This window comes from Ascaphus truei, chromosome 3 (genome assembly GCF_040206685.1).
Source record: "Ascaphus truei isolate aAscTru1 chromosome 3, aAscTru1.hap1, whole genome shotgun sequence".
Classification (NCBI taxonomy): domain Eukaryota; kingdom Metazoa; phylum Chordata; class Amphibia; order Anura; family Ascaphidae; genus Ascaphus; species Ascaphus truei.
Window position 1 is genome coordinate 3,112,318 of NC_134485.1, and position 72,089 is coordinate 3,184,406.

Here is a 72,089-nt window from a genome sequence, read left to right on the forward strand (position 1 = left end):
AGATCGCAAGTTGCCAACCTAAAATTTCTGCCAAATGAAAGAAGTTCGTTCTTATTCGTTAGAATTCGTTCGGGAGTCACCAGGGCTAACACATTCCTGAAGCAGGGGTAAATCCGTAGTTACGATGTTGTTAACCCCTTTCGTTCTGGAATCGCTACCGCTGTACTTGAACGGAATCGTGAGCAAAGATTGGATAAGTCATGAATCACACGGGGGATAGCTCGGCAGGCTGTCTTATAGAGTTTACTGTCCTATCCCTAACATGGAAGCCCAATCCCCTCCGTGGGACCATTTAACCCACCAATCCCCGTTCTGCCAGGAGTTTGTAAAAAGGGGCAAAAGTTGCTTCCTGGTCTGCTACGAGCATGTGCAACAGAAATGTCATCTTCCCCCACCTGGCCACTTGATACTTAGCATATGCCACCCTGCTTCCTTAATGAATGCCACTCAGTCTATCTCACTCCTGCCTGTGAACAAAAAGTTTAACACCTCTATTTCTTTGAAGCTCAGAGGTTTTCTGCTACGCATTTCAAAGCCCAGGATTACACTCCCCAAGAGTCATCTCCTGTCTAATATTAATTTCCTTACTCTTAACATATATGCGTGCTAACACATTCATTGCTGGGCACAGGAAAAGCTTCCTGACGGTACCTTTTAAAACATAACTAAAATACAGTTTATCTATATGTAACACCTGTTCCCTGTGAACTCAGATGCTACTAATGCTGTATATTACCTGTGTGGCCCTCAGGAGCCTAAGCCTCCGCTCGGGAAGCCTGGGGTACATATATATATATATCTCATGGTGCAACGCCTCCACCTGGGAGGGATCCCGACAGGGCGGGAGGGGCCCCTCACAGGACTCAAACCAATGACACACACTTGGTGTGAATAAACAAGAATAACTTTTACTGAACACACGTATACACGTAACTTTATACTCTATAAGTTCCCAATGTCCTTCACTCCCGCTTAGGAGCGTATACCCCGTGCCCACCACCGTGTACCCCCACACCGTGTCCGCAGTATAACCCCCCTTGTCCCGTGGTCAGTGCTGCCACTATGTGTGAGTACTCTGTAGGTGGTGCACGTGTGTAACAGTACCTGCCCAGCCTTGATAAAGGACCTACCCGTCCGAAACGCGTAGGAGGCTGTTTGTTACCCCCCCTGGGGTGATGTTTTTTTTATCAGATATGTTCTGAAATAAATGGATTTTATCTTTTCACCACCTGACTCCCTGGAAGTGCGCTGTTTGCTTTCTTTTTCTACTTATATCTAGATTATATCCATGGCTGGCACGCCACAGTGGACCCCTAGTGACGGCAGAAGCGGGTAAGGATTTTTTATGTTTGACCATCATAGTTGAGTACTCTAACTTGGATTGTGTAAGCTACCATGAGGCAATAATTTGACATCTGGTTATGAGTGACTCACAGGCCATTTCATTTATCAACCCACTCTGCTATATTGGGGTCCCTGAAGATTTATACTCTATGGATGAGTTGTTATATGGTTGGAGCACCCCTTGATCTTCTACTCCTGGCTACATATACATATAAGTATATATATACTTTCTGTATGTGTGGGGGACCCCAAACAATATGTATGGGCTTAGTACATCCTTAGCTAGCTGCACTCCGAAAATTAGAGTGCTAGCTTGCTCCTTGTCTCTGAAATACAATTGGCCCAATTCGCATACATTGCTATTACTGCAGCTATGGACTGCGCTGCAAAATGGGGACAACAAAGAGGATGAAGGGACAATATGCCATTTGTGGTGTACATGGAATTAACCCCCTTCTGTCCCAACACGAATTAGGGTTAATCACTGCAAAACAGGGACACTACAGTGTTGTAGGGGAAAATATGACATTTGTGGTATACATAGAATTAACCCCTTCTGTCCCAACACGATTTAGGGTTAATCAGCCGGGCATACTGTCTTTAGTATTGGCCTGATTAACCCCCGATTGTCACAACCCCACAACTGGAACAATCTACCGGAGACTCTCACAGCCGCCACCAGTCTAACCTGTCTCACATTTGAATCTGGTCTGTAACTGTTACATACGCCTATAACTTATTTTATCTTTAACTGCAATGTCTTCATATTTACAGTAATGTATAACCCTGTTCACCTAATGTAACCATGTATTTGTAACCATGTATTTGGTTACAATTTGGTACCATAACTGTGCCCAGGACATACTTGAAAACGAGAGGTAACTCTCAATGTGTCACTTCTTGGCAAAACATTTTATAAATAAATAAAAATAATCCTCAGTCACAGCACGTATAAGCGGAGGACAATAACGATCCGGTTAATTAATCACATTCACTGCAGTCTCACTGTGGAAGGCCCCCCTGCCCCCCCCCCCACCCCGCTTCTCTATTAAATGACTTTCAACTTCCAGATAAGACGAGATATTAAAAGGGAAACGAAAGTGAAAGTTTGAGGCGGCCGCCCGTGTCCTTCTCCCTTGCTGAAACTGCTGAAACTAACATGGATAATGGGGGAGGCGGGGGGGGGGGGGGGTGGAAAGGGGGAAAGAGAGGGGGTGATGGGTTTAAAAGCACAATCGTGTACCTTTATTAATTGATGCTGGCACTTTTATACCCCACATTCCCACTGCAGACACCTGGAGGCTTTTTGCTTTTTAAAAAATAAATCTGTAACCATGTTTTCCCGAAAGCCGCAGCTGGGAGAGGAACTGCCCCACACTGTATCCCCTCATACCTGGGAGAGGAACTGCCCCACGCTGTGTCCCCTCATAGCTAGGAGAGGAACTGCCCCACGCTGTGTCCCCTCATACCTGGGAGAGGAACTGCCCCACGCTGTGTCCCCTCATTACGTGGGAGAGGAACTGCCCCACGCTGTGTCCCCTCATACCTGGGAGAGGAACTGCCCCACGCTGTGTCCCCTCCTAGCTGGGAGAGGAACTGCCCCACGCTGTATCCCCTCATAGCTGGGACAGGAACTGCCCCACACTGTGACCCCTCATAGCTGGGAGAGGAACTGCCCCACGTTGTGTCCCCTCATAGCTGGGAGAGGAACTGCCCCAAGCTGTATCCCCTCATAGCTGGGAGAGGAACTGCCCCACGCTGTGTCCCCTCATACCTGGGAGAGGAACTGCCCCACGCTGTATCCACTCATAGCTGGGAGAGGAACTGCCCCACACTGTGTCCCCTCATAGCTGGGAGAGGAACTGCCCCACGCTGTATCCCCTCATACCTGGGAGAGGAACTGCCCCACGCTGTGTCCCCTCATAGCTGGGAGAGGAACTGCCCCACGCTGTGTCCCCTCATACCTGGGAGAGGAATTGCCCCACGCTGTATCCCCTCATACCTGGGAGAGGAACTGCCCCACGCTGTATCCCCTCATACCTGGGAGAGGAACTGCCCCACGCTGTGTCCCCTCATACCTGGGAGAGGAACTGCCCCACGCTGTGTCCCCTCATACCTGGGAGAGGAACTGCCCCACGCTGTGTCCCCTCATACCTGGGAGAGGAACTGCCCCACGCTGTGTCCCCTCATACCTGGGAGAGGAACTGCCCCACGCTGTGTCCCCTCATAGCTGGGAGAGGAACTGCCCCACGCTGTGTCCCCTCATACCTGGGAGAGGAACTGCCCCACGCAGTTTCCCAGCTATCTTGTTTCAATCGAACGCTGCTCGACATGCTTGGTACCCTGAAAGGCTCACAGAAGACGGAATGGAGTAAGCACGTAGAGACTTTAGTGCATGCTTGTTATAACTGTACTCGCCGTGAATCCACTGGGTATACGCCTTACTTCCTGATGTTTGGACGAGAAGCTCGGCTACCAGTGGATGTGCGTCTGCGGATATCTACCGATGCGGTATCCAACAGGACGCATTTCCAGTATGTACAAAGGTTACAAGACAGCTTGCAGCAGGCATATAAGTTGGCAGAGAAAGCGGCGGCCCAATTAAATGCGAGTAACAAGAGACGCTACGATCATAAAGTGCGGCATAAGGAAATCCGTCCAGGAGATGCTGTCCTCCTTCGCAATCTAGGCGTCCCCGGAAAGCATAAATTGTCCGACCGTTGGAGAGATGGTGTGTATGAGGTGGAGTCGCAGATGCCTGGCCTCCCGGTATACCGCATCAAAGACTCAGAAGGACGGGTAAAGTTATGGCATAGAAATCATCTACTCCCTATTCCTCAAGTGGGAGACGAAGATTTGGAAATAACAGCTGCTTCCCTAGATGGGGAGCTAAACGCAACAGAGGTTGGTTCAGAGACTGTAAATAATGCCAACTCTGAGGGCTCTATGGGGGGAACCTCTCAAAAGGGGCCTTCCGACCGCAGGGGCATCTCCCGAAGGAGCTACAGGTAGAGGGCCCTATGGTCAAACACCAGATAAGGTGACTCCAGTGAGTCAGCCTTTAGATCCACAGAGCCCATGCTTTGTGCCTCAAAGAGACTGTGTCGAAACATTGAGCCCCTCAAGGGAAGAGACTGAGTTGCCAAGTGAGATTTGTTACTCTCCAGAGGGAGAGCGTCTGCGTAGAAGCCAAAGAGCTGGTCAACCTCCCATGAGAATGACTTACGATCAATTCGGGGCACCCCATTATGAGGCTCAGCAGTGGGCTTGCAGCAGAGTGAGATCTGTGATTGGAATGTTCAATGAAATGTATAACCTCATGTAGAGTATACAGGGATAAGTTGTAAATTTCATATATGCATTTTTATTGTGTAATATGTGTATTGGTTACGTTCCCAAGCGGGGACGTTGGATTCCACCAGGGGGAGAATGTAGGGGTGTTCTGGTTTCCCCTCTGTACATCCGCTGCAGGGCGCAATCACGGGGGGTGCTGTGTAGGGAGCGTCCGGATGTTCTGCGGTGGCCCGATAGCACAGGGCGCCGCCATGTTGTAATTGGCATTGCGCAATACTCATGCGCGACTGGAAGCACAGAGAGAGTTTGCGCATGCGCAGTATAAGCGTGCGAACAGCTGGCCAATAACCAGGAGGCTCTGAAGTAAAACTACAATTCCCATGAGCCTCAGCAGAGCCACATTTCACCAGGGAACAAATAGGAGTGAAGGGATTGCTGGCAGGCAGGAAAGGGAAGCGTGGGGGAGAGACCACACTAGCAGAGGGGGCCGGAGAAGCAAGGCGAGAGGTTGTGTATGTGCAGGGGGTCAGTTACCCGCCTGCGTAGGCCAGGTTTCCCCTCAGGCTCCAGTGCAGACCCGGAGTCACCACCAGCTTGTGGTGCTGCAGGGAACAGCCCTAGAGAGAGACATCCTATTCCCTTACTGTATTAGCAGACAGGGAGACAGTGTTCTTCCCAAAGCTGCTGTGTGTGATCAGTGGTTTGGGCTCAAGCTGCTGGACATTTCCAAACTCGTGAGAGACTACGCTGGATCGGCGGATCCTTTTCGAAGTCTGTTACCGGCTGCTGATGTGGCCGGAAGGTATTTTATAAGTGCACCAACACCGGTACCATCAGGCGCTGATCCCGCCTTGGGGGAGGGTTCTTTGGGGACACTGGGTTGAGTGACCAAGGGACTGAGTCTATACATTGGACACGGTGTGGGGTACACGTGGTGGTGGGAAGTGACATTACTCAATATGGAGAGTGGCCAGGCCACTGGTGTATAATTACTGAGTATCAGCTATTCATGTACTGTAATTATATGTGTTTTATTCCTAATAGGTGTAAGCTAAGGTTTTGCAATTACTTACTAGTAAAAGGTTACAACGTTGTGGCTTGTTATCCTTATTCTTACATAGGGGAACCTTACTTATTGGGGATCCTGGGTAAGTGGAGGTGCTGCCAAAAACATATAGTTACCCCAGGCTCCCAGTTAGCGGAGGCCCAGATCTTGCTGAGCCAGCAGGTACACGCAGCACTAGTAGTGTCAGGATCGCGTAGACCTCCTGCCTAGCCATAGCTTCCTTGTCCACTGGGTTCCTCTGTCTGTCTGTCTCCTTGTTGCTCCTGTCTCTGTCCTTTATAGCTTGCTTCCTGTCTGTTGCTTTTGCCTTTGCTTGAAGTCAGACTCCTAATGCACATGATTCTGATTCCTGATCTGTACCTGTACCTGTATTATAGAGGTCTGTTCACAGTAAAAGCCCTTGCTGGTAATCTGGCTTGTCCTTGTTTGTTCCTGTTCTCAGTCCCTGCCCCCAGACCTGTCCTTGCTCCCCTGTCCTGTTCCAGTCTCCTCGTTGCCGACCTCTGCTTGTTACCTGACTTCGCTACCTGCCGCCTGCCTCGGACCCCTGCTTGTTACCTGACTTCGCTACCTGCCGCCTGCCTCAGACCCCAGCTTGTGACCCCTACTACGCTCGTGCTGTTCCGGCCACCGGGATCCTACCCACCACAGGAGTCTCCCGTGACAAGTAGTCTCTCTATATCAGCAGGAAAGAGGGCTACACTTATTACCTCCCAGTACATACTGTTCCCCATACTCTGTGTCTGTATTACTGGGCATATTGTTTGGGAGGGGTTATCCTACTGTGTGAGGATCCTTCCCAGGTGGAGGCGCTGTTTAGTAGATATATACACACACCCAAGACTCCCAGTGGCGGAGGATCAGGCCTCCTGTTTGCCGCGCAGGTATAGCAGCACACATAGTCGCCCTGACACAGGGGCAATGGGGGCCACATGCATATTAAAAAGAAAAACAACCGTAATTACAGCTCAGCTGCGTGCAGCCCCTGTGCCGTTTCCACCAGTTTTAGAGTCGGGAGACTGTATTGAAGAGACCCTTTGTTGAGAAGCAGAGACGAGCGAGGAAAGTTGATTCTCCCCCCAACAAAACTCCCAATGTTCAGATCATTCCAGAAGAAAATAATGCAATAACAATCTCGTGACATTCCCATCCTGGCAGACCCACTCCCCGATTTATAACTCACCTCCAGAACCCCCACCTGTCTCCTTCACACCTTCCCTGCTCACCCCACCACCATGCCCACCACCTTATATATATGTAGCCCTTTTTGTGAACCGGCCGACCCACCCAATCTCACATTGGCCCCTCGTGGTCTAACCGGTCCCTTTCCCTGCAACACACCTGCTCTAAAGGACTACTGGTACTGCATAACCTGTGTGGCTCCAGGAGATCTGAGCCTCCGCTAGCTGGGAGCCTGGGGAAACCCTTACCATTACCTGGTGCAGCGCCTCCACTTACCCAGGATCCCCCGTTAGGAAAGATAGCCCTGAGTAAGAAATACCATAACACACGTAGATATAAAACAATAGCTAACACTTTACTTAATAACACATAACACAGTACATAACATCATAACATAACCGGATGCTCTATCCGCATCACCTCAGCCCAATGTCTGGTATTCCCCACCCAGTGTCCTGTGATCACCCCACACCCAATGTCCCGCAATCCTGCGAAAGGTCGTGGGTGACTGCGCAGTCACTATATTAAGCTAGGGCCCAGTTGGTGCACTTATAATACTTGAAGATACCTTCCGAGCACTCCGATGCTCGGGACCGCAACTTTCTTCTCAAAGGGTCAGACGTCCGTCTGATCCTTTCCAGGTACTCTGCCGGTGGACCCCAATGAGGGTCCCACCGCTTCACGGGAACTGCAACCGGATCACGGCAACACCAACCGCGTGGGAACAGCAACCGCCGCTATCCCTATCACTAACTACTACTAGAGTGACAGCAACCCTAACCTAGGGCCTGTCCCTGAGGAACCGCAACCTGGGATGGCTTGGGGAAAACTCCTAGGGCCTGTGGACAATAACCTGCCCCCCTTCCCCCAGCTACCCAGTCCTAACTGTAACTGACAACTAGCTATTAACTAGCTAGTCCCAAAGCACCTGCAGCTGACACACCGCTCACACTGTCAGCCTGCAGAGATCCACACTTCACACACACTGCACGCACTGCGCCCAGCACATACAGCGACACTACTCACAGGCAGCTGCAATCACACACAGCCCCTGGATCCCGCAGCAAACACACTGCTAGCACACTGTGCCTCTTTGACAGTGCCCACAGCTCTCTCCGCTGCGACACTGCCAAACCAGCACCTTCCACACTCAAGGGTCACCTCCCTAGCTAAGGCGTCCCTCTTCAGTTACCCCCTGCCCTTTACCCGGGAATTGGGGCCTGCCTGGGAATCTAGGGAGGACCCTTACCTGATGCAGGAGCCACGCGCTCCCTGCACCCTTCCTACTCCTTCCTTCTCCTCTGCCTGACTGACTGTTGCAAAGCCCGGGAAATGTATCTCTTTTCCCGGGCTGAGCTTCCCTCAGCCCTATTGGCCACTAGGGAGCACCTGACCTCTGCCTCCCTAAGCCTCCTGGGAATTGTAGTTCCCAGGGGCTGCCTAATGCATTGGGGCCGCGTGCGCGCTTCCCTCGCGCATGCGCGAACCCCTAATGGCCGCCTCAACCTTCCTATCCTCTTCCCTACTCTCGCGCGACCTCTCCCTTGCCCTGGAGTCCTATCGCGCGCTGGCCACCTCCTGCGCATGCGCGAACCTACGCGCAATGGCGGCGCACTCTCTCCTAGCCGCCGAGCCGGTGGCAACGCGATCGCGGCCCTAGCGACGGCCCGATCGCGTCCCCGGCAACCACAGCTCCGATCTGCTCCCTGCTCTGGCCCCCACCCTCGCGAAGTGCCGGCGGGTCCGTCAAAGCCTCCGGCGGCACCCGCTACCGCACGGCACTCGTGGAGGGGGGCCAGAAAGAGAAAATTTACATCAGGGCTACATTCTCCCCTTTGCAGAATCCCAATGATCTCGCTTGGGTAGCAACCATGCAGTGGATTACACAATGAAAAATGCATAGTAAACCGTACATCATACATAAGCATTTTCCCGTTCGTACCCAACATCCCCGCATGGATACCCGAGGCCAGCTGAGTTTCAGATTGGAGTGCCCCTAACAGACTGGGTGGGGGTATCCCACCTTGACTCCTGTGAGTCTTTTGGAACTCAAGACCTTTCCCTTCTGTCAAAACACCGCCTTCCCCTCGCGAAAAAAATAGTAAGGGGTCCTGGGTATCGACCCTTGCCGGATCCTCCGGTCTCATCTCACGGGAGACAGGGAGGTTCAGTCTCTTGCCTCGATCCACCACATGGCGAACATAGCGCTCCATCGCGCACCTGGGAGAGGCCACAACTACCAGAGCGATCTCAACAGAGTCTTTGTCCGCTCCAACCATCCCTTTAACGGTGACTTCGTCCGCGGACGGCACCACTTCTTCGGGTAGACTCGGGTCTTGAGAAGGCCAAGCTTGGAGACTCCTCATGCAGGGGTATGTGTCGCTCCGGTCCGCTACACCGGATACCTTCATGAGGTCGGATTCATTCCACGATCCGCAGAGATCTTCTGGGGAAGACACTTCCACCAGGACGCGATGACGGGGTGAGCCCATCGCCCGGGTGACCCTACCTTTGGAGTCACCAGGCTCCACGATCACCGGGGAGCTCACACCCGACACCCCTGGGGCAGTCAACTTACCCCTATCGTTGTCGGCAGGTACTGATCCCAAGCCTGGGACCGCTGGTACCTCGTTGATAGGCCGGACTGGCCGTTGCAGGGCACACGGGCCCACATCAGGGTCTGTATCAGTGGAGGTGGTTGCCTCGGTGACCTCACTGGAGTGGTCCGCCGGGAGGCGCATCACCACGCTCGGTTGGTCGCTAGAATCACCACACATGGGCGGGGGTATAACCACCTTACCCTGGCCTTCCGGGATCTGTGGTTCTTGCTCGGGAACCGGGTCTGGAACCGACATCTGGAGCTCCGCCTTCAGCGGCTCTGGCTCAGCGTCTAGAAAGTCCATTTGGGCACACGGCCCCTCCACCACCTCCATCGCTGAAGTGGAAAAATTAGTAGCGGCTTCACCCACCTTGGTAGCACCATCAGGCGCCTCTTTCTCCGCAGGTTCCGCCCTCAGAGGTTCCTGCTCTTCCTTCTCAGGGAAAGGACAATCCAGTTCTGCTACAGTGTCCTCCCCCACTGGCAGCTCGGTAGGCTGCGGCAGTTTGGGTTGCAGGAACTGCGCCGCACAGTCAGGGCACTCGGGCCCTCGGGTCAGTTCACCCACAGGACACTCACATTCATGCAGACGGCCGTGCAGGCATTCTTCCCCGTCTACCACGGTCATCGTGAGGGCAACGGCTAACTCAGGGGACCCGTCCGCCCAGCCACCAGTCGCCTTCCAGTCTCTTAATGCACACGGGCACACCACCATTGACAAGTCTAAATGGGGGGCCCGTACGATTCTATACAGCCAAGGGTGCTTTTCTCGGCATCCCTTGCTTTCCTTAGGGGGAACAGAATTGGCTGATTTCTGCTCACGACACTCCCTCCCCCTGGTGGACTCTAGAGGAAAAGCAGCACAGTCTTTTGGGGAATGTTGCAAACTCTGTTCTGAGTCACTCACAGTGTGGGGGCGGGGCTCTGGCTTTCCCGCCAGTCCTGGGAGAAGGGTTGCAACATTTTCCTGTGCATGCTGGCAGTCAGCCGCACACGTGCCATTTTGATTTGGCGGGAGCCGCCATTTTAGGTGGGGCTCACGGTCACTGTCTATAGGGCTCTCGATGCAGGTAGAAACTGCCAAGTCAGGGTAGATAAAGGGGCACCCATCAGTCGGACCCCCGGGCAAATTTAAGAACTTAGGGCCATCTTCCTCGCTTAGGGTCTGGCCTACATATATCAGGACAGTACTCCATTGCACGGTGTCATCATACCTTCGCCCTCTGACCCACGTACCCGACAGTCCAGGGAGCTTCCGAACCTGCGCCTGGACTTCTAACAAGGGCACGCCAGCCGGGACTGCCCCCACGGCAACCACGCGGTTAGGAGTCACGTTCACTTTCAAGGCCCAAGCGTAAACCTCCTGCTTTGAGAGCACCCACATGGTGGAACAAAAATAGGACAATTTAGAACAAAAAACATACAGGGCACCCCAGGTCTGATCTCTCAGCAGCGCCTCCAAATGTAGCCCTTTTTGTGAACTGGCCGACCCACCCAATCTCACATTGGCCCCTCGTGGTCTAACCGGTCCCTTTCCCTGCAACACACCTGCTCTAAAGGACTACTGGTACTGCATAACCTGTGTGGCTCCAGGAGATCTGAGCCTCCGCTAGCTGGGAGCCTGGGGAAACCCTTACCATTACCTGGTGCAGCGCCTCCACTTACCCAGGATCCCCCGTTAGGAAAGATAGCCCTGAGTAAGAAATACCATAACACACGTAGATATAAAACAATAGCTAACACTTTACTTAATAACACATAACACAGTACATAACATCATAACATAACCGGATGCTCTATCCGCATCACCTCAGCCCAATGTCTGGTATTCCCCACCCAGTGTCCTGTGATCACCCCACACCCAATGTCCCGCAATCCTGCGAAAGGTCGTGGGTGACTGCGCAGTCACTATATTAAGCTAGGGCCCAGTTGGTGCACTTATAATACTTGAAGATACCTTCCGAGCACTCCGATGCTCGGGACCGCAACTTTCTTCTCAAAGGGTCAGACGTCCGTCTGATCCTTTCCAGGTACTCTGCCGGTGGACCCCAATGAGGGTCCCACCGCTTCACGGGAACTGCAACCGGATCACGGCAACACCAACCGCGTGGGAACAGCAACCGCCGCTATCCCTATCACTAACTACTACTAGAGTGACAGCAACCCTAACCTAGGGCCTGTCCCTGAGGAACCGCAACCTGGGATGGCTTGGGGAAAACTCCTAGGGCCTGTGGACAATAACCTGCCCCCCTTCCCCCAGCTACCCAGTCCTAACTGTAACTGACAACTAGCTATTAACTAGCTAGTCCCAAAGCACCTGCAGCTGACACACCGCTCACACTGTCAGCCTGCAGAGATCCACACTTCACACACACTGCACGCACTGCGCCCAGCACATACAGCGACACTACTCACAGGCAGCTGCAATCACACACAGCCCCTGGATCCCGCAGCAACAACACTGCTAGCACACCGTGCCTCTTTGACAGTGCCCACAGCTCTCTCCGCTGCGACACTGCCAAACCAGCACCTTCCACACTCAAGGGTCACCTCCCTAGCTAAGGCGTCCCTCTTCAGTTACCCCCTGCCCTTTACCCGGGAATTGGGGCCTGCCTGGGAATCTAGGGAGGACCCTTACCTGATGCAGGAGCCACGCGCTCCCTGCACCCTTCCTACTCCTTCCTTCTCCTCTGCCTGACTGACTGTTGCAAAGCCCGGGAAATGTATCTCTTTTCCCGGGCTGAGCTTCCCTCAGCCCTATTGGCCACTAGGGAGCACCTGACCTCTGCCTCCCTAAGCCTCCTGGGAATTGTAGTTCCCAGGGGCTGCCTAATGCATTGGGGCCGCGTGCGCGCTTCCCTCGCGCATGCGCGAACCCCTAATGGCCGCCTCAACCTTCCTATCCTCTTCCCTACTCTCGCGCGACCTCTCCCTTGCCCTGGAGTCCTATCGCGCGCTGGCCGCCTCCTGCGCATGCGCGAACCTACGCGCAATGGCGGCGCACTCTCTCCTAGCCGCCGAGCCGGTGGCAACGCGATCGCGGCCCTAGCGACGGCCCGATCGCGTCCCCGGCAACCACAGCTCCGATCTGCTCCCTGCTCTGGCCCCCACCCTCGCGAAGTGCCGGCGGGTCCGTCAAAGCCTCCGGCGGCACCCGCTACCGCACGGCACTCGTGGAGGGGGGCCAGAAAGAGAAAATTTACATCAGGGCTACATATATATATACTGTATGTATTGCAGTGTGTGTATATAAAGGTTTCCTCGCTCCCGGCGTGTGCTAACAGAACCGCCCTAGTCTGAGATGGGAGTTTTCATATGGTAATCATTTGAAAAGTGAAAGTGAACTAGTTATAAAGACTCTTCCTCACACACTCTGGTCCATTCTGTTTTATTTCCATCTGCGGAGGTAAGTGACACATTTCTGATCACAAGATGGGAAATCAGTTAGTGATTACGTGACCTTAGAAAAGGGGGACGGGCGGCAGTTAGGGGGGTTATAGACAAAAGTTTCCCAACTGCGAAACTGGGACAAAACTAGTGCAAAAACTGCAGCTGATTTATCAAAGAAAAGGAAGCCCATTAAAAATAGGTCTGGTGCAGCTTGGGGACGTTCAGTAAATGACCCCAAAGTGTGTTATGCAGGATATAGTACTGTATATAAGGATGTGTGGGTCTGTGTATCTAGGTAAATGTACAGTACAGAATTATTATGCATGTGCAAATCTGTGAATAGTACTGCTACGCATGTACAGACCGCTCCCTGCGCTGCTATGCATGTACAGAACGGTCCCTGCGCAGCTATGCATGTACAGACCGCTCCCTGCGCTGCTATGCATGTACAGAACGCTCCCTGCGCTGCTATGCATGTACAGAACGCTCCCTGCACTGCTATGCATGTACAGAACGCTCCCTGCGCTGCTATGCATGTACAGAACGGTCCCTGCGCTGCTATGCATGTACAGAACGGTCCCTGCGCTGCTATGCATGTACAGAACGGTCCCTGCGCTGCTATGCATGTACAGAACGGTCCCTGCACTGCTATGCATGTACAGAACGGTCCCTGCGCTGCTATGCATGTACAGAACGGTCCCTGCACTGCTATGCACGTACAGAACGGTCCATGCGCTGCTATGCACGTACAGAACGGTCCCTGCGCTGCTATGCAAGTACAGAACGGTCCCTGCGCTGCTATGCATGTACAGAACGGTCCCTGCACTGCTATGCATGTACAGAACGGTCCCTGCGCTGCTATGCATGTACAGAACGGTCCCTGCACTGCTATGCACGTACAGAACGGTCCCTGCGCTGCTATGCATGTACAGAACGGTCCCTGTGCTGCTATGCATGTACAGAACGGTCCCTGCGCTGCTGTGCATGTACAGAACGGTCCCTGCGCTGCTATGCACGTACAGAACGGTCCCTGCGCTGCTATGCACGTACAGAACGGTCCCTGCGCTGCTATGCACGTACAGAACGGTCCCTGCGCTGCTATGCATGTACAGAACGGTCCCTGCGCTGCTATGCACGTACAGAACGGTCCCTGCGCTGCTATGCATGTACAGAACGGTCCCTGCGCTGCTGTGCATGTACAGAACGCTCATTTGCGCTGCTATGCACGTACAGAACGGTCCCTGCGCTGCTATGCATGTACAGATCGGTCCATGCGCTGCTGTGCACGTACAGAACGGTCCCTGCGCTGCTATGCATGTACAGAACGCTCATTTGCGCTGCTATGCACGTACAGAACGGTCCCTGCGCTGCTATGCATGTACAGAACGGTCCCTGCGCTGCTATGCATGTACAGAACGGTCCCTGCGCTGCTGTGCATGCACAGAACGGTCCCTGCGCTGCTGTGCACGTACAGAACGCTCCCTGCGCTGCTGTGCATGCACAGAACGGTCCCTGCGCTGCTACGCATGTACAGAACGGTCCCTGCGCTGCTATGCATGTACAGAACGGTCCCTGCGCTGCTATGCACGTACAGAACGGTCCCTGCGCTGCTATGCATGTACAGAACGGTCCCTGCGCTGCTATGCACGTACAGAACGGTCCCTGCGCTGCTATGCATGTACAGAACGGTCCCTGCGCTGCTATGCATGTACAGAACGGTCCCTGCGTACAGAACGCTCCCTGCGCTGCTATGCATGTACAGAACGGTCCCTGCGCTGCTATGCATGTACAGAACGGTCCCTGCGCTGCTATGCATGTACAGAACGGTCCCTGCGCTGCTATGCATGTACAGAACGGTCCCTGCACTGCTATGCATGTACAGAACGGTCCCTGCGCTGCTATGCATGTACAGAACGGTCCCTGCGCTGCTATGCACGTACAGAACGGTCCCTGCGCTGCTATGCACGTACAGAACGGTCCCTGCGCTGCTATGCATGTACAGAACGGTCCCTGCGCTGCTATGCATGTACAGAACGGTCCCTGCGCTGCTATGCATGTACAGAACGGTCCCTGCGCTGCTATGCATGTACAGAATGGTCCCTGCGCTGCTGTGCATGTACAGAACGGTCCCTGCGCTGCTATGCATGTACAGAACGGTCCCTGCGCTGCTATGCATGTACAGAACGGTCCCTGCGCTGCTATGCATGTACAGAACGGTCCCTGCACTGCTATGCACGTACAGAACGGTCCCTGTGCTGCTATGCATGTACAGAACGGTCCCTGCGCTGCTATGCATGTACAGATCGGTCCCTGCGCTGCTGTGCATGTACAGAACGGTCCCTGCGCTGCTACGCATGTACAGAACGGTCCCTGCGCTGCTATGCACGTACAGAACGGTCCCTGCGCTGCTATGCATGTACAGAACGGTCCCTGCACTGCTATGCATGTACAGAACGGTCCCTGCGCTGCTATGCATGTACAGAACGCTCCCTGCGCTGCTATGCATGTACAGAACGGTCCCCGCTGCTATGCATGCACAGAACGGTCCCTGCGCTGCTATGCATGTACAGAACGGTCCCTGCACTGCTATGCGTGTACAGAACGCTCCCTGCGCTGCTATGCATGTACAGAACGCTCATTTGCGCTGCTATGCACGTACAGAACGGTCCCTGCGCTGCTATGCATGTACAGAACGGTCCCTGCGCTGCTATGCACGTACAGAACGGTCCCTGCGCTGCTATGCATGTACAGAACGGTCCCTGCGCTGCTATGCATGTACAGAACGGTCCCTGCGCTGCTGTGCACGTACAGAACGCTCCCTGCGCTGCTGTGCATGCACAGAACCGTCCCTGCGCTGCTGTGCACGTACAGAACGCTCCCTGCGCTGCTGTGCATGCACAGAACGGTCCCTGCGCTGCTACGCATGTACAGAACGGTCCCTGCGCTGCTATGCATGTACAGAACGGTCCCTGCGCTGCTATGCACGTACAGAACGGTCCCTGCGCTGCTATGCATGTACAGAACGGTCCCTGCGCTGCTATGCACGTACAGAACGGTCCCTGCGCTGCTATGCATGTACAGAACGGTCCCTGCACTGCTATGCATGTACAGAACGGTCCCTGCGCTGCTATGCATGTACAGAACGGTCCCTGCACTGCTATGCACGTACAGAACGGTCCCTGCGCTGCTATGCATGTACAGAACGGTCCCTGCACTGCTATGCACGTACAGAACGGTCCCTGCGCTGCTATGCACGTACAGAACGGTCCATGCGCTGCTATGCACGTACAGAACGGTCCCTGCACTGCTATGCATGTACAGAACGGTCCCTGCGCTGCTGTGCACGTACAGAACGCTCCCTGCGCTGCTGTGCATGCACAGAACGGTCCCTGCGCTGCTACGCATGTACAGAACGGTCCCTGCACTGCTATGCATGTACAGAACGGTCCCTGCGCTGCTATGCATGTACAGAACGGTCCATGCGCTGCTATGCACGTACAGAACGGTCCCTGCACTGCTATGCATGTACAGAACGCTCCCTGCGCTGCTATGCTATGCATGTACAGAACGGTCCCTGCACTGCTATGCATATACAGAACGCTCCCTGCGCTGCTATGCATGTACAGAACGGTCCCTGCGCTGCTATGCATGTACAGAACGGTCCCTGCGCTGCTATGCATGTACAGAACGGTCCCTGCGCTGCTATGCATGTACAGAACGGTCCCTGCGCTGCTATGCATGTACAGAACGGTCCCTGCACTGCTATGCATGTACAGAACGGTCCCTGCGCTGCTATGCATGTACAGAACGGTCCCTGCGCTGCTGTGCATGTACAGAACGGTCCCTGCGCTGCTATGCATGTACAGAACGGTCCCTGCGCTGCTATGCACGTACAGAACGGTCCCTGCGCTGCTATGCATGTACAGAACGGTCCCTGCACTGCTATGCATGTACAGAACGGTCCCTGCGCTGCTATGCATGTACAGAACGGTCCCTGCGCTGCTATGCATGTACAGAACGGTCCCTGCGCTGCTGTGCATGTACAGAACGGTCCCTGCACTGCTATGCATGTACAGAACGGTCCCTGCGCTGATATGCATGTACAGAACGGTCCCTGCGCTGCTGTGCATGTACAGAACGGTCCCTGCGCTGCTATGCATGTACAGAACGGTCCCTGCGCTGCTATGCACGTACAGAACGGTCCCTGCGCTGCTATGCATGTACAGAACGGTCCCTGCACTGCTATGCATGTACAGAACGGTCCCTGCGCTGCTATGCATGTACAGAACGGTCCCTGCGCTGCTATGCATGTACAGAACGGTCCCTGCGCTGCTGTGCATGTACAGAACGGTCCCTGCGCTGCTATGCACGTACAGAACGCTCCATGCACTGCTATGCACGTACAGAACGGTCCCTGCGCTGCTATGCACGTACAGAACGCTCCATGCACTGCTATGCATGTACAGAACGGTCCCTGCGCTGCTATGCATGTACAGAACGGCCCCTGCGCTGCTATGCACGTACAGAACGGCCCCTGCGCTGCTATGCACGTACAGAACGGTCCCTGCGCTGCTATGCACGTACAGAACGGTCCATGCGCTGCTATGCACGTACAGAACGGTCCCTGCGCTGCTATGCATGTACAGAACGGCCCCTGCGCTGCTGTGCATGTACAGAACGGTCCCTGCGCTGCTATGCACGTACAGAACGCTCCATGCACTGCTATGCACGTACAGAACGGTCCCTGTGCTGCTATGTACGTACAGAACGGTCCCTGTGCTGCTATGCATGTACAGAACGGTCCCTGCACTGCTATGCATCTACAGAACGGCCCCCGCTGCGCTCGCAGTAATTTTACATGTAACGGTTTCGTTACATGTTTCGCGGCGCTTTACAGCGCGGAAATTTTTTTTGCAGAATTAGTCTTAGATGCCGCAGGGATCAGCAAAAACACGGAGAGATCCCGACCCTGAAATAGGACGAGGGAGATGTAACCCCTTGGGTGCCCCAGGACATAGCTGCTACATTCTGGTGTCTGGCGCTGCTCCCAGGACTTAATAGCTTCATCATAATCTCCTTGCGCACTTCCGTGGGGGCGATTGCATACAGTGACGCAGCGAGTCCCGCAGGGGCCGTGGTACTCTCTCCCGGTGGTCCCTCCGGTACTCAGAGGGTTAAATGAGCTTATTTGCATATTTAATACATGTAAATAATATTGAATGAGCTTATTTCCCAGGTAACGGAGGTGTGTGTTACAGGTAACGGAGGTGTGTGTTACAGGTAACCGAAGTGGGAAGTGTGTGTTACAGGTAACGGAGGTGTGTGTTACAGGTAACCGAAGTGGGAAGTGTGTGTTACAGGTAACGGAGGTGTGTGCTACAGATAACGGAGGTGTGTGTTACAGGTAACCGAAGTGGGAAGTGTGTGTTACAGGTAATGGAGGTGTGTGTTACAGGTAACGGAGGTGTGTGTTACAGGTAACGGAGGTGTGTTACAGGTAACGGAGGTGTGTTACAGGTAACGGAGGTGTGTGTTACAGGTAACGGAGGTGTGTGTTACAGGTAACGGAGGTGTGTGTTACAGATAACGGAGGTGTGTGTTACAGGTAACGGAGGTGTGTGTTACAGGTAACGGAGGTGTGTGTTACAGGTAACGGAGGTGTGTGTTACAGGTAACGGAGGTGTGTGTTACAGGTAACGGAGGTGTGTGTTACAGGTAACGGAGGTGTGTGTTACAGGCCTCTCTCCCCCTGTGGGGTAGAGGAGAGGTTTGGGAGGTATAGGGATGCACCCTGAGATTTCAGCGGGGGGGTTTGCATGTGTTTGGGAAGCAGTATTCCTGCGGTGACACGAGACACGTGACACACATCCCCTGGTGAGTATTAAGCAGAGTTGTTGACTTTAAAAAAAGAAATGGCATCTAAAGCCTTGAAGTGCCAGAAAGGCAGCAGCTCTCCTCTTCCGTTCCTGCTCTGGCCAGGTCCCCAGGCGTGTGGAGAACAGTCTCCCCGAGTAAAACCAGATTAAAGCTCGAGCAGGTCGTGGCGGTACCTGGGAGAGCCAGACCCAATGACAGGGCAGCCACACCATGGGGCATTGTAAGGGTTAATGGGATTATACAGCGGCAAGACCGGTCATTATACAGCTGTCTGAGCCCTGTTATTGTACAATAAATGCTAAAGTTTCCTGTGTGTAAGACATTAAGTGCTGATTGCAATCAGTGGGACACCATAGAAGTGAGACTTATGCATCAAAAAGACTCATTTATCACAGCTGCAAAACTGGAGCAAAAACACTGCACCAGATTTATCCAGAAAACCCCTCCGGTGTCAGGGAGACGGGTTCCTGCTAATACATCGGGGGCAGTTTTGCAGCCAGGAGACTTTGATAACAGACTCCCAAAGTCTCCCCGGTGCAGACGCCGGGCAATCCTGGAGCAAAAACTCCAACCAGAAGTCCCAAAGTCTCCCAGGTGCAAACGCCGGGCAAACCTGGAGCAAAAACTCCAACCAGAAGTCCCAAAGTCTCCCAGGTGCAGACGCCGGGCAAACCTGGGGCAAAACTCCAACCAGAAGTCCCAAAGTCTCCCAGGTGCAGATACCGGGCAAACCTGGGGCAAAAACTCCGACCAGAAGTCCCAAAGTCTCCCCGGTGCAGACGCCGGGCAAACCTGGGGCAAAAACTCCAACCAGAAGTCCCAAAGTCTCCCAGGTGCAGACGCCGGGCAAACCAGGAGCAAAAACTCCAACCAGAAGTCCCAAAGTCTCCCAGGTGCAAACGCCGGGCAAACCAGGAGCAAAACTCCAACCAGAAGTCCCAAAGTCTCCCAGGTGCAAACGCCGGGCAAACCAGGAGCAAAAACTCCAACCAGAAGTCCCAAAGTCTCCCAGGTGCAGACGCCGGGCAAACCAGGAGCAAAAACTCCAACCAGAAGTCCCAAAGTCTCCCAGGTGCAGACGCCGGGCAAACCAGGAGCAAAAACTCCAACCAGAAGTCCCAAAGTCTCCCAGGTGCAAACGCCGGGCAAACCAGGAGCAAAACTCCAACCAGAAGTCCCAAAGTCTCCCAGGTGCAAACGCCGGGCAAACCAGGAGCAAAAACTCCAACCAGAAGTCCCAAAGTCTCCCAGGTGCAGACACCGGGCAAACCAGGGGCAAAAACTCCAACCAGAAGTCCCAAAGTCTCCCAGGTGCAGGCGTCGGGCAAACCAGGAGCAAAACTCCAACCAGAAGTCCCAAAGTCTCCCAGGTGCAGACGCCGGGCAAACCAGGAGCAAAAACTCCAACCAGATGTCCCAAAGTGTCCCAGGTGCAGACGCCGGGCAAACCAGGGGCAAAAACGCCAACCAGATGTCCCAAAGTCTCCCAGGTGCAATCGCCGGGCAAACCAGGAGCAAAACTCCAACCAGAAGTCCCAAAGTCTCCCAGGTGCAGACGCCGGGCAAACCAGGAACAAAACTCCAACCAGAAGTCCCAAAGTCTCCCAGGTGCAGACGACAGGGGAAACCTGGAGCAAAAACTCCAACCAGAAGTCCCAAAGTCTCCCAGGTGCAAACGCCGGGCAAACCTGGAGCAAAAACTCCAACCAGAAGTCCCAAAGTCTCCCAGGTGCAGACGCCGGGCAAACCAGGGGCAAAAACTCCAACCAGAAGTCCCAAAGTCTCCCAGGTGCAGACGCCGGGCAAACCTGGGGCAAAAACTCCAACCAGAAGTCCCAAAGTCTCCCAGGTGCAGACGCCGGGCAAACCTGGAGCAAAAACTCCAACCAGAAGTCCCAAAGTCTCCCCGGTGCAGACGCCGGGCAAACCTGGGGCAAAAACTCCAACCAGAAGTCCCAAAGTCTCCCTGGGGCTGACGCCGGGCAAACCTGGAGCAAAAACTCCAACCAGAAGTCCCAAAGTCTCCCAGGTGCACACGCCGGGCAAACCTGGAGCAAAAACTCCAACCAGAAGTCCCAAAGTCTCCCAGGTGCAAACGCCGGGCAAACCTGGAGCAAAAACTCCAACCAGAAGTCCCAAAGTCTCCCCGGTGCAGACGTCGGGCAAACCAGGAGCAAAACTCCAACCAGAAGTCCCAAAGTCTCCCAGGTGCAGGCGTCGGGCAAACCAGGAGCAAAACTCCAACCAGAAGTCCCAAAGTCTCCCAGGTGCAGACGCCGGGCAAACCAGGAGCAAAAACTCCAACCAGATGTCCCAAAGTGTCCCAGGTGCAGACGCCGGGCAAACCTGGGGCAAAAACTCCAACCAGAAGTCCCAAAGTCTCCCAGGTGCAGACGCCGGGCAAACCAGGAGCAAAAACTCCAACCAGAAGTCCCGAGGAAAGGAAGTTCCATGGAAGTTTGTAGCAGGGAGACTTTGCTGAATGACGCCTCTGGCTCCGGGTGACTGAGTGTCACAAACGGCCTTTCTGCCGCGGGGATCTCAGACTAAATGGCGCTTTTGTACTAACCTGAAATTTTAAGCGTCAAAAAGAATAATTAAATTTTTTGGTGCCTAGAATTCGGGCTAAGATAAGGGTACAAATGTCCTAGCGTAAACCCTATAAAGACTAAGCATTGTTAGCGCAGTATTACGTTTCTATGTATCAATCCAGAATGTATTTGACGCAGCACAGATTCTACTATTATATTGGCTACTAAAATATATTATTTTCACAGTATGGCTACGATCAATAATATTGCACTAGTCATTAATATTTACTAATAGTAGTCAAAAATAAAATGTACACTTCATTCTGCTTTAATTGAGGAATTTAGGTGATGAGCGTCTCAAACCATGTGTATGAACAAAGTATGCGTCCTGTGTATGAATTCATCACACACACAGCGCACGGTTTATGACGGTTGTGTTGCGTTTTAGCACTGACATTATGACTTATACATTTAAAAAAGATATAATCTTAGTCCCTGGTCCCTAAGTCTACGAATCTGCCAGGGCAGCACTTCTGTGTTATACAGTAGTACGCAGCTCTGCTCCCTGGGGGGTAACCCCTTCTCTGCCACAGGGGCAGTGCAGTATGGTGTTGCCCACCTGACCAAAAAGGGTTAACACAGAATTTCTCAACTCCAGTCCTCAAGACCCCCGAACAGGCCAGGTTTTAGCTCAATCAGTGGCTCAGCCTTTGCCTTCACCCCCTGTGCTGAAGCAGGGATATCCCTAATACCTGGCCTTTTGGGGGTTCTTGAGAGCCCCTCTGTTGGCAGCATTTAGTGTCGGGTGCTATAAATGGCAGAAGCCGCTATGAAGGAATGTGCGGATAGAACGTTTCAGGCATTGCTCAGTGCATGTCCCTGAGACAGTCACGTGACTGGATGCTGCTTTGTCCTGTACGGTCCGTGTCTGAGTCACTTATTGGCAGTGACATAGAAATTACAGGAAACCTGACAATCCAAAACTACAGTGATAAGCAGTAAAATAAGGCGTCGCTGCTAGTAACCACATAAAGCAGTGACTTCATGAAGTACCGCAGCATCAAATGGGACTAAGTATCTGGCCAGAAAATAACTAAATTGCTAGATTGTAACAACGTTTTTATTTTGTATACTGCATCTCCTTTTATAATGCAGTGACCCAGAAAACTATACAGTACTTGTATTGATTGGAGTTTTGGGGTTATGAAGTACAGGTTTTTATTGAATGTATGTACAGTAATATATAGTATGGAGACATTTGGAAGGCAGAATGATATATTTATACATTTATTTACCAGTAACTAATACAGTGAGAGGTACCTCTCGTTTTCTAGTATGTCCTGGGCACAGAGTTATGATGACAATACAAGGTTATACGTTATATGAACAGAGGTCACACATTTAATATACAGATATTTCATGGACAGTTAGAGATAATATATGTAATGGGTGTATGTAACAGTTACAGACAATGAGAGACAGTTGAAGTCTTGAAAGAACTTAGACTGGTGGCGGATGTGAGAGTCACCGGTAGATTGTTGTTACGCCGGTGCTGCCCGCAGACCAGACTCGTCCCTTATACTGAGGTGGGGACGTATATGTGCACGCACCCGCAGCAGAAGGTGCGTGTCCGGAGTGTGGTGTTTTGGCGTTGCCAGGCCAGGTGTGAAAAGGTGTAGCAATACTTGCCGGTACCGGTACAGAAGAGACAAAGTTGTTGCCGTTTAGCCAAGGTCGGGGAGAGAGAGAGATCCAGCATTCAAGTCTTGAAAAAGCTGTGTGTATATAAGGTTGTGTCATCAACATACACGTGCATTGAAGTTAGGTTACAAGGTGTCGGTAGTTCATTTTTGAATACCTAAAAAGAGTAGGGGCCCCAGAACAGAGCCTTGTGGAATCCCACAGGTGACAACCGAGGAGTTGGAGTTTCAGCCTGAGATGGACACATATTGGGATCGACCCGATAGGTAGGACTGAAACCAGTTTAAGGCATGTTCCCCTATTCCAGAGCACTGGAGTTTGTTTAACAAGATAACATGATCAACTGTATCAAAAGCCTTTGCAAAATCTAGGATCATTGCACCAGTGAGTTGTCCCAGTTCCATTCCACACTGGATCTCATTGCAAACTTTTAAGAGGGTGGTTACCGTAGAGGGGTTTGGGTGTAAGCCGGAGAAGAGTTGGCTAAGGAAATTTGCCTTGTTATAGTAATCACTTATTTGGGAGTTTACACTTTTTTCGATGACTTTGGATAATATAGAGCTGCACATAGAAATATCACTTGTGAGATATTTGTATTAGCTGTACGGTGGAGGGTTTCTGTCACTTTCTCACCCACCATAACTTATATAATGTGTGATGTTGGGAGAAGAGATATTGGCCGGTAGTTGGAGACCATGTTTTTGTCCCCACTTTTGAAGACTGGGACAGCTCTGGCAGTTTTACAGGTCTGTGGGATATGGCCTGCAGACAGAATAGACTTCAGTAGGGAAGCAAGCGGTATGGCAATGACTGGGACACTGAGTCATAATATCTTTGATTGCTGTAGGTCCACATTGGCTGTTTAGTTTTAATGTTAGGAGCGCCTGTGTAATCTCCTCTTCAGATACTGGGACATATAATCAATAATCAGAACTTTTGGGAGGGGTTGGAGTGGGGCTATAGGGGTTCTCACAGATTGAGCTTCTTGATTATTGTTAGGGTTGTGCCTGGATAGTAGGGAAGTAGCACACCCCACACAGTATTCATTACATGCGTTTGCTATATCAGTGTCATTTGTCAGACTAGTATCCTTTATGTTATTAGATGGTTGTTGATGGCTAGTGGCTGAAATATATTGTTGATGACCTTCCAGAAGTTTTCTGGATTTGATGTATTTTGATAAAGATTGTCGGTAACAATGATGGCTTTCAGTTTATGCAAAAGGCACCGTGCCCTTACGTCATCCAGTTTGGGCAGCCGGCTCCGGATATGTATACTGCTGACAGATTGCCCTTTTTGGAATTAATTTGAAAGGGACATTCTCAGGAGCATGGGACAAGGTGAAAAGGGAGGGCCTGGGTGGAGTTCAATATCTCCGGCTAAAGAGAGTAACAGTATACAGTAAATACAAATTTGAGTAATTGTTTACATTGGCTGCAAAGCTGTGACGTTTGCAATACTCGAGGTGTTAGGATGAGTGGTGCTGGGTGCGCTGGTTTTCAGAGTTCTCCACCAACATTCAGCAGATAATGCAAGGCTTTAAGTAGTCCAGGGTGTACGATTACATCGGGTGCGGGCCAGGAGGGAGACGTTTCTAGTTGATAGAGAGAGTAACATTTACATGTCCACCGTAAAGAACGGAATTGAGGTAAGCAGCGGATTCCTTTTCGGAAAGGTCGATAACAAAGACGAGGCTGCGTACCTTACTTTAGTAGAACTGAAAGTGATGAAATTCAGGGTTTCGAGGCAGCCAGAAGACTTCTTGTCAAATGATGAATGACTAATATAAGGATAATTCCCCTTCCACTCTCCTGCATAACTCTTTTATTCCACTTAAAATATGCACGTTATAATATGAACATTTTAAAATGCTATGCTGTTCCCCTGCTATGCTTTCACCATCGTGTGCTTGAACTTATACTGTTAAACAAACATATCACCTGGTATTAATCAGCGCTAGATTGCTCAATAAAACGTAACAAATGGCTAACAAGCAAATGAAGCTGTTAACAGACTAACATCAAACATGTGAGATAAGCAACATTTCGGGAAAGGGATCAGGTAAGTATCCTGGCAGAGTTAATGTTCATTTGTACTACATGAAATTTAAACGGATTAGCCACATCAAACAGACCAAATTAAGTGGAGAGAGAGGGGATTAGTTCCATATCAGAGTTTCTCAATATCTATGCTGCATGGAGTCTGAGTAAGTAGGGCTATAAGGTAGGTGTGCGTGTGCGTGTGCGTGTGTATTCCCTGAAACCTCCCTCCAAATAAATTAGGGAACAATACCTATGCTCAAAAAAGGATCACACCTGAGAGATATGCTAATGGCTATGCAAAGTATATCTAAATGAACCCCATCCCATAATTCCTAAAAGGTTTTCTATACCAACTATATAGAGCTGATTAGCCTAAAGCACCTAATGACTGGAATAATGTACTGGTGTCAGACCCAACAGGTCTAGAACCCACAACAAATGCTTTTCTAAGCCACAGCTCTAGCAGTGTGAGCTAAGCCAGCTGATGGACCTGATGATGGCATCAGAGAGGGATCTGCCTGCTGACACATTGTTGCAGGCAAAGGTCATACAGTATACAAAAAATAACAATGTTACATGTCCTTATGTTTTTTTTATGTAGATGTACAGTATGTAAATATTAATTAATGGGAATTTTCTTGCAGTTTTATTAAAGAATTTGCCAATCAAGATGAAACATCTAGTGGAGAGCTGTTCCTTCATCTTCCTTCTAATCATGCATGTGAAAACACAGGTACAATTCATCCTGGGGGTTGTCTTCACCACACAGGTTGCTTTAGGTATTGTTTTTAGCATCTCTTTCTCCAGGTGCTATCACAATTTTTACAAACAGGAGCAGATCCACAGTGACATCAGGGCAAATAGTGTGATGTTACCTGAAATAGGTAAGAGACGTTATTATACTGAGTTTAACTGGTATCCGTAATTATATGCAAAAATAACACCGTTACTTATCTCATTAGAATAGGCGGAACGCCATGTTAGCACTGGCTCGCATTATGCCTGTCTTACCCTCCAGACACTAAAATATGGGGTGGGAGAGACATATTTTAGGTAGAGTCCCAAGCACTATATATATATATCCTCTCAAACAACACATGGAGGAAGATCTGTGCTTAAAAAGGAGCACCCCTTATAGACCTGGGAGATATGCAAATGATATTTAAATAACTCACACCCCACAAAGCCTAAAAGATTTGCATAAGTTCTATACTCACAGGCCTCAGACCCCTTTTAATAATATGGGTACTAGGGTCAGGCCCAGCAGGATCAGAACCCACAACCTCTGCTATTTCAGGGCAGCAGCTCTAGCACTGAACTGCCTCAGATGCTGGTGATAGCTACACTGTCACTTCTGTCTGCAAGTCTGTCACTCTCTCTGTCTGTCACTCTCTCTGTCTGTTGGTCTGTCTGTCACTCTCTCTGTCTGTCACTCTCTCTGTCTGTCACTCACTCTCTCTGTCTGTCACTCTCTCTGTCTGTCACTCTCTCTGTCTGTCACTCTCTCTGTCTGTCACTCTCTCTGTCTGTTGGTCTGTCTGTCACTCTCTCTGTCTGTCACTCTCTCTGTCTGTCACTCTCTCTGTCTGTCACTCTCTCTGTCTGTCACTCTCTCTGTCTGTTGGTCTGTCTGTCACTCTCTTTGTCTGTCACTCTCTCTGTCTGTCACTCTCTCTGTCTGTCGGTCTCTCTGTCTGTCGGTCTCTCTGTCTGTCGGTCTCTCTGTCTGTCGGTCTCTCTGTCTGTCGGTCTCTCTGTCTGTCGGTCTCTCTGTCTGTCGGTCTCTCTGTCTGTCACTCTCTCTGTCTGTCGGTCTCTCTGTTTGTCACTCTCTCTGTCTGTCACTCTCACTGTCTGTCACTCTCTCTGTCTGTCACTCTCTCTGTCTGTCACTCTCTCTGTCTGTCACTCTCTTTGTCTGTCACTCTCTTTGTCTGTCACTCTCTTTGTCTGTCACTCTCTCTGTCTGTCACTCTCTCTGTCTGTCACTCTCTCTGTCTGTCACTCTCTCTGTCTGTGACTCTCTCTGTCTGTCACTCTCTCTGTCTGTCACTCTCTCTGTCTGTCACTCTCTCTGTCTGTCACTCTCTCTGTCTGTCACTCTCTCTGTCTGTCACTCTCTCTGTCTGTCACTCTCTCTGTCTGTCACTCTCTCTGTCTGTCACTCTCTCTGTCTGTCACTCAATCGGAATTACACTAAAGCAGGTCCCATGCAGCAGGGTCTCCGACAGCAATCCCCTCTCGCCTAAGTGTCCAGACCTCCACGTGGTGTGAGCTCCAGCTGGAGTCTCACATAAAGTCCCTGAACATGGCAGTCTCTCAAGTAAGGGATGATCCCAACAGTATGGCAGGCCTTGCAATACTCCACTAGAGTGACAGGGGCTATCTGGGGCCTAAGGGGCAAGGTCAAGTCCAGGAATTTGACTGCTCCCTGGACATTACCTTCCTCCTTCCCAGCTCCGTCAAGGCTGACCGTGTCCTTCCTTCCCCTCGGAGGATATCCAAAGCTCCACAAAATCGCTGCTCGCTCCCAAATGGCTGGGACGGCCCATGTGACCCACCCAGAGGCTTCTGGGAGTTGTAGTTCCCTTAGACACTTGCGGAGCCAATTCAAGATGGCCACCGCAATTTCAGTCCAATTCATTTGTAAGGTGGTGCCACTCTCCCCAGGCCCCACGGAGCAACGGAGTAGTTCCCCGCTCCGGAGGCAGTGTCGGGGGGCTCCGCTACATCTGGTAATAAACTCACAGATTCTCCACTAGTGGTTTATGCGTGGTTCTCCGCTGTTGTGGGGAGTGCAGCTGGTAACATGTGTCTGTCAGTATCTCCTGTTGGTAGTTGTATTAAATACAGAAGCGTAATACAGTGAAGTAATGATAACAATCTTTATATGTGTAACGCGTAGCTCACCACAAATGAAGCGCGACCGCGGTCCTGAGGTAGGGAATTGGATAACGCCAACCCACAGCCACGCGGGCGCATCTAGGATGTAGAGTAGTCGTTCAAGCCAGGTCAGGGTTATAGATTGGAGAATGGTTAAGGTACTTGCCAAGTTTAGGAGAGGAGAGTTTCGGATCGTCAGTGTGCGTAGTCAGGATCAGGATTGGAGATTATCGGATCTTTGGAGTACTAAGCCAAGGTCAGGACTGGAGATTGGAGGATTGTTGTACAAGCCGGATCAGGAGTAGAGAGAAGTGGAGTCCAAGGAGCTAGCAGGGTTCAGGCAACAAGAGGTTAAACAGCATACAAGGCAAGGCAAGGTAGGATTCAGCAACAAGGATGTGGCAAGGCACGGCGTCACAATGACTATGCTCAGCAATGACTGATTGCAGACTGAGGGTATATATAGGAGGACATACAGGACACCTACAAGTTCATATTGAACCCCCAAAATAACCACAATATATATAAGCATATAAGTGTCACAGAGGAGTGCTACTGAGCATGGCAATATATATTTAAACCCAGAGACAGAACATAAAACACAGACAGAGCTCAGTGCACATTCAGTGAAACTTATACACGGTACAGTGCCTAAATATATATGTATAGATATCTATTAAATAAAATGGTCTTTTAGTTTAACATTTTGGCCAAATTGTTGTAAGCCCCTGAGCCACTACTCGGCAGACCACATCTCAAGGGTCCCTAACACTAATATAAATTCTTAATAACCTGTGCATTAGCAGGAAGAATGATTTATAACAAATCTGTCAAAATTAGTTGCATAGATCTAAGTCTGATTGAAGCTTTTATTAACCTGTGCATTACCAGGAAAAGCACTCTGTATTAGATTTGTCACAATCATACTGCAAGCAAGCAAGTTCCCCTGAGAGTGGGAGATGCTATGGAGTGAGCTATTGATCATTTAAATGTGGGAGGGTGTGAGCTTCAATAAGGCAGGAGGTTGCCACCCTCCAATCAGCTAAGACTAGCTGAACAAGAATTGTAAAACATACAGGACACCTACAAGCTCATATTGAACCCCCAAAATAACCACAACATATATATAAGCATATAAGTGTCACAGAGGAGCGCCACTGAGCATGGCAATATATATTTAAAATTAGAGACAGAACATAAAACACAGACAGAGCTCAGTGCACATCCAGTGAAACTTATACACGGTACAGTGCCTAAATATATATGTATAGATATCTATTAAATAAAATGGTCTTTTAGTTTAACATTTTGGCCAAATTGTTGTAAGCCCCTGAGCCACTACACGGCAGACCACATCTCAAGGGTCCCTAACACTAATATACATTCTTAATAACCTGTGCCTTAGCAGGAAGAATGATTTATAATAAATCTGTCAAAATTAGTTGCATAGATCTAAGTCTGATTGAAGCTTTTATTTACCTGTACATTACCAGGAAAAGCACTCTGTATTAGATTTGTCACAATCATACTGCAAGCAAGCAAGTTCCCCTGAGAGTGGGAGATGCTATGGAGTGAGCTTTTAACCATTTAAATGTGGGAGAGGGTGAGCTTCAATTAGGTATGAGGTTGCCACCCTCCAATCAGCTAAGACTAGCTGAACAAGAATTGTAAAACATACAGGACACCTACAAGCTCATATTGAACCCCCAAAATAACCACAACATATATATATAAGCATATAAGTGTCACAGAGGAGTGCTACAGAGCATGGCAATATATATTTAAAACCAGAGACAGAACATAAAACACAGACAGAGCTCAGTGCACATCCAGTGAAACTTATACATGGTACGGTGCCTAAATATATATGTATAAATATCTATTAAATAAAATGGTCTTTTAGTTTAACATTTTGGCCAAATTGTTGTAAGCCCCTGAGCCACTACACGGCAGACCACATGCCAGGGACATGCCAGGGACATGCGCATGTTTGCTACCTTAGTCCCTTGCTATTCAGATGCCACCCTCTTGGTCAGGCTTCTCCAGGTCTGGTGGGACAAATGTCATCCCAGACAACTGCCATTTTTCCCAGGACGTCGGTTTTTGAGCCTTTCCTTGTTACCCTAATGGCATTCACACCTCAGGCTTCCATCTCCGATGTCCAGCAGACTCACGGGCACCAACTTGGTAGCCCTGGTAGCCTGTCGGAACATTGGTTCTGAAAGTCCCAGCTCATTTACCGTTCACAACAGTATATACCATATTACACCCAATGTTAATCAAATATACTTTTACTTTATCCTAAGTCTCTGGCTATGGGGAATAGAATAGAAAGCTGCACTTTATTTTCTACTAGCCTTTATTTCCCACACACTATCTCATAGACTTGGACTGGACTCTGAGTCTCCTCACAACCTCATATTTATGGTTGGAGGACCCATGAACCCCAATACAGGTTCTGGGCTACCTAGGCAGTAACTGGGTATCCCCCTTAACCCAGGGACCCCTCATAGTTACAGGGATTCTGTACATCCCTATGCCACATTTACCTTTCTGGGCTATGCTGAAGCAGGGGACCCTAGCGGTGAGTCACGCAAGCATTTTCAAGGGGAGATATTGCCGGGACAATGTGCCTACATGTATCCAGGAATCAGACTTGATTCCTGGGTACATCTTTAGGGGAATTGACAACTCCGGACCCCAACTACCTAGACACATTCTGACAACAATTTCTCCGCAAAACCCCCCTTGAAACTCAAGCCCTAGTAATCCCTGCTCGCTGGTATTCCCGGAAAGGCAAAAATTCATTATTAACGCAAATGACAAGTTATGCATTAAATAGTACTGGGCTCAAGAGCTGACACTACTGAACCCCAATATATGGATCAAGGGTAACCATTCATGGGCTTGACCTTTATTGAGAGCCTGGTTACCCCCCTTACTGCCACAAACATTTCTAATTGTTCCCCTGCCACCAGGGTGCACTCTTGATGTTATAAATGTCTCTCAGCACACAAGTGCCACTGGCCTGGTGGCATTAAGACCACCTGATCCTTTCTGTAGCGATCGCACAATGACGGTTCACTGACTAAGTTAATGGAAGAGGAAGTTCAGCTCTTCCATTAAGATCATTGATATATATTATTATATACAAATATATTTTCTATATTAAGTAGGACAGCAATCAATATATAATCAATATAGACATTGAGCACTCAATAGGTTGAGATGTTTTAAGTTGCTTTTCTCATGAAAGATCTTATGGGCAGTTTGAAATGAATGGTATACAATGTTATTATTATCAGTGGTGACTTGAAACTGAGTGACAGGATGTATGTATAATATTGACGAGAGTTGCTTTCCCAGTTTCAAACTCTCTTTCCCACACATTGTATTCTGATGATACTATGCTTTAACTCGTATTCTTAACAGGTATGACCTGTTCCCAGGATGCCTGTCTCCCTCTCATTCTGCTTTACATCCTCTAATATATGTCTTTCTTTCTAACTCAGATATATATATATTTTTCTTAGTTTCTTATCTGCATGAGAAACCAGCAAAGAGTTAGCTAAGACAAGTGATTTATATCTCTTTGTTCTGAGGCTATAAGAATAACTGTGCACATAGCATAAGTCACTACCTTCTTCAGATGTATTTTACATTGAATAGAAGCATCTAATAATCTAATATGTATCCTTGCTACATAAAACGCTGAAGCTGATTGAAGAATAATCAAAACTGCTGATTTGAACAGGAAACCTGATTCATGAGTATTACTTCACGAAGATGTTTCTAACAATCATATTCACTGCTTCTGGACACAAGCAAAAAACTGATGATGTCACAAGGGTCACCAGTGTGCTAGCAAATATCACTACAGCACCCTAAGGGGTAAACACACTCACTAGCTTCCTGTCTGCTTTGTTGCATAGAAATCACATTTCACCCCAACTTCTTTGGGAAATTGATACAAACCTTAATTCTCACTAAACCCTGATTTCATGTAGAGTTTTGAGAAACCTCATAGACATAAGAATCATAATTTCTAATAACATTTTTTTTTTTAATCTCTCCTCCCCTCTGTGAGTGATCTGTTTAATCTCTCCTCCCGCTCTGTGAGTGATCTGTTTAATCTCTCCTCCCCTCTGTGAGTGTCATGTTTAATCTCTCCTCCCCTCTGTGAGTGATCTGTTTAATCTCTTCCTCCCCTCTGTGAGTGTCATGTTTAATCTCTCCTCCCCTCTGTGAGTGTCATGTTTAATCTCTCCTCCCCTCTGTGAGTGTCTTGTTTAAACTCTCCTCCCCTCTGTGAGTGATCTGTTTAATCTCTCCCCCCCTCCGTGAGTGTCATGTTTAATCTATCCTCCCCTCTGTGAGTGATCTGTTGAATCTCTTCTCCCCCTATGTGAGTGATCTGTTTAATCTCTTCTCCAACGCTCTGTAAGTGTCTTGTTTAATCTCTTTTCCAAAACTCTGTGAGTGTCTTGTTTAATCTCTCCTCCCCTATGTGAGTGATCTGTTTAATCTCTCCTCCCCTCTGTGAGTGATCTGTTTAATCTCTTCCTCCCCTCTGTGAGTGTCTTGTTTAATCTCTCCTCTCCTCTGTGAGTGATCTGTTTAATCTCTCCCCCCCTCTGTGAGTGATCTGTTTAATCTCTCCTCCCCTCTGTGAGTGTCTTGTTTAATCTCCCCTCCCCTCTGTGAGTGATCTGTTTAATCTCTCCTCCCCTCTGTGAGTGTCATGTTTAATCTCTCCTCCCCTCTGTGAGTGTCTTGTTTAATCTCTCCTCCCCTCTGTGAGTGATCTGTTTAATCTCTCCCCCCTCTGTGAGTGTCATGTTTAATCTCTCCTCCCCTCTGTGAGTGTCATGTTTAATCTCTCCTCCCGCTCTGTGAGTGTCTTGTTTAATCTCTCCTACCCTCTGTGAGTGATCTGTTTAATCTCTTCTCCCCCTATGTGAGTGATCTGTTTAATCTCTTCTCCAACGCTCTGTGAGTGTCTTGTTTAATCTCTCCTCCCCTATGTGAGTGATCTGTTTAATCTCTCCTCCCCTCTGTGAGTGATCTGTTTAATCTCTCCTCCCCTCTGTGAGTGATCTGTTTAATCTCTTCCTCCCCTCTGTGAGTGTCTTGTTTAATCTCTCCTCCCCTCTGTGAGTGTCTGGTTTAATCTCTTCCCCTCTGTGAGTGATCTGTTTAATCTCTCCCCCCTCTGTGAGTGATCTGTTTAATCTCTCCTCCCCTCTGTGAGTGTCTTGTTTAATCTCTCCTCCCCTCTGTGAGTGATCTGTTTAATCTCTCCTCCCCTCTGTGAGTGATCTGTTTAATCGCTTCCCCCCCTCTGTGAGTGTCATGTTTAATCTCTCCTCCCCTATGTGAGTGATCTGTTTAATCTCTTCCCCCCTCTGTGAGGGATCTGTTTAATCTCTTCCCCCCCTCTGTGAGTGATCTGTTTAATCTCTTCCTCCCCTCTGTGAGTGTCTTGTTTAATCTCTTCTCCCCCTCTGTGAGTGATCTGTTTAATCTCTGCTCCCCTCTGTGAGTGATCTGTTTAATTTCTCCTCCCCTCTGTGAGTTTCTTGTTTAATCCCTCCTCCCCTATGTGAGTGATCTGTTTAATCTCTCCTCCCCTCTGTGAGTGTCTTGTTTAATCTCTTCCCCGCTCTGTGAGTGATCTGTTTAATCTCTCCAATGCTCTGTGAGTGATCTGTTTAATCTCTCCTCCCGCTCTGTGAGTGTCTTGTTTAATCTCTCCTCCCCTCTGTGAGTGATCTGTTTAATCTCTCCTCCCCTCTGTGAGTGTCATGTTTAATCTCTCCTCCGCTCTGTGAGTGATCTGTTTAATCTCTCCCCCCCTATTTGAGTGATCTGTTTAATCTCTCCTCCGCTCTGTGAGTGATCTGTTTAAGCTCTTCTCCCCCTATGTGAGTGATCTGTTAAATCTCTTCTCCGCTCTTTGAGTGATACATTAATCTCTCCTCCCCTCTGTCAGTGATCTGGGATCCCAGGCTTAGATTTAATAGATTTGAAATATTTATATCGCTCTGCGTTAATGGTAAAAAACTAGTTATACTGTCGTATTTACGAAAAAGGTTTAACGCTTAAATATCAAAGTGATAATTCATTTTATCGCTCCAATTAGTGTGGGCTAAATGAAACTGTACGATAGATAATTATCATATTAATGAATATGCATTGCCTAATTATAAGAGCACAAGTGTTACATTTCACAATAAGTTTGCAAATTAAGATTTAACTGCTAATTATCTACTCACTTGCTATTCACTAAACTCAGATACCTGGCGATATCAAGCTCGCGCCCCCAAATAGGTGCAATTTTTATCCCCTACCCCAGGCTGGTCTTACCTATGTACACATGTGATGACCACATAGGTAAGATAAGACTAGCCAACGTAGAATGGATGTAGAAAAATACATAACATAACAATGTTCAACATAATATATTAATATTAGCTAAAATATTACCCCTTATAGAACCAAGTTGCCAGCTAGGAACATTTTTATATTTAATCCCACTAGGATACTTTGTTTTTATAAGAAAAAAAATTATATCAAACATATATGTAACGGGTATTCCCCCCCCCCAATCGCAGATCTGATGTGGGTGCAAGAAACATACGGTGTTACCATAGGTGTGGTGCATTACCTGTTGGCTCGCAGGAGGGCTGAGCTTCCGCCACGGGGAACCTGGGGCAATTATACTAGGGGTAACCACTTACTCAATTCAGCACCTCCACCTGCGATGGCTCCCACCAGAGGGGGAGTGGTTACTCGCAGGACAATCAATAATACCATACACAAGGATTTATATATTAACTAATACCATTTACTTAAAAACATGAGATAACACATCATCACATAACATATCAGAACAGGTGTCCCTCTCTCGAGGAGACACTTACTGCGACATCCAGCAGGACGCTTCCCCAACACCAGGTGATCCCACCCAGTGTCCAAAGAACCCCACCCAATGTCCCGCACTCTTGCAGACAGTGTCAATGGGTGACTGCGCAGTCACTATTAAACTAAGGGCCCGTTGGTGCACTTGTGTAGTAGATAGTACCTGCCGAGCACTCCCGTGCTCGGATCTCCAACGGGCTTCACAAAGGATCTGTCGTGTGAAGGTTCCGTCTGATCCCACACCGGACTTCTTTGTACGCGGACCGCCAGGGCAGTCTCACTCTGGAATAGTCTCTGCGGACCCCAACGTGGGTCCGAACCGCTTCACAGGAACCGCAGCGTCCGCTGAGTCCCTAACTAACACTTGGCTCTAACGTGACAGGAACCCTAACCTAGGGCCTGTCCCTGTGGTACCGCAACCTAAAGTGGCTTTGGGGAAAACTCCTAGGGGCCTAACAGGGGTTAATAACCCGCCCCACTCCCCTAACTCTTCCCAGCCTGACTATGCTTAATAACACTTAACGAGTCCCAGTGCCTACTGTAGCTCACTGGATGCAAGCTGTAGCTCACTGGATGCTGCAGCCAACGTGCTGCGCATCAAGGTGCCTGCCTGTCAGACCTCACAGCACTTACAGCCGTGACTCTGGCAAGGCAGCACTCTACACTAAGGGCAGTGTCCCTATCTTGGGCCTCCCTAAGCACTTACCCACTAAACTAGTGGGGAGTTGGGGCCTACCTGGGGTGTGGGTACCTATGTGGGGCAGGAGCTGCACTCGCTCCCCACACTCTTTCTTCCCTCACAGCTCCCTGACTCCAACTCTCGTATGCCTTACTTTCCCAGCTCCCACTAATGCAAGTGACAGGGTCCCTAACCTGAGGGCTGTCCCTGGCAACACTCACTTTACTGGGGAGCGGAGCTATCTCGGGCCCTGGGGGTGCTGGCCTAGTACAGGGAGTCCCTGACTCCCGTACCCTACCTCCTTCCCTGGGCTTCTCCGGTCTCTGACTCCCACGTAGCTGCAAGCCCGCCAAATGTATCCACTTGCTCCCTCTGCAGATCCTTGTCCCTTATTGGCCACACTGATGCACTTGGTGTGCTTGGCCCTAAGCCTCATGGGAGTTGTAGTCCCGAGGCACCTGCAATAACATTGGGGCCGCGTGCGCGCCTTCCCTCTGCCTGCACTAACCCCTAATGGCCGCCACAACATCTCCTTCTCTATCCCTACTCTTGCGCGACTCTCCTGGCCTGTTTCTACACTAGCGTGATGCCTACCTGACTCGCGGGGCTCCCTTGCGCATGCGCGATCACTGCGCATGCGCGATCACTGCGCATGCGCGAGTGGCTGGGTAATGGCGGCGCCCTCTTCGCTGGCCTTCGGGACCTTAGAGACGTGACCGCGGCCTTAGCGACGGCCCGATCGCGTCCCCGGCAACCGGCCCGCTCGCGGAGAAGAGGCGCAGCTCCCTCCTCGGCCCCCACCCTCCGGAATGGCCGTCGGGTCTGCCGCTGGCCTCCGGCAGTACCCGACATCGGTCCTGGCCACGGAGGCTCCCTGGGAGGTCGCAGGGGGCAAAGGGTGACCTGGCTACATATATAAAAGAGAATCTTGTTTTTTCCTGCTTCTGTTGCTTTGATAAATGTGCTACTGTTTATTGCAGGAGATGTTGGTGCATCTTAGAGGTTTGTTTTTAGACACTTCCATTTTCTGGTTTGCCTGCGCAGCACATCTCAAAATGTTTTCTAACCCTCTTCTGCAGTTCTGAAGCTCAGCTGGGTGCACCTTCACATTCCTCTATATATAAACATAACAGTCATTAGGTTATCCTTAATATTATTGCTGGGACCCTCCCTGCTGCAGTCAGCGTTTTGTGAAACCGCAGTATTTCTGCATTTCTAATTCTCACATATACTGTACATCTCTGATGCATTTACCATGACCCCTTACAGACGCTGTTTAGAAGGAGTTGGGGGAGGAGACCGTCAGTAATTATATCTATGCCAATTTGTCCCTAAAACCATCTCTATTTGCCGAATAAATCTGCAAAGTCTGAGTTCTCCACCTAGGAGACCTGCCCCAAACGCAGGGGCGGAACTTGGCAACGGTGGGCCCCAGTGCAAGTTTAAAGAAAGGCCTACCTCTCCCCACGGGGCCCTGCCTCTGGTGGTTACGGAGGGAGCCCTCCCAGGCGGTGATTGTTGAAGTTGGGCCAGTCTTCCGCTGGGGCATAACTTACACATTAGAACCACCTGGGTGAGCTTCTTCCATCGCCACCACTCCCAAGGAAGTGCCACAGGAAGGGTGTGTGCAGGGGGGGGGGTGTCATTAGAAATGCTGGCTGCATGTTCTGGCTGCTAAAATAAGGGTCGAAACTGCATTCCAGTGTGTGGGGGATGAGCCCCTAAACGTAATGAGACCTAGTGTGGCCGAAGCGGGTGCACATAAGGTAGTGCTGCGACTACCCACATGTAAAACAAATAGATTGTTCGTCTTGCTTCTTGATGTACGTCACTGAGCAAATTGGCACGGAGCAAAACACGTGCTCACTGTTTCAGAACAAATTGCTTCCCCTGGATACATTTCCCTGTGGGTTTTGTTGTACGTCTCAGCTCCCAGTGTGATCTCATTAGTGTGATCGTGCCCTCCGCCTCCCTGGGAACCCCCAGAAAAGAAATGTGTCAGCAAACCCCATACAGAGCACAATATCACTACATCATGACATCTTTGTTGATACTTTCCTAAGAAGTGCGTATGTAGTGATGCACTTTGTATGGGGTTTACTGACACTTTTTTTCATTTTCATTTATTTTGTGTTGGCTGCACAGACAGGGTTTGTCCCCCTACTTGTTTTTCCCTCCCCCATTTATTCTAATATCTGAGAAACCCCGGAACACATGTATATCTAGTTGTGTTTCTTTGTCTTTCCACAGGAACACATCACAGTTCAAACCTTGGATATGGCAGACGAGGCATTTGATGACCAGTACATTGGCTGCAGGAATCAAATGGAGGAGGCCATCATCTCCAAAGAGCTGCTGAAGCATGAAAAGACCCAAAGTACACATTTCAAACGAGCATGGGAAGAAGCAGAGGACATTTGGCGATCACAGACGAAACGCAAGGTGAAATCCCTCCTTCCAGATGGATTTGAGGACAACCATGGGGTTGCTATTGTGGCCCACTCGGGATTTATTAATAAAGACTTTAATGAAGCAGTGAAATCAGCTGGAAAATCCTATAGTTATTACAAGGACAACTTCCACTTCAAAGCCTTCCATTATTACCTGACTGTCGCTCTACAGCTTTTATCAGGTAATTGTAAGCAGAGCAAGAAGTTGGTATATAGAGGGATGGACAATGTTCATTTTAAGCCCCCCACCGATTCACACCATGTCAAGTTTGGGCAGTTTTTATCTACATCCCTAGATATAAATCAAGCAAAGATGTTTGGCAATGACACATTCTTTACCATCATCACCTGCTTCGGCGTCCACATCGATGCCTTCTCCCAGTTTCCTCGTGAACATGAGGTGCTAGTTCCGGCGTACGAGGTGTTCACCGTCTCCAGCTTTGTGGAAGAGCACTATGAGTTTAGCTTGACCACCACAGAGACCAACTGCAGCAATTATAACTGCGCATACCTTGGAGGTAAGTCGCCCGGTCACAGCTATGTGTGGGGTTATTCCTCTACAAAATTGGGACAAAAGTGGTCATAGAAAGGAAAGTGGTTCTCTTTTTCCCAGTAAGTTTATTCCTGTTGATGCTTGACCTGTACTTTGTTTAGAGACCCCTCTCCTGGATAAAAATATAGCCAGTCTATGGTCGCCAGACGTCCCATATATACGGGAATGTCCCTTATTTCATTCACTTGTCCCTGAAAGGTCTGTCGGGACACATAATTGTCCCGTATTTTAGCACCTGGACGTGAAACGCCTGAACTTAAAATGACTGTAATGAAATTGGTCATAAAAACGTAGTAGATTTCTACTTGGGTGTAATAGTTCCCTTTTCCGATAGATGCCGCCTTACTAAATTATTAAAATAATAAAGTTCGGACATTGCCTGGTCATCCCATCACCCAACCCTATAGGCGTTCCTTTTTCTCCGACCCCTACGTGTTAGGTCAGTTGTGTATATCCCCGCACGTCCAAGCTCAGAGATAATAAAACCCAAAAACTATAGCTGTCAAGTGGACGATACTGTACCATTCAGCTCCGAGCACTTTCAAATCATTCATCCCTCATTACTAATTTCATAATGGATTTCGGCGTCCCGTATCATAAAAACTTAAATGTGGCAACCCTAACAAGCAGGGTTCAAAGCCAAAGAATCTCTCCAGAGGTGGAGAGTGTGCTAGGGGAAAGCACCTCTAAGCCTGTTACAAGCAGCAGCATTCTCTTTTTATTCATCTTCTTTCCAGTTTCAAGTAGAGACGGACTTACGGCAAACTCGTCACTTGTCTCCAGATGTGTAATCCCCATTTACCAGCATTGGAGATGTTTATAGAGAATATGTTTGTAGTAGACAATGATTGATAGCCTTGTGGTAAGTCGTGTTTGATAGATCTGTCTGTTGTTGGAGTTACTTCCTTGCTAATGTAACACCCCTATCCCCCCCCCCCCAGCCCCCCAGCTGCAAGGATAGGGTGTACAGTACTAACAATTTGAGGTACTGTAGATATAATAGTCTTTTGCTTAAGGGTTGTGTACCTGCTCCAAGGTATATGTAGCTCAGTAAGCTTACCTGTCTTCCCAGGGCATCCTTCAGTAGATTCAGGCCAAGGCTGTAGTTGAGGAGTGACAGAACCAAATAGTAACCAAATAGTAAAAGGCGCCAGGAACTTTTAATGAATCACTTTATTTAGTCAGCAGCAGCATAGCAGTACAATAGCAGTACATAGCTCTTCAATGTAGACTTCTTTTAGCATAAACATTACAGGAATCACCTCGTAGGCATCTTCACCATGAAGGCTGTATAGAGAGGTTCTCCTCTTCCACCCTTCTGTGAGAGAATATCCCCTATTTTTGTTACTCTAGGGCCCCATTCTTGAGCAAATACTTTTCCTGCCTGGAAAATAACAAAGTGGCTGATCCTAACCCGGCCAGGTGGACCTGGATACCCCCTTTGGTGGGTGTAAAGTTGGGGTGTGGATGATGGTGGATCCTTGGAGACTGATCTTTGATGGTGAAATCCTCCTGGGGGTCTGAATAAAAAAAGGGGGATCCCCACCATTGATAATGAGGGGGTGGCATATAATTCTGCCCCCAGTAACTGGGCAGATTAAAGATAGTTACATGTCACCCATCCTGACATGTGACCCTCCAGCGCTTTCCAGGCCAAACATGGGGCTGGAAGTGCAACACTTTAGAAACAATATAGAGACAGACTCACATGCCTGGCGAGACATTAACCCTGGCACTGCCTGCAGCTACCAGGGCTGACATGCAGGGGGAAGGCTTTAGCAGGGTGCTACACTTACTGTACATTGTACTGTACATAAGACTGTTCAGTAGAAGAGCACAGAACGTTACATCTAAAATACAGGGGCATTTATACTACAATACTAGGGTAAGAGCACCAGGCACAAACTCACCAAAAGTCTAAATTTAGCATAAGATGAACTTGATGGACATACAGCTGAACCCCGTTATAGCGCGGTCCTCGGGGGCCACCATATCCGATCGCATTATAACCGGGTCGCGCTAAATTTTTTTAAAAATGGCCGCCGCGCGCCCGTTCGTGAGGAGGGGGGAAGAGGGGGGAGGAGGTGGAGTGAGGCGCCGGCAGCCCTACATGATCCCCCAGCAGCCACCGTACTTCTCCCAGCAATCCCCCATCAGCTCCACACCAATCCCCCCCAGCAGCCCCGCACCAATCCCCCCCAGCAGCCCCACACCAATCCCCCCCAGCAGCCCCGCACCAATCCCCCCCAGCAGCCCTGCACAAATCCCCATCAGCTCCGCACCAATCCCCCCCACCAGCTCCGCACCAATCCCCCCAGCAGCAACGCACCAATCCCCACCAGCAGCCCCGCACCAATCCCCACCAGCAGCCCCGCACCAATCCCCCCCACCAGCTCCATACCAATCCCCCCCAGCAGCAACGCACCAATCCCCACCAGCAGCCCCGCACCAATCCCCCCCAGCAGCCCCGCACCAATCCCCCCCACCAGCTCCATACCAATCCCCCCCAGCAGCAACGCACCAATCCCCACCAGCAGCCCCGCACCAATCCCCCCCAGCAGCCCCGCACCAATCCCCCCCAGCAGCCCTGCACCAATCCCCCCCACCAGCTCCGTACCAATCCCACCCAGCAGCAACGCACCAATCCCCACCAGCAGCCCCGCACCAATCCCCCCCAGCAGCCCTGCACCAATCCCCATCAGCTCCGCACCAATCCCCCCCAGCAGCTCCGCACCAATCCCCCCCACCAGCTCCGTACCAATCCCCCCCAGCAGCTCCGCACCAATCCCCCCAGCAGCCCCGCACCAATCCCCCCCAGCAGCAACGCACCAATCACCACCAGCAGCCCCGCACCAATCCCCCCCAGCAGCCCTGTACCAATCCCCATCAGCTCCGCACCAATCCCCCCCAGCAGCTCCGCACCAATCCCCCCCACCAGCTCCGTACCAATCCCCCCCAGCAGCTCCGCACCAATCCCCCCCAGCAGCCCCGCACCAATCCCCCCAGCAGCCCCGCACCAATCCCCCCAGCAGCCCCGCACCAATCCCCCCCAGCAGCCCCGCACCAATCCCCCCAGCAGCTCTGCACCGATCCCCCCTGTAGCCCCGCAACGATCCCCCCAGCAGCCCCGCACCGATCCCCCCCAGCAGCCCCGCACCAATCCCCCCCAGCAGCAACGCACCAATCACCACCAGCAGCCCCGCACCAATCCCCCCAGCAGCCCTGTACCAATCCCCATCAGCTCCGCACCAATCCCCCCCAGCAGCTCCGCACCAATCCCCCCCACCAGCTCCGTACCAATCCCCCCCAGCAGCTCCGCACCAATCCCCCCCAGCAGCCCCGCACCAATCCCCCCAGCAGCCCCGCACCAATCCCCCCAGCAGCCCCGCACCAATCCCCACCAGCAGCCCCGCACCAATCCCCCCAGCAGCTCTGCACCGATCCCCCCTGTAGCCCCGCAACGATCCCCCCAGCAGCCCCGCACCGATCCCCCCCAGCAGCCCCGCACCAATCCCCCCCAGCAACCCCGTACCAATCCCCCCAGCAGCCCTGCACCAATCCCCCCCAGCAGCCCCGCACCAATCCCCCCCAGCAGCCCCGCACCAATCCCCCCCAGCAGCCCCACACCAATCCCCCCAGCAGCCCTGCACCAATCCCCCCCAGTAGCCCCGCACCAATCCCCCCCAGCAGCCCCGCACCAATCCCCCCCAGCAGCCCCGCACCAATCCCCCCCAGCAGCCCCGCACCAATCCCCCCCAGCAGCCCCACACCAATCCCCCCCAGCAGCCCCGCACCGATCCCCCCAGCAGCCCCGCACCGATCCCCCCAGCAGCCCCGCACCAATCCCCCCCAGCAGCCCCGCACCGATCCCCCCCAGCTGCCCCGCACCGATCCCCCCCAGCAGCCCCGCACCAATCCCCCCAGTAGCCCCACACCAATCCCCCCAGCAGCCCCGCACCAATCCCCCCAGCAGCCCCGCATCCATCCCCCCAGCAGCCCCGCACCAATCCCCCCCAGCAGCCCTGCACCAATCCCCCCCAGCAGCCCCGCACCAATCCCCTCAGCAGCCCCACACCAATCCCCCCCAGCAGCCCCGCACCAATCCCCTCAGCAGCCCCACACCAATCCCCCCAGCAGCTCTGCACCAATCCCCCCAGCAGCCCTGCACCAATCCCCCCCAGCAGCCCCGCACCGATCCACCCAGCAGCCCCGCACCAATCCCCCCAGCAGCCTCGCACCAATCCACCCAGCAGCCCCGCACCAATCCCCCCCAGCAGCCCCGCACCAATCCCCCCAGCAGCCCCGCACCGATCCCCCCCATCAGCTCTGCACCAATCCCCCCAGTAGCCCTGCACCGATCCCCCCCAGCAGCCCGCACCGATCCCCCCAGCATCCCCGCACCGATCCACCCAGCAGCCCCGCACCAATCCCCCCAGCAGCCCCGCACCAATCCCCCCCAGTAGCCCCGCACCGATCCCCCCCAGCAGCTTCGCACCAAGATTCTCTTCTGTCGTTTTGTGCCACTCCTGGGACTACGATCCACCCAGCAGCCCCGCACCAATCCCCCCAGCAGCCCCGCACCAATCCCCCCAGCAGCCCCGCACCGATCCCCCCCATCAGCTCTGCACCAATCCCCCCAGTAGCCCTGCACCGATCCCCCCCAGCAGCCCGCACCGATCCCCCCAGCATCCCCGCACCGATCCACCCAGCAGCCCCGCACCAATCCCCCCAGTAGCCCTGCACCGATCCCCCCCAGCAGCCCGCACCGATCCCCCCAGCATCCCCGCACCGATCCACCCAGCAGCCCCGCACCAATCCCCCCAGCAGCCCCGCACCAATCCCCCCAGCAGCCCCGCACCAATCCCCCCAGCAGCCCCGCATCCATCCCCCCAGCAGCCCCGCACCAATCCCCCCCAGCAGCCCTGCACCAATCCCCCCCAGCAGCCCCGCACCAATCCCCTCAGCAGCCCCACACCAATCCCCCCCAGCAGCCCCGCACCAATCCCCTCAGCAGCCCCACACCAATCCCCCCAGCAGCTCTGCACCAATCCCCCCAGCAGCCCTGCACCAATCCCCCCCAGCAGCCCCGCACCGATCCACCCAGCAGCCCCGCACCAATCCCCCCAGCAGCCTCGCACCAATCCACCCAGCAGCCCCGCACCAATCCCCCCCAGCAGCCCCGCACCAATCCCCCCAGCAGCCCCGCACCGATCCCCCCCATCAGCTCTGCACCAATCCCCTCAGCAGCCCCACACCAATCCCCCCAGCAGCTCTGCACCAATCCCCCCAGCAGCCCTGCACCAATCCCCCCCAGCAGCCCGCACCGATCCCCCCAGCATCCCCGCACCGATCCACCCAGCAGCCCCGCACCAATCCCCCCAGCAGCCCCGCACCAATCCCCCCCAGTAGCCCCGCACCGATCCCCCCCAGCAGCTTCGCACCAAGATTCTCTTCTGTCGTTTTGTGCCACTCCTGGGACTACGATACACGTTCTCCAGAAACAGAATTGAAACCACTTTTATCTCCATGATGTGTTTTCAATGCATGTGAAGCAGTGACAGAATCCAGATTGTGTTTTATCAATTGCATGCAGGTGTTCCAAGACCCACACTCGGACACCGTGCATCGCGCACACTACTTATTTGGAACGATGGTTCATGAGAGTTGATTCCAACCCGATTTGTTTTTGAAACGTTACATAATTCTGCTGTATCTAACACATATTTACAGTTTGGACCAGAACCACATTTGAAACAACCTTCTCTGTTTTTGTGTTAATGGGAAGCATGTAATCTCTCTAGCAAATACAGTTATGGCATGTTTACTGTAATAATTGAGCTGTAATTGGTTAGATTAACTTGTGTGTTTAATATTAGGTGGAGAAACCTGGCCGAATTCGACATTCTGCATCTACAACTCTGGTAAGAAACCTTCCTGTAATGTCCTTATACACACAGAGAACCGTGACCTCTATCCGTAATCTGACCTATCACTATGCACACTCACTACTGCACAGTATCACGCCCAGTCTCTTCTGTCTTCAGCTATATCCAAGATACATGTAGGATGTATCTTCAGTTATATCCAAGATACATGTAAGATGTATCTTCAGTTATATCCAAGATACATGTAGGATGTATCTTCAGTTATATCCAAGATACATGTAAGATGTATCTTCAGTTATATCCAAGATACATGTAGGATGTATCTTCAGTTATATCCAAGATACATGTAGGATGTATCTTCAGTTATATCCAAGATACATGTAGGATGTATCTTCAGTTATATCCAAGATACATGTAGGATGTATCTTCAGTTATATCCAAGATACATGTAGGATGTATCTTCAGTTATATCCAAGATACATGTAGGATGTATCTTCAGTTATATCCAAGATACATGTAGGATGTATCTTCAGTTATATCCAAGATACATGTAGGATGTATCTTCAGTTATATCCAAGATACATGTAGGATGTATCTTCAGTTATATCCAAGATACATGTAAGATGTATCTTCAGTTATATCCAAGATACATGTAAGATGTATCTTCAGTTATATCCAAGATACATGTAAGATGTATCTTCAGTTATATCCAAGATACATGTAGGATGTATCTTCAGTTATATCCAAGATACATGTAGGATGTATCTTCAGTTATATCCAAGATACATGTAGGATGTATCTTCAGTTATATCCAAGATACATGTAGGATGTATCTTCAGTTATATCCAAGATACAATGACATGTACTTTCTCTCATTGCCTTCCATAACATATTAAGGATTACAATCCTCTTTAATACTGCAGCACTACAGTATATTAACCTCTTCACTGACAGAGCAATGGGATGCATCAAAGAGTTTAACAATATTGTTGGAAGTAACCAGAGGAAGTGGGGAATATCTCCTCCCATTCCCATCCCAAATGGCCTCAGAAGATTCCCCAAATATTATATTTTCTGCCTAAAAGGTATCAGGATTTTTAGGAGGAAGAATCCCGAGGCCTTTAACTTGTCACTATTTCCCCCCGTCTGGGCGTATCTGTGAGACCCATTGTGTAACACATCAGCACTGCTGGGGCTTGTAAAGCAGAAGTTCACGCTCTGTCCCCCTCCCCCGTCCCCATGTTTATTTTACATGGGTGATGTGTAGGGACGCGGGGTGAATTGCATTCATTTCAGCTCATGATACACATACCTATATAGAGACATACCGGGAAAGGTGCTGCATGCCGTGTCACGTGGACCAATAGGAAGCTGCGACAGATGACATTGCGGCTTCCTCTTGGACGCATTCCGCGGGAGATATTATGTTTGCCATGGAGGGAACGTTACCAGGTACAGGTGCAATCAGCTGTATCTCCCCCCTGCCCTGGAGGGAACGTTACCAGGTACAGGTGCAATCAGCTGTATCTCCTCCCTGCCCTGGAGGGAACGTTACCAGGTACAGATGCAATCAGCTGTATCTCCCCCCTGCCCTGGAGGGAACGTTACCAGGTACAGATGCAATCAGCTGTATCTCCTCCCTGCCCTGGAGGGAACGTTACCAGGTACAGATGCAATCAGCTGTATCTCCTCCCTACCCTAGAGGGAACGTTACCAGGTACAGATGCATTCAGCTGTATCTCCTCCCTGCCCTGGAGGGAACGTTACCAGGTACAGGTGCAATCAGCTGTATCTCCCCCCTGCCCTGGAGGGAACGTTACCAGGTACAGATGCAATCAGCTGTATCTCCCCCCTGCCCTGGAGGGAACGTTACCAGGTACAGATGCAATCAGCTGTATCTCCTCCCTGCCCTGGAGGGAACGTTACCAGGTACAGATGCAATCAGCTGTATCTCCTCCCAGCCCTGGAGGGAACGTTACCGGGTACAGGTGCAATCAGCTGTATCTCCTCCCTGCCCAGGAGGGAACGTTACCGGGTACAGATGCAATCAGCTGTATCTCCTCCCTGCCCTGGAGGGAACGTTACCGGGTACAGATGTAATCAGCTGTATCTCCTCCCAGCCCTGGAGGGAACGTTACCGGGTACAGGTGCAATCAGCTGTATCTCCTCCCTGCCCAGGAGGGAACGTTACCGGGTACAGATGCAATCAGCTGTATCTCCTCCCTGCCCAGGAGGGAACGTTACCAGGTACAGATGCAATCAGCTGTATCTCCCCCCTGCCCTGGAGGGAACGTTACCAGGTACAGATGCAATCAGCTGTATCTCCCCCCTGCCCTGGAGGCAACGTTACCGGGTACAGGTGCAATCAGCTGTATCTCCTCCCTGCCCAGGAGGGAACGTTACCGGGTACAGGTGCAATCAGCTGTATCTCCTCCCTGCCCAGGAGGGAACGTTACCAGGTACAGATGCAATCAGCTGTATATCCTCCCTGCCCCGGAGGGAACGTTACCAGGTACAGATGCAATCAGCTGTATCTCCTCCCTGCCCCGGAGGGAACGTTACCGGGTACAGGTGCAATCAGCTGTATCTCCTCCCTGCCCTGGAGGGAACGTTACCGGGTACAGATGCAATCAGCTGTATCTCCTCCCAGCCCTGGAGGGAACGTTACCGGGTACAGGTGCAATCAGCTGTATCTCCTCCCTGCCCAGGAGGGAACGTTACCGGGTACAGATGCAATCAGCTGTATCTCCTCCCTGCCCAGGAGGGAACGTTACCAGGTACAGATGCAATCAGCTGTATCTCCCCCCTGCCCAGGAGGGAACGTTACCGGGTACAGGTGCAATCAGCTGTATCTCCTCCCTGCCCAGGAGGGAACGTTACCAGGTACAGATGCAATCAGCTGTATCTCCTCCCTGCCCCGGAGGGAACGTTACCAGGTACAGATGCAATCAGCTGTATCTCCTCCCTGCCCCGGAGGGAACGTTACCAGGTACAGGTGCAATCAGCTGTATCTCCCCCATGCCCTGGAGGGAACGTTACCGGGTACAGGTGCAATCAGCTGTATCTCCTCCCTGCTCAGGAGGGAACGTTACCGGGTACAGGTGCAATCAGCTGTATCTCCTCCCTGCCCTGGAGGGAACGTTACCAGGTACAGGTGCAATCAGCTGTATCTCCTCCCTGCTCAGGAGGGAACGTTACCAGGTACAGATGCAATCAGCTGTATCTCCTCCTTGCCCCGGAGGGAACGTTACCAGGTACAGATGCAATCAGCTGTATCTCCTCCCTGCCCCGGAGGGAACGTTACCAGGTACAGGTGCAATCAGCTGTATCTCCCCCCTGCCCTGGAGGGAGCGTTACCAGGTACAGATGCAATCAGCTGTATCTCCCCCATGCCCTGGAGGGAACGTTACCAGGTACAGGTGCAATCAGCTGTATCTCCTCCCTGCCCTGGAGGGAACGTTACCAGGTACAGATGCAATCAGCTGTATCTCCCCCATGCCCTGCAGGGAACGTTACCAGGTACAGGTGCAATCAGCTGTATCTCCTCCCTGCCCTGGAGGGAACGTTACCAGGTACAGATGCAATCAGCTGTATCTCCCCCCTGCCCTGGAGGGAACGTTACCAGGTACAGATGCAATCAGCTGTATCTCCCCCCTGCCCTGGAGGGAACGTTACCAGGTACAGATGCAATCAGCTGTATCTCCTCCCTGCCCTGGAGGGAACGTTACCAGGTACAGATGCAATCAGCTGTATCTCCCCCATGCCCTGGAGGGAACGTTACCAGGTACAGATGCAATCAGCTGTATCTCCTCCCTGCCCTGGAGGGAACGTTACCAGGTACAGATGCAATCAGCTGTATCTCCTCCCTGCCCTGGAGGGAACGTTACAGGTACAGATGCAATCAGCTGTATCTCCTCCCTGCCCTGGAGGAAACGTTACCAGGTACAGATGCAATCAGCTGTATCTCTTCCCTGCCCTGGAGGGAACGTTACCAGGTACAGGTGCAATCAGCTGTATCTCCTCCCTGCCCTGGATTTTCTGCAGTTGAATCTCACGGGTGAAATTTCCATCAGGATTAACGTGACTCCCATTCACAAGGAGGGACCCCCGCTGTGTTAATCGTTGGGGGGCAATTAATCTCCTGAGTTTTGGTAATGGGGAAGCCGCGTTCTGGCTTTGGTCAGGCTGCATTTCTGCTGTGACTGCAGCTGTATGTGTCTTGGGATTCAGGGGGTTCCCAGAGCTGAAAATGGGGCGTTGCTCCTCGGGGACCCCCTGCTTCCAATTCATGGAAGGAAAAAAAGGGGGGAAATAAAGATAGATTTCGGCACGAACTGCTCCGCGAATGAATAAATGTCCCACACGAGGCTGAGCTCACGTTTATTTGCATTAACTGCTTCACTGTTGTGTGTTTTTCTCTTCTCCCAACAGCTCCATCCGGAAGGAACCTTCCCCTTCTCACCCTATGGTCTGCGGTGCTCCTCAAACTCATAAATACCGTGTAACCGTGTGTCCGTACGGGAACTCACGCAATGAGTAATACATCACAGGCTTAAGGAAGATCACAAGTGTGAAATTGAGGAAATCCCGTGATTATGGTGTGTGCGTAACGATTGCAACATTATGTGGCGTGATGTTTTCTGTCTGTGCTGGGGGATTGGGGATTTTTATGTCAGGAAATGATTATTCAATAAAGAATTGTTTTACACTCCGATAATAATGCACAGTCCATACGGCACAATAATGCATGTACCAGCTGTTTTGTCAGGCTGTGTCCCCTTAACTCAGGGGTGAGCAACTCCAGCCCTCAGGGGCCACCAACAGGTCAGGGTTTCAGGCTATCCCTACTGAGCCACAGATTGAGCCACCTGTGCTGAAGCAGGGATTTCCTGAAAACCTGACCTGTTGCTGGCCCCTGAGGACTGGCGTTGCCCACCCCTGCTTTAATTCCAACAGAAATTTCCCAGAGTCCTTCTTCCGTGAGATGTGAGTTTGCTCCGTCTTTCTGACGTCGATGATTTAACGGGAATTCCCTGCACCGTTTCTGCTACTAAAATAGCCTCACACACGTTAATTGCACCTTCGTCTAATAGGCCGAAGTAAAAGTTACCCATTGATGTGTTTGCTAATACCCGCTCCTGACTTCTCAAGTCTCTTTGCAGCTGCGCGGTGACGTGTGAGAGAGCGTTAGTAGAATTATTCAGTACCGTCAATGAACTCTAATATCGGTCAGTCCAGGTGTGTAACGTAGCGCGGGACTAACTAACAGCGTTCGCGTAAAATTTCTATGTGTCAACGCATGTGCAATGAGTATAGAACCTAACGGTACAATTTCTAAATCCCCGCGCATGCGCGGGACAAACTAACAGATATTGCGAAAAATTTCTAAGTGTCAACGCATGCGCAATGAGCATAGACCCTAACGGTATATTTTCTAAGTCCTCGCGCATGCGTGTGACTAACTAATAGAGATCGCGAAAAATTTCTAAGTGTCAACGCATGCGCATTGAGCATAGACCTTAACGGTATATTTTCTAAGTCCCCGCGCATGCGTGTGACTAACTAATAGAGATCGCGCAAAATTTCTAAATGTCAACGCATGCGCAATGAGTATAGACCCTAACGGTATAATTTCTAAGTCCCCGCGCATGCGCGGGACTTACTAATAGAGATTGCGAAAATTTCTAAGTGTCAACGCATGCGCAATGAGCATAGACCCGAACTGTATAAACTCTAAGTCCCCACGCATGCGCGGCACTAACTATGCGTATGGAACGATACAGCAATATTTTCTAAGATGTCGCGCATGCGCAATGGATCAAGACCGTTTGTAATCATCTCTAAGTCCTCACGCATGCGCAATAGCCACCCCAACCGGAGAATACGATTTTTAGTTATAAAAACTGCTCCTAAAGCCCTAAAACCACGGGGAAAATTGCTTCCTGAAGGTATGACACTAAGCAACTGACTGATAGTGGGTCTAAACAGTATATAAGTACATTATGGAGTGAGTTTAGGAGTAAACACACTGCGCATGTGCAACAGCTGTTGACAATTGATTTTTGCAATTAGGGTACTGCCAGGGTATAAAAAGGTTCAGACCCCACTGCCCCAGTAAAATTTGTCCCTGAGGAAGCTCCTTTGCTGGAGGGAAACGCGCGTTGGACGCGCAATGTTGTCAGTCTCCTACTTGGAGCTGTTTTAATGTAGTGTCAGCAGTCTCCTGGCTCTAACTTTGTTGATCCCATTAGTTAATTACTCGTTCTTTATTTATAGTGAGTGTGCCTGCTTTCCTTGCACACCACTGCTGTTTCTGGCAGGTCTATGCTGCAGTGTATGCATCATCATTATCACTGCACTTGCCAGCTTTATTACTCCAGCACTCTTACTTTAACATACTAAAGTCTCTATTATAGTGTGCAGTGCTGGTTGTTCATGCAAGATAGCTGGACATTTAACACACTGGCCACTCACTTGTGTACATTTATATACCTGTATTTTTGGGTCTCATCGTTGCTCCAGAGGGGTTAACACCCTGACTTCTAGCAACCTGTGTCCTCTTATCCCACCATTATTAAGTGGCTCAATGGGATAGTATATATTTAAATAAACGACACGGTTGCCTGATAATGTTGATTTAATATATTTTTAATTCACATTACACATTACTTTGGTAATATATGTTTTAAGTAAATTTATTAAAAGTTAGATTTTACACTATTTTGGTGTGCATTTAAGTGAATTCTTTTAGGGGGCACATCCATTTTGTGTTTCCCTTCACCTTTTCTGATTCACTTTTCAGTTCACAGTTTGCACCCATTATTTGATTACCACATTGATGTATTTGACCACTCTATTCAATTAGTATGGTTTTGTGATCACTCCCTATCCCTTTGTTGTTTCTTTAACGTATAATACACCTACACTTAGTGGGACCAATATTTTTCTAGCAATAGGAAGGACACCAAGGTATTCTAAGTACAATTCCACTTAAAAAAGGTCTATGTAACAATTATTTAGGCCAGGGGTGTGCAAACCTTTCCCCTCCCCGCCGCACACCCCTGCCTGCTCTCCTTACCTCCTCGCGCCACCCTCCTTCCTGGTCTTCAGCGTCAAATGATGCCGCGGATCACGTGACGTCACATTTATGTCACGTTACCATGGCAATGTGACGTTGTGTTACCCCGCGGCGTCATTTGCCGTGGCGATGTGTTCCGTGGCGACGCATCGCTGAAGACAAGGTAGGAGACTTTGTAGACGCCTCACGCGATCCCCCAGCATTTAATTTAAGTGCCTTGGGGAAGAGCGCGGGGCCTCTGCAACCGTCGCGCCACACCTGAAAAATCTTGCGCCCCCCACTTTGCACACCCCTGATTTAGATGGCAGATACTTTATCCTATATCCGTACTTACAGTATATTGATCCTGAGAAAGGCAAAACCCCCAGTGACATATCATCCAATGATATCTCATAAGGGGAGAATAAATTCTTTCATGACTCCAAGAATTGGCAATCGCATTAATCCCTGGATCATCATCCTTCCCATGTATAATTATTTGGTATATCCCTGTATACCTTTCCCATCTAAAAAGATGGCCAACCTTTTTTTAGAACAAATCTATTGTATCTGCCATCACAGTCTCCATGGGTAATGAATCCCACATTTTAACTGCCCTTACTGTAAAGAACCCTTTCCACTTTATCACCTGGATTCCCTCCTAGAAGTTCCCGAGTTATCTCAAAGCCTTCAGTTAAAAGGAGATACTGTACTGTAGGCATCACAGTAACTAGCAGCTATGTGAGTGAACTGCAGTATTAACTTTAATCAGACTCACACAGGCTATCATTTTTACTTTCTTTCGGAGAATTTGGCTAGAATATAATAGAATGAATAATAACTGATTTTCTATCAATAATTAATGTGTAGTGTAACCTTTGTATTTTTTTATAATTATGTCCAGTCATCACTGTTCAATAAATATAACTTTTTACACTTCTTTAATAATGCATGCTGTGTACTTTTTGCAGCTGGAGAAAAAAATCCAGAGCCCACGCATTGCGGCACAAAGATATATTATATTATATATTATGCCTTAGTGAAAGAGAGAGAGAGAAATGAATCCAATGTTTCAGAAAGATGAGCAGGAACCCACTGTGGGAAACACGGTGTGCAATGGGACGGGTAAAAATCAGGAGTGGGGCCAGTGGTCAATGTGCCATCTCAAACTTGTCATTCTCTGCTCCAATGTAGGAGATATCAACTTCTTTAAAAAGGAAAGGTATCAGAGAGGTTTTCATAATGTTTATTGCATGGTTATGTCATTACAATTTAAATAAATCCCGTACATCCCTTTCACATTGGGGGGGGGAAATGATTTATGATTGGGGGCCAAAAGAAACATAATTGTCTATATGTTATATTTAGAATATCCCTATGTCTATCCCAAGCATGTATTCATTCTTTTACTGTATTACCCTCTAGTTTGGGCCGCCCACAGGGGGGACAACGGGGACTCCTGTCCCAGGCCCGGTGAGTGAAGGGGCCCAGGCCCCCTGCTGGCAAACCCCTTCCCTTTCTCACACTCTTTCTCTCTACCCCTCCTTCTAAGTGTTTTCTCTCACTCTCTTTCTCCCCCTTTCTACCCCCTCCTCCCTCTTCCCCTTCCTCTCTTTCTTCCCCCCTCTCTCTCCCCATATTTCTCTGTCTCTGTCCTCCTCTTTTTACCTCCTTTCTCTCCCCCCCTCTCTGTTCTCGCTCTCCTCCCTCCCTCCTTTCTCGCCCTCCCTCCCCCTTCTCTAGCCTCCCCCCCTCTCTCTGCCCCTCTCACTCTCTCTTCCCCTCCCAGGCCTTTATTTCACTGCCTACCCTACCCTACAAAACCCCAGGCCCATATCTCATTCTCCCTCCATCAGGAACCCAGTGCGCCTGCTCCTTTAATTTGTCCTGGGCCCCAAGATTGCTGTTGGCGGCCCAGCATCTACCACCTCTGCTGTGAGGTTATTCCATGTGTCCACCACCCTTTCTCTGCAGAATAACTTCCTCACATTTTGCCCTGACCTTGTTACCATCCAGCTTCAGAGCCTGACCTCGTACTCTGCTCAAACTTCCATCTAATGAGTGTGTTAACCCTTTCCTGTCCCACTGAGTCCCCTCTCGAAAGTATAATCACACGGGGGGATATTCTAGTGACTGTGAGTTGTGTCAATCTGTGAGTAAAGAGCCACAAGACCCCTTCCCGATGGGACTGGCACGCTTTGCTATTCTGTAAGCCCTTCCCGATGGGACTGGCACGCTTCGCTATTCTGTAAGCCCTTCCCGATGGGACTGGCACGCTTTGCTATTCTGTAAACCCTTCCCGATGGGACTGGCATGCTTTGCTATTCTGTAAGCTCTTCCCGATGGGGCTGGCACGCTATTCTGTAAGCCCTTCCCGATGGGCCTGGCATGCTATTCTGTAAGCCCTTCCCGATGGGACTGGCACGCTTTGCTATTCTGTAAGCCCTTCCCGATGGGACTGGCACACTTTGCTATTCTGTAAGCCCTTCCCGATGGGACTGGCACGCTTCGCTATTCTGTAAGCCCTTCCCGATGGGACTGGCACGCTTCGCTATTCTGTAAGCCCTTCCCGATGGGACTGGCACGCTTCACTATTCTGTAAGCCCTTCCCGATGGGACTGGCACGCTATTCTGTAAGCCCTTCCCGATGGGGCTGGCACGCTATTCTGTAAGCCCTTCCCGATGGGACTGGCACGCTTTGCTATTCTGTAAACCCTTCCCGATGGGACTGGCACGCTTTGCTATTCTGTAAGCCCTTCCTGATGGGACTGGCACGCTTTGCTATTCTGTAAGCCCTTCCCGATGGAACTGGCATTCTATTCTGTAAGCCCTTCCCGATGGGACTGGCACGCTTTGCTATTCTGTAAGCCCTTCCCGATGGGACTGGCATGCTATTCTGTAAGCCCTTCCCGATGGGGCTGGCATGCTTTGCTATTCTGTAAGCCCTTCCCGATGGGGCTGGCACGCTATTCTGAAAGCCTTTCCCAATGGGACTGGTACGCTTTGCTATTCTGTAAGCCCTTCCCGATGGGACTGGCACGCTTTGCTATTCTGTAAGCCCTTCCCAATGGGACTGGCACGCTATTCTGTAAGCCCTTCCCGATGGGACTGGCACGCTTTGCTATTCTGTAAGCCCTTCCCGATGGGACTGGCACGCTTTGCTATTCTGTAAACCCTTCCCGATGGGACTGGCATGCTTCGCTATTCTGTAAGCCCTTCCCGATGGGACTGGCACGCTTTGCTATTCTGTAAACCCTTCCCGATGGGACTGGCATGCTTTGCTATTCTGTAAGCCCTTCCCGATGGGGCTGGCACGCTTTTCTGTAAGCCCTTCCCGATGGGCCTGGCACGCTATTCTGTAAGCCCTTCCCGATGGGACTGGCACGCTTTGCTATTCTGTAAGCCCTTCCCGATGGGACTGGCACACTTTGCTATTCTGTAAGCCCTTCCCGATGGGACTGGCACGCTTCACTATTCTGTAAACCCTTCCTAATTCCCCTCCAATCTCACACCGCCTCATCCCCTCACTCCCCCTCCTCATTCTTTCACTCCACATCCTCACCCCCTCATTCCCCCTTCCTCATACCCTCACTCCCCCCTCCTCATCCTCTCTTTAAGCTCACTCTCTCTCACACCCTCCCTCATCCTTGCTCACCCTTCTACTCGCACCTCTTCTTCCTCTCTCACCCCTTCCTCATCCCTCCCTCCTCCCTCCCTCACTCTCCCTTCCTCATCCCCTCACCCCCCCTTCCTCATTCTCTCACTCCCCCTCCTCATTCTCTTACTCGCCCATCTTCATTCCCTCACTCTCCCTTCCTCACCCCCTCATTCCACCCTCCCTCCCCCTCCTCGTCCTCTCTTTCACCTCACCCTCTCTCACTCCCTCATCCTTGCTCACCCCCTTCTCCTCTTTCACTTCTTCCTCCTCAATCCCTCACTCCCCCTTCCTCCTCAATCCCTCACTCCCCCTTCCTCATCCTCTCACTCCCCCCTCCTCATCCCCTCCCTCCACCCTTCTTCATCCCCTCACTCACCCCCTGTAACTGATATATTGACAGTTACAGTCTGTTAATCTCACATTATTTTGCCCTTGCTTTCCCAGTTAAAGCAAGGTGAGGAGTTTGCTTGTGTATGCTGCCACCAAGCGGACAATAAATATCAGAACAACCTCTGTATAATCTCATTCTCATTATACAGCATTCATGGATTCTCATCACTGCTTCTCTCTAACCCAGGAGCCTGCAACCTCTCCATGGATTCTCATCACTACTTCTCTCTAACCAAGGAGCCTGCAACCTCTCCATGGATTCTCATCATTACTTCTCTCTAACCCAGGAGCCTGCAACCTCTCCATGGATTCTCATCACTACTTCTCTCTAACCCAGGGGCCTGCATCCTCTCCATGGATTCTCATCACTACTTCTCTCTATCCAAGGGGCCTGCAACCTCTCCATGGATTCTCATCACTACTTCTCTCTAACCCCGGGGCCTGCAACCTCTCCATGGATTCCCATCACTACTTCTCTCTAACCCCGGGGCCTGCAACCTCAACATGGATTCTCATCACTACTTCTCTCTAACCCAGGAGCCTGCAACCTCTCCATGGATTCTCATCACTACTTCTCTCTAACCCAGGGGCCTGCAACCTCTCCATGGATTCTCATCACTACTTCTCCCTAACACAGGGGCCTGCAAACTCTCCATGGATTCTCATCGCTACTTCTCCCTAACCCAGGGGCCTGCATCCTCTCCATGGATTCTCATCACTAGTTCTCTCTAACCCAGGGGCCTGCAACCTCTCCATGGATTCTCATCGCTACTTCTCTCTAACACCGGGGCCTGCAACCTCTCCATGGATTCTCATCACTAATTCTCTCTAACCCAGGGGCCTGCAACCTTTCCACGGATTCTCATCCTTACTTCTCTCTAACCCAGGGGCCTGCAACCTCTCCATGGATTCTCATCACTACTTCTCTCTAACCCAGGGGCCTGCAACCTCGCCATAGATTCTCATCACTACTTCTCTCTAACCCCGGGGCCTGCAACCTCAACATGGATTCTCATCACTACTTCTCTCTAACCCAGGGGCCTGCAACCTCTCAATGGATTCTCATCACTACTTCTCTCTAACTCGGGGCCTGCAACCTCTCCTTGGATTCTCATCACTACTTCTCTCTAACACCAGGGCCTGCAACCTCTCCATGGATTCTCATCACTACTTCTCTCTAACCCAGGGGCCTGCAACCTCTCCATGGATTCTCATCATTACTTCTCTCTAACCCAGGGGCCTGCAACCTCTCCATGGATTCTCATCACTACTTCTCTCTAACCCAGGGGCCTGCAAACTCACCATGGATTCTCATCACTACTTCTCTCTAACCCAGGGGCCTGCAATCTCTCCATGGATTCTCATCACTACTTCTCTCTAACCCAGGGGCCTGCAACCTCACCATGGATTCCCATCACTACTTCTCTCTAACCCAGGGGCCTGCAACCTCTCCATGGATTCTCATCACTACTTCTCTCTTACCCAGGGGCCTGCAACCTCTCCATGGATTCTCTCTAACCCAGGGGCCTGCAACCTCTCCATGGATTCTCATCACTACTTCTCTCTAACCCAGGAGCCTGCAACCTCTCCATGGATTCTCTCTAACCCAGGGGCCTGCAACCTCTCCATGGATTCTCATCACTACTTCTCTCTAACCCAGGGGCCTGCAACCTCACCATGGATTCTCATCACTACTTCTCTCTAACCCAGGGGCCTGCAACCTCTCCATGGATTCTCATCACTACTTCTCTCTAACCCAGGGGCCTGCAACCTCTCCATGGATTCTCATCACTACTTCTCTCTAACCCAGGGACCTGCAACCTCTCCATGGATTCTCATCACTACTTCTCTCTAACACCGGGAGAATGGATCATCAGGAAGCGCATATCATGTGGGAAAATAAGAAAGAAAAGTGCTTTTTGTGCAATATTGTGCAAACAGTGTTATGGAAAGTTGCTATCACAGAATGTATGCACAGCGTATTTTTATAGCAGCAAAGTGATTGTGGGCTGTTCAAAAAACATACATATAAAAACTGCATCATTTATACATCATTTATACACATGAAATAAAATGTTTAATAAGGTTAAAAATATACATTTGATATATAAGAGAATACATCCTATCTATTGCAATCTAATCCAATTTCTTAGTCCTACTGACGAAGAAGTTATTAATTGTGCAAAGGAGCAATGGGGATAAATTTCTAGTGGCAGTATAAGTATGACAGCCCACAATCACTTTGCTGCTATAAAAATACGCCCCACTATGTCTAGTATTAAAAAGATATAGTGATAGGATTCTGTATTACAATGTTACAGCAGACTTAGACACCCAATGTTTGGATAACCTATATGTTTAACATATTTGACAACAGCTATCTAACATTGGAATGCTATTACTTGCTGTATAAGATCCTGCTTATACGTGCCCTCGTAAACAGATTGCAGCAGCTAATTAATGCATTGCAATGCTAAAGTCAAGTGTCTACCAGCAGATCTGAGTTAACTAATTGCCAACAAAATGGTATATATACTGCCCATACTCTATGCAACGCCACTCCTGATGACGCCAAGAACGGTGAAACGCGTAGAGTGACGTTGCCTCTACCCACCGGAACCTTCGGATACGGATGACATCACTTCCGGTTGCCGGAACGCATCCGTGACCCGCACAGAAAGGAAGGAGGGAAACCTGAAAGCGAGGACCCATCCGGTGGAAACAAAAGAGCGCGAACTGCTGAGATCATTGCGATCTAAATGCTGTTTTTAACCTACTAATATGTGAGTAGATTGGATTTTGTCTACCTTTTTATTAAATGCCCTACAGTCTACGCTATGTCCAGTGTCTTCCTACTCTAAGGTTATCTGGGAATATGTTTGCTGTGGCACCACCCTGCACCAGAGATTGAAATCAGTCCATAAAGATACTCTAAGGTTACCTGGGAATCTGTTTGCTGTGGCACCACCCTGCACCAGAGACTGAAGTCAGTCTATAAAGATACCTTTATGTGTCCATACTCCACCTCACGTTTGTGAGTACCCTGTGCATACATTCTGTGATAGCAACTTTCCATAACACTGTTTGCACAATATTGCACAAAAAGCACTTTTCTTTCTTATTTTCCCACATGGTATGCGCTTCCTGATGATCCATTCTCCATGTTCCTTGAGGATTGAGAAAGCAATCCTACACCAGGTTACAGCTGCAATCAACCATTGTGCTCGAATAAGTATTATTATTCTTATCACTATTGTATTGTATATATCACTGTTAATATAAATGTATATGAGCGCCAATTTTGGTTAGTCACTTCACATATCTCTAACACCGGGGCCTGCAACCTCTCCATGGATTCTCATCACTACTTCTCTCTAACCCAGGGGCCTGCAACCTCTCCATGGATTCTCATCACTACTTCTCTCTAACCCAGGGGCCTGCAACCTCTCCATGGATTCTCATCACTACTTACCTCTAACCCAGGGGCCTGCAACCTCTCCATGGATTCTCATCACTACTTTTCTCTAACCCAGGGGCCTGCAACCTCTCAAGGAAGAAGAGCCATTTTATTAAAAAATATTCTTCCAAAATATTCTGAGAGCCGCAGCACATTCATGAATATTACACCCCCACAAACACATACATATACTGTACACACACCAATAGGTATATACGGTGTAAGCAAAATTTATTTTGGAGTAAATGCTAGATAAGATCATTGAACTGTAAATTTAGAAAACATACAATTGATCTAATTACAAGTATATAAAGCAATCGTGTTTAGCCATGCCATCTATGGCTACTGACCTACCCTTCTACTGGCAGTAAACCCTGGTACAAGCAGGCCTTGAGGGAGCTATCATGGGGTTTCCCCACTCAATGGTGTTGCACTTGAGTGACGGGGAGGTGGTGACATCATACCTGGTGCCCTTCTCCTGGTGTACTTAAGGTCTGCCTCCGCCCACATTTGGAGGGTGTGCCTTCCCCCACTTGAGGAAGGCAGGTCACACATTAGAGAGGCTGCATATTGGGCCTTCTCTAGTTCTCTATCCTCCAGGGAAGAGTGAGTGTGGACCATACCTCTGCCTTAGCTTGAGGGGCAGGGAAGAGCTAGGACTACTAGTCAGGGAATAACAGTGATGCGAGGGAAGATGTTCCATGATTGTTGGGTGTAAAACGTATCTCTCCTGAGATAGAATCTCAAGAGATGGAATCGGGTCGTGGCCTGCCAAATAAAAGGTGAACCGGTCCAAATCTCTGTGTCATTACTGGAAGGGGGTTCCTGTAGGGGATACTATCTGCCTCTGGCAGCTAACCAACAGGACGGAGGCGCTGCACTGATGAAGTACTAGCCTGTTCCGTTGCTTCTCCCACTACCATCCGCGGAGACTAAGGCTTCCTACAGCAGGTGTGCCAACCAGCACCCAGAACACATGTAGCACGCAGATCTTCCGTGAGGGGGAAGGGTGTTACATGATATATCACTCTGATGAAGCATTGGTGAGACATGTTAGATTTTTGGACTTACTGAGCCACCATAGCTCCCTACAACGTGTGACGTGTGGTGAGGACACCCCTTTGCTGAAGCTGCTGGCCCTGCAGTTACTTGTATGCGAATACGAGTGTGACTGAGACACTGCTGCTGTAATATCTCCTCCCGGCACCCCTGACCGTGCGCAAGGTACAGGGGAGTAGGAGAGGTGCAGTGTACCCCCTCAAGGAAATCGGAGGTGACGGGCGCAGCGGACACAGAGCGGAAGGGGACAGTGGACTCTACAATATGTGAGCAACATTACCATCAAATCAAAGAGTTACTACCACACGCTGGGAAGCGATCCAAAAAACGCTGATTTTGATGATACTGGCTATAAGTGCAATATTGTTCTTAATCTCGTCTTTTGTAATAAATGTATTGTGCCATGATCTTTTATCTCTTCTATTTCCATTGCAACTCTATATGTATTGGAGACCTAGCCTGTCTAGATTAACCTCTGACACACCGGATAGGAAAAGAATTACAACACAAGCTATGCAAAATTGTAAGTGCATGAATTCAAATGTATGAACTTCAAGGGTTAATTAACCTGTATTGATACAATGCTATCGTCTCTTATTTATATTTTGGACTTAAACGAATATACTTGGTACAACACGCTGGAGGCCATCTTTTCTTCTTTGCTCACATTTGGAGGGACGTGGAACTCTCTCCTGGACTCCGGCTGCTAAATCTACGTATATCTATATTGGACTAATTACCTTCCTCCGTTAGCACGATTAAGTTTGTTATCGCTGTATGTGTGTAATGAACTCATTTATATTAGGTTAGTGTTTAGCGATGCTTTCTTCCTTTTGATGTGTAGTTATCACACAGTATGAGACGTCTAATGGAATGTTTACAAAAAAGTTAGAAAGTTAAATATTTGATTTTAATCCAGCAAACAAAGCAAACTTTAGACAGAAATTAGTTTCTTTAGAAGCAGATGAATACATGGAAATATTAACATATTAAACCAGCTTTCCTCTAAATTACCCATCACATTCAATAATGGATATAATAATAATAGCTTGTTCTTGTATACCGCTGCTAGTTTTACATAGCTCTTTACAGAGACATTTTGCAGGCACTGGTCCCTGCCCCATGGAGCTTACAATCTATGTTTTTGGTTTCTGAGGCACAGGGAGATAAAGCGACTAACCCAAGGTCACACCAGTAGTTGAACCAGGTTCCCCTGCTTCAAACTCAGTACCAGTCAGTGTCTTTACTCACTGTGCCGCTCCTTCTCCCAGGTTCCCCTGCTTCAAACTCAGTACCAGTCAGTGTCTTTACTCACTGAGCCGCTCCTTACCATGCAGCACAGAACAACTTTAGCATCTTGACCAATGTTAATGTTTAATACCAGTTTAGCTCTGTACATAGTACATACAAAATAACTCCATGTATTTACTACAATTAATTGTAATGCTTAAGAACAGGAATTCAAATGAGATTTCCAAGCTGTGCAGAGAACACTGGGACTGAGTCAGATTCTATGTGCATTAAACCACAATGCTTTTCTTGAATAATACTGCAATTAAAGCCAGAACAATATGGGACTGCCATCATATAAGCATTTAAGCGTCTATGGGACATATGTATCAAGGCACAAATGGTGAAATTGTTGGGTAAAAAAAAATATTCCGGGTTGTTTCCCGGGCCAGTTTGTAGAACCTTGATGGGCATTCGGCAGACAGTAAAGAAATACAATCATTTCTAGAGATCAGCAAACATTTTCAGATTTTTATCTGTGGAAAGACGTGGCGATCTTATCAGTGTTAGCAAAAGTTTCACCGAGCCGTTTTGGGATAGAAAGGTAGAAAGAGAGAGTGATGCTATTTTGTAGATTATGCATTAACTTAAACACCTCCCAAAACACCACTCTATACAACACGTGGAGAGTTAACTGTTAACACATCTGAAATAGTTGGGACACAACCTGATTTGAATATGCAAATAATCTAATTAAAATCTGCAATAGGCATTAAAAGGCTTGCGGAATTTTTCATTTTTTAGTGATGGAAAATACACTGAAAGATACTTAATATAAGTTCCAAAACAATGTGACTTATTTCCACATCTCTATTTCCTATAAATACTGAGCTCTATTATTAGACAGTAAGTAAATGAATGTTTAGAAAGCGCAGAATTGCTGCAGGAAGTCAGCGATTGCTGGCACTAGAACGAATCTCTGAATAAAAGGTGGATCAAGAAGCCGTTGAACAGAAGATCTCATCAGGGAGCTGTTAAAACACAAGGAAAATATTCAGTTTATAAGGTGGCTCACTCATAGTAACTGTTCCCCAGACAATAAAATGCATGCATGGATAAAATGAAATCATATTTATATCTGAGTTTAACTTGTTTGCCAACGTTTAAGCTGCATTGAGAGAGAGAGAGAGAGAGAGAGAGAGAGAGAGAGAGAGAGAGAGAGAGAGAGAGAGAGAGAGAGAGAGAGAGAGAGAGAGAGAGAGAGAGAGAATATGAATGAGAGAGAGAGAGAGAGAATATGAATGAATGAGAGAGAGAGAGAGATAGAATATGAATGAGAGAGAGAGAGAATATGAATGAATGAGAGAGAGAGAATATGAATGAATGAGAGAGAGAATATGAATGAATGAAAGAGAGAGCGAGAGAGAGCGAGAGAGAGAGAATATGAATGAGAATGAATGAGAGAGCGAATATGAAGGAACGGGAGAACGAATGAGAGAGAGAATATGAAGGAATGAGAGAGAATGAAGGAGAGAATATGAATGAATGAGAGAGAATCTGAAGGAATGAGAGAGCGAATATGAATGAATGAGAGAGAATGAATGAGAGAGAATATGAATAATGAGAGAGAGAGAGAATATGAATGAATTAATGAGAGAGAATGAATAGGAGAGAATATGAAGGAACGAATATGAATGAATGAGAGAGAATGAATGAGAGAGAATGAAGGAGAGAATATGAATGAATGAGAGAGAATATGAATGAATGAGAGAGAATGAATGAGAGAGACTATGAATGAATGAGAGAGAATATGAATAATGAGAGAGAATATGAATAATGAGAGAGAGAATATGAAGGAATGAGAGAGCGAATATGAATGAATGAGAGAGAATGAATGAGAGAGAATATGAATAATGAGAGAGAGAGAGAATATGAATGAATTAATGAGAGAGAATGAATAGGAGAGAATATGAAGGAACGAGAGAACGAATATGAATGAATGAGAGAGAATATGAAGGAATGAGAGAGCGAATATGAATGAATGAGAGAGAATGAATGAGAGAGAATATGAATAATGAGAGAGAGAGAGAGAATATGAATGAATTAATGAGAGAGAATGAATAGGAGAGAATATGAAGGAACGAGAGAACGAATATGAATGAATGAGAGAGAATGAATGAGAGAGAATGAAGGAGAGACTATGAATGAATGAGAGAGAATATGAATGAATGAGAGAGAATGAATGAGAGAGACTATGAATGAGAGAGACTATGAATGAATGAGAGAGAATATGAATAATGAGAGAGAATATGAATAATGAGAGAGAGAATATGAATGAATGAATGAATGAGAGAGAATGAATGAGAGAGAGTATGAATGAGAGAGAATAAATGAGAGACAGAATAAATATTGAAGCCGGGAGTCTCTGAGCCGAACCCCATTAATTTAAGCCCCGGAGACCCTGTGCTTGTATTCTGTATAACAGAAAGGCAGGGATTGCTCCTCTCAGTGATTGGTAATGCATGTTCTGTGTGTGGCATACAGATTACTCGCCTGACCTGATGTACACTTCCAGTAACAGCTTCTCTGTGCACTAGCTGCACTATCAGACCATAAAGGACAAGAAAACGAAAGGATTCCTTACCAGAGCTGCAAACAGCAACGTCTCGCTTCTCCTCTAAAAGTGCAACACAAAGTGATTAGCTGCGAATCCGCAGTAACTGGTGCAGGCGTTAGGCATGTTACAGGCGGTCACTGTCATTCCTAGTTCTGGTGTGATGATATATGGTTATAGCTCCATATCCTGCCAGATCTCTAATGCTAATGCTCAGTTATATGTTGGTGTGTTATCACTGGGGATAATGTCACTGACAGACGGTGCACCTGCAGCATCGGACTCGTGTGTATCTGAAATAAATGGTCTCACGGCTTTATTTGTGCTCAGAATGCAGACCCTAAGCCTGCGGTTAATGTGTAACCTAACTCAACGCCGGTAAAGGCCAGAGACTGGAGTGTCACAACCACTCTACCGTACAGCAGGGGGCGCTCAACTCCAGTAACCCCCGCCCCCCCAACAGGTCAGGTTTAAGGATATCCCAGCACATGTGGCTCAATCAGAAGCTAGTCAAAGAGAAACTTCCGCTCCCATGAGCCTCTCTGAGCATCCCATGAGCCTCTCTGAAATAGCGCCCGCTGGGGTGTTATAATGCAGTAGCAACCCCCCTTTCTCACTGGCAGCTAATGCCATTAAAATGGCGTCTGATACAGTTGGCGTGTTGTGTGTCCCCCGCGTCAGCAGGGGCAGGAACGGCAGCTACATCAAAGTCAGGCGGGGGTCACCACCAGTTTTACACTTACCTCCCAAATACGCACAGTTAAAGTAACTGCACAACTCGCAGGTGCTGTTCAGAACATGTACGTTCCCCTTCCTCCCCACATAATAAAACTTCTCAGCAACTGGGATTAGAACTTCCCGTTCTTTCGGGAAAGAGGAGAGTCGGTGGATAGCCACGCCAAAGCAGGTGGTTAGTTCAAAGAATAAGCCAGCGCAATATTCCTTAGCTACTTCTATGTTCAGAGATGAAGATGTGAATCTCCCAAACCTAAAAGCAGCTTCTGACACCTCGTACGAAGCGTCCGTGCCTCTGTACGTGTGATGTTTCACGCGAGAGTTTGCTTTCAGCACCTGCAAAGCTCTCGTCAGGTAGAAGTGAAGGGCTTTGAAGTGAAAGTTTTGCATGTAGTAGTCTCTGGATTTCCCAGCCGTGCTTACATTTCCATTAAATGGTTGGTATACTGGTTTCCCTTTTGGCCATTCTGTCGTGTACACTCCGATTGCTATTCCATACGCATCCTTAAATCCACCAGGAAGACGAACAGTTGCCTTTATTTTATTCCATTGGGACGCTGCTCTGTCCCATGCTGAGCCGAACTCCGGGTTGAAGGATTTCTCCGTTTTCAGTACTTTTGGCATGATATCTGCTTCCAGTTTTTCAGTGCAGCCTTTATACTGATCATCAAACGCGTTGGGCACCAAGTCTAGATTCACCATGTTGCATTCCATCTGTGGATACAGCCAACAGCAATGGGCTCGGTTATGTTCTAGTCCAGATGCAGCTGGGCATTCTAGGCCATAGTTACTAAGATGAATGAATGACCTTGAATGGGCAGCACGGAATCCTGTGGTTTAGTACCACTTGGTGCCATGCCTAATGCCTAGTGCCATCTCACCTAATGTTGAAATACTCTCGCTTTCTTCCCAGTGTCAAAAGGTGGAAGAATATAGGATGTACAGCATCAGAGACTTCATAACAAGTTATTTATGAAGCCACAATTCCTACGTTTCAGCTACACGACGAAGCCTTTATCAAGGGCTCAAAAATAATAGAAAGTACCAGAATATATACCCAAATGACTCACCCAAAATGGCACCCACGCCCGCCCACCACCATTAATCGTGTAGCTCCACCCTAGTAATGACGACAAAATGCTGCCAACACATCACATAATGTGATAACGTGATTGGTGAAAAAAACTGGCGCTAATTAAGTGCTAGTGATCACTTAAATTACAGTGAATATATATAGCTCATAAATAGTGATATCAAAGAAAATCGTGACTCAAATAGTGCAAAAGTGAAAGTATAATATAAGTTGCAACCCCCTGCTCAGACCCTCTGGAAGGGACTGTCTTGACTGGTCCCAGAAGATCAAACGATATTTTCTCAACCCAGGGGGAGCATGTGGGAGAAAACACAACAAGAAAACACACTAAGTGCAGACTGGAATGTACAGGTGTGAGATGATTGTGATGCTTGGCCTCTAAGTGCTGCCTACTCACAGGATGTAGGTAGGATATGTATAGTGGCGTGATCAGTAGAATCTGGTGGGTCCCTCTGAGTAAACACAGGAGGTGGCTCGAACTGGGGTATCATTAGCAGGTGTACATGGAAAGATAAAAACAGACCTCCATGGTGCAGATCAATGGTATACAAAAAACTTTATGAAAGGATATAAAATGTGCACTCACAGTATTTAAAAGCAAAATAAGCGTTTTTCACTATATAAGTGATGGGAGGGTAGGGATGGTTGCCTCAGCTCACCGCACCGCCGATATCCTGGATAGTTCTCCTCCGCAGGCTCCCTGCTACACCCAGGCAGTGTGGGGATCTCCAGCTGCGGTCTCTCCGGTGCGTCGCGTCACTTCCGGTCTGCACGATCAGCTCCGTCGCGTCACTTCCGGTTCGGCGGTTGATTGGCAGTTCGCGGGCACCAATCCTCTCACCTCCTGGGCGGGTCCACTCTACGCGTTTCGCCAATGGAATGGCTGGCTTCGTCAGGAGTATCCCCACACTGCCTGGGTGTAGCAGGGAGCCTGCGGAGGAGAACTATCCAGGATATCGGCGGTGCGGTGAGCTGAGGCAACCATCCCTACCCTCCCATCACTTATATAGTGAAAAACGCTTATTTTGCTTTTAAATACTCTGAGTGCACATTTTATATCCTTTCATAAAGTTTTTTGTATACCATTGATCTGCACCATGGAGGTCTGTTTTTATCTTTCCATGTACACCTGCTAATGATACCCCAGTTCCAGCCACCTCCTGTGTTTACTCAGAGGGACCCACCAGATTCTACTGATCACGCCACTATACATATCCTACCTACATCCTGTGAGTAGGCAGCACTTAGAGGCCAAGCATCACAATCATCTCACACCTGTACATTCCAGCCTGCACTTAGTGTGTTTTCTTGTTGTGTTTTCTCCCACATGCTCCCCCTGGGTTGAGAAAATAACACATCACATAATGCCATGACATCGCCACGCTATCATCATAGCGACAAACACCTGCAAAAAACTGGTAACTTAGCACCATGATGGTAACACAGCATGCGGAAGGAGAAAGGTACAAGGCACTCCCAAAGTTACAAAATCAGTGAAACTAAAAACAACCACATGAAGTACTTAAACCAAACACATAGCCCATATACCGTAGCCCATATTCAATATACATAGTCTACAAAATGGCTAATATTAAACCTACAAAATATTAAACTAAGCCACAAGAGGACAAAACAATCAGAAACATGTTCTTTCTAGAACTGATATACATTAAATACAGTCTATAGTATCACTCACATAACAAAATACAGTCTCAGATTGTATTACAAAAATACATTACAGAACAATGGAGCACCAAACAAGCTATTTCTGAAAAAAAAAAACAATTGATAATAAAACATTTCAGAAATAATTGTATAAAACTATTATACAATAACATGTTAATAAGCAACACAACTAACCTTTAATACACATAAAGAGAGAATCCACGGAGGTGGATAATCCAGCAGTCGGCAATCAATAACAAAAATGTTCAAGGAAGCAACTTACTGTACATTTTGTTGTTCATTTAGACCTCCACCATTGCTTGTGTGCAGCTCATACTGTATATCCAGTCTGCCTCCCTTCTAAAGAGTGCAGAACTGTACCTCTATCACCATTACCTCGCATACAGTATGTGCTATGGTATATGTTCAATGCCCATGATTCTGAGAGCAGACACTGGATGCCTATAATTAACATCATGTAGTAGCTCTAGTAAACCTGGTTGAAAAAAACAGCCTGTGTGATTTTTTATTTTTAGTGTGGGGTATTGTGGTGTCCCTACTTAGCTCCCCATCTAGAATAGAAGTACTGTGTGTTAGCCATTGCTATAAATCGTGTCCTGGGGGTAAAAAATCTCAGACTCTAATTTCTCCCATCTGCTAGTGATTACTGAGACCCTTACTTTCTGTGAGTATTCGAGAGACCGAATCGATGCATTGAAGTATACATCTTGGGTTCATTTTGCTAGAAGAGTGCCAGGAGAATTCTTCAGGCTCAGCAGGGGACCGGGAGAAACAGAGCAGCAGGTAACCCTTGTGGACCCTACAGGTGCACTAGAGGATCCAGGAACCCAGGTGGTGGAAGGCTTATGGAGTATCAGAGGGGGGAATCGGAACCCAAACCAGAAGTAAGAACAAGGTTTTAGACTTGGGCTCATACATCTGAGCTGAGTTTGGTTCTATAGAACTTCCCATCCTTAATATATTGCTGACGCTTACAATGGGCAAATAGTTAAAACCCACAGACATCATGTAACATCTTTTCTTTCAAAATCTATTAATATCTCACCATTTCCCTTTTTTTTCTGAAAAATGTTCAATTATGTTGCTACAGTTTATACATGTCTAAGTTATTGTCCCTGCCACGCACAACGAGGTGCCCTCTGTAGCTCTCCTGGGCATCTCATGTCACAGATGATGCAAGCCGCACTGCAAATTTATATAAGTATCTAGAACTGCCAAGTACGGTGGCCTTGGATTTTGTGAGGGGAAATATATAATCCCATCATGTGCAATGAACACACCACCAAAAGGAACGCAGAATGGGTCCTTTTCCTGCCATGACAGATAGCTCTCAAATCTTGGGTTACTTCAAGGTTATGCTTCACTCAATAGCCAGAAATCCCCTGTGTATTAGAAGGTATTTAGTACATAGGTTACCTTTGGCCATAGGTGGACCCTCCTGCTGCTTGTCTCCTGTTTCACTGAGCTTCCTATGTCCTTTATCCTATACACTTCGCTATCTGATGCTTTGTCTTTATATGCACCACAATAGTCTGGAAAACACGGATAAATGCAACAATATAACATGAAGGTTATATTCACTAAAGCTAGTAATAGGGGCTTTTTGCTATGGCAATACATTTGACATTTTTAATGCCCCGTATGTAAATGAGCATGAAAATTCATAATTGTTTTTAAAATGACTAATTCACATGAAATGCACCAAACCCAGATATCTGCTGATAAATGAGGCTAATGTCCCAAAATATAGCAAACTTTTACCACCTGCCCCAGGCTGGATTTAGGCCAATCTTGACTATGTAACGTATATAATATGCATTATAAAAAGGGTATTATATAGATACAATAACAAAAATCTAAATGGAAACAAGAAATAGGATCCACAACATCTTCACCTCTTGAAGTCCAATAAAAATGCAACAATAAAAATGAGTAGGAGTATAGTTGGAACAGTTGGAGAGCTGGGACCAGAAGGAGGAACATCTCCCATGAAGAAAAGAAGATTGAAGACAGATTTCTGACCTTCAAGAAACAGAGGATCAATTGAGGAGGGCTCACTAAGGGACGTGGCTTCAAGAAGACCCTATAAGGCCACGGATTAAGCATAATTTAATTATTTATAACATATTTTACCAGGAAGTAATACACGGAGAGTTACCTCTCGTTTTCACGTATGTTCTGGGCACAGAGTTAGGATGACAAATACATGGTTACAAATACATAGTTACATTATGTGCGCAAGGTTATACATTATATACAAGACATTGCATGCACAGTAAGATAATATATATTATGGGCGTCTGTAACAGTTACAGACCAGGTTAAAATGTGAGACAGCTTTAGTTTTGAAAGAATTTAGGCTAAATCCGCGGTGGAAGCTGCTGCACGCGCGCCTGGCATCCTAGCGGTGCATGCACAGCTTAAAACCGCGATTTGCGGTTTGTAGGGAGCAATGGGAGGCATGGGGGGGGGGCATGGCCAAAACAGGGGGAGGTTGGGGGCATGGCCATTGGTAAACAGGGGCTGCGCTCCCATTGGTCAGAGCTGTCTGCCGTTGTATTGGCTCCTAGCGCACAACGTGACCGCATCACCGCACGGGAACAAGATCGTGTTGTGTCCCCTGCTGGCTGACGCGCCACCGCACTGCGTGAGCAAACACGTGAGAAGACACTGGGGGCTGCCACTACTGAGGTGAGTGATTGGTGGGAAGACGTGTGCAATAGTGGGGGCTGATCTCTGGACACCCTGGAGCCCACTGCGGCTGGAGGCGCTAACACCATAGAAAAGGAACCTAAGCCTGTCCTGATCTCCATACCACTGCAGATCCAACTCAGCTCTCCTGACCGTAACGGGTATCTGCATCACGCACCAGGAAGCAGAAGCTGTGCATCTCCCACTGGGTGGGGGGTGGGGGGAGAACAGCGCTACATATACACACATACTGTACACACACACACATACTGTACACACACACACATACTGTACACACACACACATACTGTACACACACATACTGTACACACACACATACTGTACACACACACACACGCACACACACATACTGTACACACACATACTGTACACACACACATACTGTACACACACACACACGCACACACACATACTGTACACACACCCACACATACTGTAATCACACACATACTGTACACACACACACACACACATATATATACTGTACACACATACTGTACACACACATACTGTACACACACACATACTGTACACACACACACTGTACACACACACATACTGTACACACACACACATACTGTACACACACACACACACACATACTGTACACACACACACATACTGTACACACACACACATACTGTACACACACACACATACTGTACACACACACACATACTGTACACACATACACATACTGTACACACACATACTGTACACACACACATACTGTACACACACACACACACGCACACACACATACTGTACACACACCCACACATACTGTAATCACACACATACTGTACACACACACACACACACATATATATACTGTACACACATACTGTACACACACATACTGTACACACACACATACTGTACACACACACACTGTACACACACACATACTGTACACACACACACACACACACATACTGTACACACACACACACACACACATACTGTACACACACACACATACTGTACACACACATACTGTACACACACACACACGCAGACACACATACTGTACACACACACACACCCACACATACTGTACACACACATACTGTACACACACACACATACTGTACACACACACATATACTGTACACACACACATACTGTACACACACATACTGTACACACACATACTGTACGCACACACACATACTGTACACACACATACTGTACACACACACATACTGTACACACACATACTGTACACACACACACATACTGTACACTCGCATGCACACACATACTGTACACACACACATACTGTACACACACACATATACTGTACACACACACACACACACACACACACACACACACACACACACACACACACACACACACACACACACACACACACACACACACACACACACACACACTGTACACACACCACATTTAGGACTATTCTTGATGGGAAACTCCATCATGTTTTTGGTTGGATCAGCAAGAAGTTTCATATAGTGATTATGAATTTATTAGGAAGGGAGCTGGATCAATGCTCTTTCTGCCACGTTTATTTACTTAAAACTGAATAATGTATTGTACATATTTGTGTGTACAATTACTGACACTAATCACATTACTCTTCCCTGGATGTGATTGAGCCTGTTGTTCTGCATTATCCATTGTGAGTGTGATTCCTTTTAATTGTTTGCTACGAACACCGGCCCGTGAGTGACTATCACGCCCCGCACACACTTTGCACCTGCATCGCCGCTCGCTGCACAGGGAGTAAACCTTCTTGTTGCTGAGTCAGCGCTCTGGTTCTGCTCCGTGTGGGATGATGTATCACTGACACGGTGCTCCAGGCTGTCGTTCTGCAGAACTGATAGAGAGAAGAATGTAAGTGAACGGTAAGATAAGAACAAAGGTGCAGAAGATAATTCTACCGATTCCTCCTTTTCACTCATTGTAGAGCCAGTACAACCACAAACACCTTCACCTTGAGAAAGGCAGTATTGGACTGCTGAAATGTTGGAT

At 48.9% G+C, this 72,089-nt stretch overlaps 2 protein-coding genes across 6 annotated transcripts in view; one reads left to right on the forward strand and one right to left on the reverse strand.

Moving 5' to 3' along the window:
* Nucleotides 1-12,811: 12,811 nt before the first annotated feature.
* On the forward strand, nucleotides 12,812-52,352 carry LOC142491242 (ecto-ADP-ribosyltransferase 5-like). Of its 2 annotated transcripts, none has more exons than XM_075593515.1 (5): nucleotides 12,812-12,891; nucleotides 25,671-25,759; nucleotides 37,760-38,477; nucleotides 44,389-44,433; nucleotides 48,826-52,352. In XM_075593515.1, exons 2-5 carry the CDS (start codon nucleotides 25,697-25,699, stop codon nucleotides 48,900-48,902), a joined length of 903 nt encoding a protein of 300 aa, XP_075449630.1. In that variant the 5' UTR covers nucleotides 12,812-12,891; nucleotides 25,671-25,696; the 3' UTR covers nucleotides 48,903-52,352. The 2 variants fall into 2 exon arrangements, with proteins under 2 accessions (XP_075449630.1, XP_075449631.1); XM_075593516.1 differs by having other exon boundaries at nucleotides 48,829-52,352.
* Nucleotides 52,353-58,983: 6,631 nt separating this feature from the next.
* Nucleotides 58,984-72,089, reverse strand: part of LOC142491241 (ecto-ADP-ribosyltransferase 5-like) — a 132,890-nt gene continuing 119,784 nt past the window's right edge. For 2 of the 4 annotated variants that reach the window (XM_075593512.1, XM_075593511.1), the window contains exons 3-7: nucleotides 71,815-71,934; nucleotides 68,793-68,908; nucleotides 64,606-65,311; nucleotides 63,893-64,017; nucleotides 58,984-62,279 (exon numbers count right to left, since the gene is read on the reverse strand). In XM_075593512.1, the coding sequence (XP_075449627.1) occupies nucleotides 63,926-64,017; nucleotides 64,606-65,311; nucleotides 68,793-68,908; nucleotides 71,815-71,934 (1,034 nt within the window). In that variant the 3' untranslated portion in view covers nucleotides 58,984-62,279; nucleotides 63,893-63,925. Of the gene's footprint in view, nucleotides 62,280-63,892; nucleotides 64,018-64,455; nucleotides 65,312-68,792; nucleotides 68,909-71,814; nucleotides 71,935-72,089 lie in introns of those variants that run through there. The other 2 variants (XM_075593514.1, XM_075593513.1) reach the window with 2 other exon arrangements.

What these genes read in the sequence shown, in the direction of transcription:
- LOC142491242 (XM_075593515.1), top strand. Translation starts at nt 25,697, where the DNA reads ATGAAACATCTAGTGGAGAGCTGTTCCTTCATCTTCCTTCTAATCATG. An exon ending in TCATGCATGTGAAAACACAG is followed by an intron (nt 25,760 to 37,759) that starts GTACAATTCATC and finishes GTCTTTCCACAG; the next exon opens with GAACACATCACAGTTCAAAC. An exon ending in ATTCTGCATCTACAACTCTG is followed by an intron (nt 44,434 to 48,825) that starts GTAAGAAACCTT and finishes CTCTTCTCCCAA; the next exon opens with CAGCTCCATCCGGAAGGAAC.